The 72089-nt window shown below is 36.1% G+C and overlaps 1 long non-coding RNA gene across 1 annotated transcript; it reads left to right on the forward strand.

Moving 5' to 3' along the window:
• Window positions 1-19187: 19187 nt before the first annotated feature.
• On the forward strand, window positions 19188-36793 carry LOC136285961 (uncharacterized). Its single transcript, XR_010719615.1, has 3 exons — window positions 19188-19413; window positions 36095-36140; window positions 36399-36793. It is a non-coding gene; the product is annotated as an uncharacterized lncRNA (long non-coding RNA).
• Window positions 36794-72089: the final 35296 nt, after the last annotated feature.

The following is a 72089-nucleotide window of genomic DNA, read 5'->3' on the forward strand; positions in this document are numbered from 1 at the left end:
AAAACTTTTTGAGAGTCCACTTTGTCCTGTGACTCTGATGAACCAGACTGGACTCAATACTGACCCCCAGAGTGTAGGGCTAGTGTCTTCATTCTTACTAGACACCCGACAGTAATGACTCCACCTTGGGCCCATTCCTCCAAAGAGACATTTGTGCACTCATCTACAGAGATGTACTGTATATTTGGCTTTTCTTCAGCAAGATTTTGACTACTGACATACTTTCCCCTACTCCCTTTATGTTTCTGTTATAAGCCAAAATACCAATAAACATATTTCCATGCTCATATGTACTCAACCTTATTTTAGGACATTATCTGAAGAAGTTTCTCTCCCTCTCTCTATTATTGCAATAAATATAATTCGCAACACAGGACTAGATATACAATATTTTTTCAAATATATAGATGCTAAAACTCTAGTAAAAATGAATAGAAACATAGCATTTAAATCTCCACTAAAAAACTTTTTATTAGATTCATGTAGCGATTACATCCAATACAGCAAATACAGCACCAAACTTGGATAATGTAAAGACAAACTAATAGAGAAAACTGGTTTTGCATGTTTCATGTTTTGTTTGGGTTTTTTTTTTTCAGATTAAGAGTATAAAAGATGTTATCATAGATTCTGTACTGGAGCATATAATGTATATTGATAAAAAGTTTGAAATGAAAACAAATAAACAAACAAGAAGTCCATTCTTTACAAGTTTGGATCAAGAAATTAGCATTATAGTGTCTCTCCTATATGCCATGAATTCATATAGAATTTCCAGGATTTATTTTAGAAAAGACCTGCATAGACTTTCTGGTTTCTTTATCCCTGAGAAGGCCTTTGACTTGGGAATTATCTCTTGAAAAAGAAGATCCTCACACTTTTAAAACCTTGGCTCCTAAATTATGTTTACACTGTCATGGAAAGTGGAAATTGATTTCCAAGGGTATCTTAAATATTGCCTCAGTTGCCTCTACTTATTGCAGCCAGCTTATTTGAGAAGTTTCTGGGTTTAGTGTCTTAATACTTAATTTCCAGTTCTTATGTTTGTCTTTTAAAGATTTTTAAAAAATCAGAGCTCAGAAATCAAAGTTCAGAGGATACATTTTTGAAAGTATTCTGTCTTTAGTTTTGGGAACATTTTAAAGTGCCTGCAGTTGCAAAGGTCTACATTTGAATCAATCAGTTAAAAACAGTATTAGAGCCATTGAAGAATGACAAGCACTACAAACTGCTCTACCTGACCTATTTCCTATTTCCTTTGACCACTTTAGGGTGAAATGAAATATCTGAATTTATTTTGAAGAAACCTATTACTGCACATCAACTGTAGGGATACTTTGAGCAGCTGGCTGCAGAAATAGATAGATAGATAGATAGATAGATAGATAGATAGATAGATAGATAGATAGATAGTAGATAATGTCACTGATACAAAAACTGAGACCAACACATTTCAGATACATGTATTCTTTTCATGTTTGCTCATAGGAGTTCTTTCTGTTTAATCGCGGTGTTTGTTTTCCCTATGCTGTTTTCTTGGAGACAGGCAGTCTGTTCTAGAGTGAGGATGCTTAAAACTAACAGAAGAATAAAAAAATTTTGATTAATATTTTTGAAAAGGAAAATCCCTTGTTGACACAATGAAAATACATTGGGAAGTACACATATGTTGCAGGGACATGGTGGATTTTCATTCAGTAAAAACAGTTGCTTTGGAGATTTTCTGATCTTTCAGCCTCAGAAATTACTTTAACAATAGGTACAACTGACCTGTCTTCACCATGTCTCTGGCTTGTGTGACCACAGCAGTAGTCCTACTGCTATATCGTTAAAGGTGTATTTGTTCAGTTATTGCCCTTATGGGCACATGTGGAAAGAGGAAACATCAGCTCCTTTAAGGTGTCTGGCCAAGCACTTTTCAGTGCAAAATGAGATAACAATAAAAGGAGGACGACACAAACAAGAACATACAGAGATACAAACATGACTGGCAAATGAAAAGGGAGGAAGTCAGACCAGGTCTGTCACACTAATTGATGAGGGTCTCTGGGAGTGTGGGAATGCTTCCAGCACAGTTATCTGGTCAGAGATCTTGTCAAATGGGAAAATAAGGAAAAGGGGAAAGCAGAAACAAAATAACCAAACCTGACAGGTGAGCATAATGCAGACAAAGATAAAAACCAGTCTTGGTCAGCTACGGTAACGGACAGGCTATTGAGAAGCTGCAGGCAAACTGGGGTTTTGCAATTGGCAACAATGAAAACCTGAGGGTCCTGGGTATTGGAGGGGGTCATTGTGACTATACCAGGTCGTCGGGAGCTGTGCAGGGGAAGCAGATGAGGAAGAAACAAAGAATAGGTAAACAGAAAAGGGTTAAAAGGGGGCAGTCACATGTAAAAGGGTCACCCCAGTTTGACCAGCCAAGTGAGTAAGATGCCCCTTGTTTAGGCAGAGGTGTCAGGGAGGAGGGTCTATGCTGGTATTCAGAAGAACCTGTGAGCATAGGGAGCCTGTAAGAAGAACGTGTGTGCATTGAGTACCCAGCAGGGAGTCAGGGACCCACAAGGCAAGTAAGGGGTTCTAGAATCCTCATAGCAGTGCTGAGCTGGCACAGGGAGCATGCCAGGGCTGGGACAACTCATGAATGTGTGTGTACTTTGAACCTAGGCAGTGTGGCATGTGTGCCGCACTAGTGACTTTCTGCCTCTCCCAGCCAAAAAGGAGTAGGAGATGCGTCTGCCTGTGCCTGTGTGTTATGAGTCTTGAATGCGGGGCCAGCTGGGGCAACACTTTATCTGTGGCCACACTTTATCTGTGGCCCTCTGTGTGACCAGACTTGTCTGTGTCCTATGAGTCTTTGTGCAGATGTGCCCTTGACTGTGCACAGGTGTCTGTGACTGTGTCTCTGGGGTATGTGCTCAGCATTGCTGCTGGTTGTGGAAATCACAAAGGAGAAAGGGGAAAGTGGCAGCCACATCCATCAGCCAGAGACTCTGGGACTTGAGGAAGTGGCTGCTCCTAATAACAGTTGACATTGCCACTCTAAATGTATATATAATTCGCTCATATGGAGAGTGTCCAAAGTTTAAAAAAACCCAAAAAACCCAAAACAAACAAAACAAACAAACAAACAAACAACCCCCCCCAAAACAAAACAAAACAAAATAAAACCCTAAGTAAAAATAGAATGTGGGAGGCTTTGATAGTGTCGGATTTTTTTTTCTCCTACAGACAAAATAGCCTTATAGACTTACACTGAAAATTACAAACCTATAAAAAGTCAATGTGTAGAATTCCTATGCAGGACTACATGTCCCATTATATTGTATGTACTAAAAATTAAGGAATTTATACGTTTGGTCAATTGATAAGCTTCAGCAATTCTTGCATAAATATCCTGATTCCATTTGTTTTATCCTATTAATTATTACAAACTAGTTTAGTTAAGGGAACTTTTCTGAACTCACTCACTTCACTGTTATTGTAAAATAGTTGTGAAAAGGTGGGGTACAAAAGATTTTCTGGATGAATGTGTGAATAATGAAAAATTGAAGTCCTCATTTTATCAGGACTCAATTGACTAAAACAATCTCATCCCTGCTGAAAGTTTTCATGAATCATCAATGAAGGAAGGTCTTACTTTCATTCAAATTTTAAGGGCAAAAATAGTTTGCAGCAACTCCGATGAAAATGAACAGAAAATAAATGAAGTTTGTTAGACATATTTTGAAAGTGAAGCTTTGGATGGAGTGGAGTCAGTATAATTTAGGCAAAAGAAATGATGACAGTAGTGGTGGACCGGCATGGTGAGTAAGAAAAACATACATATGTAATGCTCAAAGGTAATGACCCTAAAATACTTATGTCCTAAAAGTACTAATATATGTCCACTTTATGCCCTGAGAGCATTCAGTCAGTTTTCAGATGTTATATGAACGTACATGCTAAGAAGAAACAAAAGCTGTACTGCAGTCCTTGTGGACTTGTGTGTATCCAGCAGCTGGGTGGCTTTAACTATTCAGTCTGGGCACCCTAGTTAGCTGAACATTCCAGTCAGCTATTGATAGATCCAGCTACACTTGCCCTATGATTAATTAGCGCTTTAGCCTTCCAGCATACTGTGGATTACTATATTAATGTTTCTTTGATCTAATGCAAATGCTGATGAAAAGTAATATCTGACAAAAATATCAGAGGCTGCCTCCACTACTAGTGGACTAGAAAAGGAGGAAGAAAAGAATAACATTTCACATTTAAGACACAATAGGGTGGCATAAACATTGAGAAACACTGTCAGGGCAGAACTCACCACTGCAGTGACAACCAGCAACAACTTCCCTGCCAAATCTAACACAGCATTCTGTGTACAAACAAGCATATGGATGTTTTGTCAGCAGTACAGTGAGTCAATGTAAGCCAGGCAAACTCCTGTTGTGTACTAGCAGAAACAGGTTTCTAGGGCCTGAAGGTACTTTAGTGTGTTGGTACGAGGATAAAAAGATATGTTATGTGCTTAAAAATACTCTTCCTCTTGAGTTTCCCTTCTCAGAATATATTTTTCTCAAAAGCCACCTCCTCTGTGTGTTCTGACATTAGTTTTTACACTTTTTTTAAGAGAAAGATATTGTGCAATTGTCTGCTGGAGAGTAAACACAACATGTCCTCATTGTTGCTTTAAGTGACTTATGTGAGATGCTTTTACTAGAAACGCTGCTTGTTTTGTCTCCTATGTAAACTCTTCTCAAGCCTATAGATTGCTTTGAATGCAGAGTTTTCTGAACCAGGATTTTTTCCCTTAAATAACTAAAGTTTTTTTGCCTGACATATGTGCCTTTTGATCTCCCCTCTTCCATTTTTTACATTTATCATCTCTAGGGTTTCTAAAGCTGCTTTGTTCACTGACATTTTCTTGTTCTTTTTACATAGTAAATACAGCTGGTTCCTGTACCCTGCTACAGTAGTACACAGTACAGCTACCATTGTACTCTGGTGAGGGAATGGGAGAGGAATTGAAATTCCCATCTGTTGGCTTGTAGCTGTGCCCTTCAGCCGCTTCCAGGAAGACTCACATTTTAATTCTGGCTGCCAGCAAAGTAAAATTTGTATAATTGCTTCAGGTTATTCCTCACAGCAGAAACATCCTTTGGAAAGGAGCATGTGTCTGATGCAGTGTGTGGAGAAGAGAGGTTTTCTTTAACTTAATACTTACAGTGAGTGCTACTTCCATGGCTTGCAACTTAATAAAAAACCTAGGCATGTTTCATCTTACTTTATTGTTAATGTCTACATTATTTAATCCTATTAGCTCTTTCATTAATGAATAGATATAAATGAGCAGTTCTGAGATGTATTTTGAAGCAGTAGATGAAACAGGTAGAGTTGAGATCTAGATTTTTAAAATCTAGTTTAGGTGAGATGAATTGCTCCCCAGGAGGGCTCCCTTCAAGGCCTATAAGAAAGGTGGGGGACACCAAGTGATCTGCTCAAAGGTAGATGCTCTAATCTGTAGGCATCTAACATTAAGTGCCCAATCTAACAAGTGTGGCTGGTGTCTCATAAGATTTAGTAGAAATATAATCAATAATACCACAGAATCCTGCAGAGATGCACTGCTAACTTGTGTTTAATATACTGTCCTCTGGAATTCTCCAGTACCCTTCTGAAGACCTGCTTTCTATCCAGTCAGTTCCTAACTTTGCAGTACAATGGAGTAATTTCAGTTCAGCTATGGGATTTGCGTTTGTCTTGCTTGACCTTCAGAAATGTTTTCAGTCCATTCCTCCAGCTTGTTGACGTCACAGTGAGTGGCATCCATCTTTCTGTCATATTACCTCCTTCCCTGGTTTGATGTCATCTGTGAGATATTTGAGGTTCCATTATGTCCCATCATCAAGAGCATTGATGAGGCCTTGCATCAACTCCCAAGAAAAAAATATTTTTAGATGATTGCCAGATCAATCCATTGACCATTATCCTCTGAGTTTTCAATTTTATACAGTTTTTCAGCCACCATATCCCATTAGGTCCAAAACAAGGTCAATGACATCTGAAGGACCTGAGTAGTCTAATGCACCCTCTCCATAAAGAAAGAATAGGCTTGCCTAAGGGTTCTCCTACACCTAGAAAACAAACTCCAGTGAATTATTGACAAACTAAGAAGAAGAGGTTGTGGCATTGAAGATACTGAGAACGAGATAGTTCTAAATAATTTTCTGATCAGCCACCAGGAATAGTAATGAAAGACTTCTTACAATGCTAAGCAATACCAGAGTCACTTAGGAGTATGTTAAATACAAAATGGCTTAAAGCCCAAAAGAAAACATGACTGAAATGAAATGCAAACAATTGAACCTTTATTTTGAAAAGTATTCGTTTGCTGGAACAGAGTGACAAATTCTAATGAATGTCCTTAATGATTTTACAATGGGACAAATCATCTGTGAAAGTAAGGTGGTTATAAAAGACACTTACTGTGCAATATGAATGCTAAATGAAATCAGACATCCCTGTAATCAACATCAATAAAAGCACCATAACTAATTTTCCTGCTTCAAAGAGCAGCATAATAAAATGTACAAAAAGAAAAAACTCGTGGCCTAAAAATATTTCTCACATATACAGAGATATGCATGTACATATTCTTATACACATTTTCAATGTTGATTGAAATGCTTAAAAATGTAAAAGGTAGCTATTTACAAAAATATTCTTATCCTGTTCATGGTTATTTCTTTTGACTTTGCAGGGGGAGAGAAAAAGCATCATTAAATAAATATGGAATAATTTTCAGGAGATTTGGGTTGATATCCAGAATTTAGGTAAATTTTACTTTTCATCAAAAATAATCCTAAAATAATGGCTTTGGATTATATAGTCCAAGATTCCGTGAAAGGTTGTACAGATTTACAAGAGATCCAAATCATCGATGTACTATAGTTAATAATGAAATAAAAAGGAAATAGTGAAGAATAGATACACTGGAACAGGAACTGACTTTTGTTTTGCTCTGAGTTTGAGCAAAAGATTTGAGGAAGTCATGCAGTGGGATTTCTAGAACTTAACCATGATACAAATTGGGGAAATAGTATATGTTACGTCACTGCTCGCATTTGGGGAAGGAAATCTCTTTGAGGAAAAGGGTTTCCTTCTAATCAAGTAGCTCCGATCATGGAGCTGATTCCTAGCTGGAGGGAGAGCTTGAGTGGCACTGGGAACCACAGGGGGTGGTTGGGTAATGCTGATTTCGTGCTGCAGGGAGTGCTGGGCATAGTGTGGCAGAGGTAATGTCTATTGGGTAATGTCTATTGCTGGGGATTTCTGTGGTGCTTCTTGCACCCTGAGTCCTTAGTATTACTTATTGCTACTATTTATTTTCTTATCTCACTGTAATTTCCAGCAAATTTTTCTTATCTTAACCCATGATCTTTACTTTTTGTGCCTTCGATTCTCCTCTCCATCCCACTGCAGGAGGAAGGGGGAGAGGAAGAGGAGTGAGCAAGTGACAATGTGGTTTGGAGAGTGTCAGTAGGAAGTTTAAAATATTGATACCATTCCTTAATCACAATATGTACCCTAGGTAAATTCAGTATACTAATTTCTGATTTTGAATATGTCTCAACATTTAAGCACTGCTTTGGGTAAACCCCAATACTTGGGGGCAATTGTGCTTCTATTTTATCCAAAAGATGAAGATACTGTAGCTTCTGTTGGGGTTTAATATGCAAAAAATAGTTTCTCATTTTTCAAAAGTACTGCTTTTTCTCTTATGGAATCCCAAGTCTGAATGAAAAGGTTCCCTTGCCTTATTCTTTCCACATAAAATGGTGAAAAGCAGTTTTCGTATTTTCTCATGACAGTAATAAATGTATTCTCCTTACAAATTTACTATTGAGACAATTTAAAAATTTTGAATGTTATCCTGACTCCCCAAATTTTTCAATTCAAAATGCACAGATTACTTTCTGATTTAACAAGGTAGCATTTTATGAATTCATGAAACAGTTAAGTGCTCATTTCTCTAGAAAATTACAGTAGTACTTCACATTACTGCAGTGACAATTCTTGAGAGTCACAAAGCTGGCTGGTGTATGCCTTGGTGTGAATGTGTACATTACCCGCACTGGATGCTTCTGCACAAACATGAGAGATGATCAAAATTGTCACTGCAAACATTTTGCTGTGAGGTAGATAAAAGAAGGATGATCTTTGAGAGGGAAAAAAATCATAAATAATGTTTTGGCTTGACTTTTGATGGACTAAAGGTAAAAAATTGCTATAGTTTACTAGAAACAAGTTAGCACAAGTTAAGTTGTTTGCATCAGCTAGAAAAAAGGATAAGTAGCTCCATCTTGAGCCATAGTGGCTATTAGATACGTCCCTGAAGAGAAGCGGGATAGGCACATCTTTTAATCCAATCTGTCTAGGCCTCAATATAGCTGTAGCATTAAGATGGTGTTTTCAACATTAAAATTAAACCTCTGTGAAGAGGTGAATTTTTTAATCTTGTTTCTTCAGTTACTTTTTTTTTCTCTCCATAATCCCTTAATAGCATTTGTTGCTAGTTGAACAAATAGAGAAAATACATTTCAAACAGTAAGTCCTTAGTGTTTTCATATTTTTTGCTCTAGGAAACTTGTACCTTCTGAACTATTTCAGCATCCATCAGATTCACAGAATAGTGCAGAACAGGCTTTCCAAGGGAGGCATCCTGCCGCTGGCAACTCTCCAGGCTTCTTCAATGAAATACTAATTTCAAATAAATTTAATTATCCCTTTTAGAGTTTTGGCTTTTGCTTAATTTGTATAAATAATTTGGGCATCTAATTAGCTCTCACTTTGTATCACATAAAATAATTGGGACTGCTTTGTCAGGCAAAATCTTCCTTTCAAAATGAATTACTCAAATGCAAGTCCTTGCTCTTAGTTCAGGAATTACATCACTTCCAGTTTCATAATCTCTTTTTCTAAAGCTGTCTGATATTGATCAGTACGGACACCTCCTTCTCTGTTGCTGGATACAGACACCATTGTCTTACTAATATCTCAACAATATTGCAATCCAACTTCAGCTTTCCTAGGTTTTCACTTCACCACTGCAGCATCTCAGTAGCTCTTAATCTATAATGTGGTTTTTCTGGAAGCTGTGTGTTCTACAAAGTAGAAAAAGGAAAAAGTGAGAGGAAGCATATATTATAGGCTCCCTTGAAATTTGAATATTATATTAATTGAAGAAGAACAGATCAGGTGAAATGAATGGAGGGTTGTTTCTTCCCATTCAACTCATCTTCTTCAGTCAAAGATGCCTGCAGAAGTACAGCTAAAGAACATGTGGGCTTATTCCAGGAAGATCTATGAATTTAGAGCTCATGCAGAGGTTGAGAAACTGTTGAGATGAGCCATGGCCTTGGGCAGCCCTAGCAGAGGTAGGGCATACAGGACTCAAGCTGTTGCAAAGAGCCTTCCTATGGGCTTGTCAGGACACTGAAGAATTTATCGTGCCTAGGAAGATCACTGAGATGGCAGACACTTGTACTGAAACAAAGACTTGTTTGAAAAGAATGTGTCTGTGGGGAGAAAATGTTACTTCATTTTTTATTCAGTTGAGGCATAATTCAGCTGGCATCAGTGTTTAGCTCTTTTTGAGATTCCATATTTAAGAATTCACAAGAACTCCAGGATACCCAGCCTCCTAGAACTACAGGTGGTTGCCGAGGTAGAATGCCCCAGAACATCTGAAAGTAGTCAAGAAACCCTTTAGGCAATTGAAACAAGACCTGGAGATTTCTCTGTTTAAAAAAGTTAGTGGTCTTACTTTTTTGTCTAGTGAGACTTCACTTTCTGCTTTCTGGACCTTGAAAGCTTTATTTATTTATTTATTTATTTTAATTTATTTTTTTCTCCCCTCTGGGAATCTTATAAGTAGAAACTGTAGGCAGACCTACTTTCAGGCTCTGACCAACCATAAGACTTTTTATGGTGAAAGCCAAAAAAGTGTTTTCTCTATAATGGCTTTGAGTTTCTTTTTCGCAATGGCATTTTTTGAAAAATAGGTATGGTTTCTAGTACCATTTGGTACTAGATATTTATTTCTATCAAGAGAAACCAAAAGCGTGGGATTCTTGCAAATAAATGAAAAGGATCCATACACCACTGCTTGCTGGTATTCTTCAGGATTGGTGTTCAAGTACTTTATATTAAGCAATCATTAAGCTAAAACACAGAAATAAAATAACATCCTCAAAGTAGAATTATTGCAAGGAAGGCTTTGCTGTTATCATCTCCTCAATGGATGAGTTTCTTATATCTGTTTAACATCTGATAGTTTATTGCTTACTGTAAAGAAATTAAAATTAATTGTGACTTATTCTTTTAGAACCCACAACTTCACAGTCAAACTGCCTTCATGCAGAAGTCCCTGCCTTAATGGAATGATTCTTTATAAAGCCATAAACAAATGACAAAGTTAACATGATAGCAGTGAAAGATATTAACATACTGGAAGCAGGTAGAAACTGCATTTCTCATTTAACCATGGGGGAGTCATCATTGTTTTAGAAATAAGAAGATGATGGTTACTATTGTCAGACCTTTGAGTATCATTTGTCGGCAGAAGACAAGCATAAAGAGCAATAAAAATTTAGTGGGGATAGGATGTGACTGTGCAGTAACTATCACCTAGTATCATCCTGTGGAAAAATAAATCTATATGAGAATATAGGAACACAGCACAGGGAATAAAACAGAATCAAATGTATTTCTGATTGTGGTGAGAACCAAATACTGCACTGTGGGTTAGGAAATGTCTAAGGTAATAATTAGGCAATAAAATACCCATGGTAAAAAATCTTTATAATCCTAGTCCATTATCAGCTGTCTTATATATCAGAACCAAATTTAATATCCCCTAGATATTTTTATCCTAGGCAATGGAAACATAGACACTCTCAGAGTAAGAGAATTTAGATAAATACCAGCATTCATTCTGTTCCTACAGTCCTTTAAAGAGATTTGCATTTTGCAGTGTGAGATACTGAAATATCTGCCACATATTACATTCTATACGTCTTCACATCTTCTTATATTCTGTCTATATCAGTCTCACCCCACTGAATACTGTCCTTATTAAAATTCTCACATCTCCTCAATATTGAGAATATTATAGTTCATCACAGAGTTTTGTTGAGATCAGATTCCCCTGTATATTTTCCAGAGTGTGCTCCCAGAACGAATAAACTTTCTAATTCTTATCCTATATAATATTCTCAAGGAGGCTTCGAGGTTACTACAGCTCTCCTGGTCCTGTAATACATAAGACTATCAAGTTTGCAGTCATTCCTAGAGATCATTATTTAGTATACTTTATATGTCACAAAGGAACCATCTCTTCATGTGGCATGTTGTGGGTCTTCCTTACTCCTGAAATACCTACTCTTCTTATCTGACTTTTTCTGGTGGGTCTTTCTTTTCTTTCCTATATGTATTCTTCTTTTCCAGCTTTAATGTAGTTGTCTTGGAGAATTTCTGCTACAAAATTTATAAGGTAACTAACTCCACAAGTGATGAGATGTTGAATTTTTTTAATTGAACTCTATTTTGTGAATGCACAACAATGAATACCCTGTAATTTTAATTTCATATGAAGTAACAAGTGTGATAGTAAAATGTATAGGTACTCAATGGGAGGATTCAAACAAAAAAAGTTGTGCTCAATACAGAAATAAATCTACTCAGGGCTTTGTGAGCCATGCTGGCTTTCAAAAGTGAAAGGGTCTTTTTTTAAAATCTGCAAGGTCTCTTTCAGTTGAGTAATTGTATGGATTTGGCAGAATTTTTCCTGGCTATATAGAAAAAAATTCAGTTCTTTTAAAAGCATTACATTTATAATTATATTTAAGTTTTCATCTTTCCAGAACTGCATTATAAAATAAAGAACATGGACTCTTTCAGTGTCTATAATCTAAAGCTCCCAGTATTTTTATGTCAACCTTCAAAATTTATGCATAGGGCAAATATGGAAAGACTAGATGACATCCAAAATGTTTCAAAGTAAATACATCACTGTAGTAAATGAAATATTTCCACTGCCTTTAATGTTTTAATAAATGTTCAATGCACAATCCTCAGAATCTGGTATCTCAAACTACATAAATTTCAGAATTCATGGGTGTCTCAGAAAAATTAAAAAAACCCCACCACATCCTCTCAAGTGCCACTTCCTTACAAAATAGGATTTACACCTTAGGGATGGTCTTTTGTATGCATCTGGAGTAAAATGTGTTATGTTAGAAGAAGATGCCACAGAAGCAAAATGTATTATTCTCACTAAAAACCCAATACTTTCCTTTTAAGAATTGTATAAAGGGAACATGACCGATAGGGCACTGCTAAGGCATTGCAAAGTGTCATAAATACTTTAGAAACCATTGTCTGCTTTGCAAGGTATTGTAGATTTCCCACTTCCTTTCAAGATTTTTTCTTTTTATTAATTGTAAACTCCCCAGTATTTCACTGCTAAGAGCTAACCCAGTGTAAGTAAAATATCTATATAAAGCTGAATTCTCTGTGAAGAATATAAAGCTACAGCATTTTACCCTGTTTGGTTTGATTATGACTAGATAATTAAATTGAAATATTTGACACAGGACATATTATTTATTTCTTGCAGAAGAATTTAATTTCATGCATGAGAAGCTGCTTCTTCCCCTTTTTGTCCACTTCTACATGTCTCACTAAAACAGTATTTTTTTTTGTGGGGAGATTTTTGGATGACAGCTATTACTAAGGTCCCATACAGGTGGTTATTTTTTATAGATCAGATGAGCATCGCAGATTATCTGTTGGAGTTAATATGCTTGGCTAACAACACTTAATCCCAAAAAAAGTCTGTTTATGGAGGAAACAAAAAACCCATGGAACAAAGTTCTCCAGGGAATGAAATGCTGTTTATAGGAGATTGTCTCAGATTTGTGTCCACTTAAGCTAGAATTTTGCATTTCAGTCCATGACCTTATGCCAAATTGATTGAACTACAATACAGAACAAAAAATAACGTGCAAGAAACTGGACCTACTGCTCATGTGAGACAGTCAGTAGACTGAAAAGGATAGGATGCCCTTCATCTTCTTATTTGCAATACCTTAACTGATTGAAACTAACAGTAGTTTGCAGTCTGTAAGGATTGTAGGATTAGGACTACAATGAGGAGATTGCTAAATTTGTTTTGTAGGATTTAAACAAGTATTAAGCCAAATTTTGCAAGAAACAGGTGGAATGAAAAATGCATTACATTTGTCTTGTGCTTTTACACACGTATATTTTATATCTATCTATCTGTCCATCTATCTCCTCTTTTTTTTTTTTTTTTTTTTTTTTTCTCTCAATAGGTAGTATGCACTGAAATTTGCTCAGAAATGACCTAGACTCACAGTGTAAAACACAGGAGGTGATGAACGGCAATATTGTGTCTGGAGATAGCAAACATAAAATTTATCTCATTTAGCTTTAGCCTTGTAGTAGTTCAACGTCACAATCAAGACAGCCCAGGTATTTAATGAAGAGCAGGGAAACTGTTACAGGGGTTGTCATCTCATCTCAATTGTCCTCAGGATGTATGGATTTTTTTCATCAATTATAGAGGGGTACAGGATAGTTTGCTCAGATTCAGTGCACAGCTTTTGGGAAATAAAGTTAAATGCAATGCTTTGAGGTAGCTAATAATATTTTGTGTGAGAGATAAACCAATATTTTGTAAGAAAGTACAGAAAAACTGTTATTTGCTTTGTAAACTTGATAATTTCCGCATGTGGATCTGCCCTTGTGGTCTACAGACAACTGGGAAGGAGCCCATTTCAACAATTTAATTTAATTAGTACCTTAAGTTCAAAGTACTAATTGGAATCAGCTGAATTTTATCCCACACAATCTAAATTTCTTCTACGAGGAAAGAAAGGAAAGACTGAAGGGGAATAGCGTAGATAGAAGAAAGGTCATTGTGGAAGAAAAAGCAAAGGCGGAAAATCTCACTAAGGTCAAAAAAATATGGCCAAAGTACATTGGTGCATACACAAAACCCAAAAAGCTATTTTTCTCCTTCTCCACACACCCCCCTGCTCCCATATCCCCCTGCAACTGTGAAAGACACTATCAGCCAAACCACAATTTTTTTTCTTGAATAAGACTTGGGAGAGAAACAGAATATTTAGAAACTTTGAGGAGCAGAGAAGTGCTACATTACTTGTACTACCACACTTGCGAAGTAGTATGCAGAGTTTCTTCATAGTTCTCCTGGGGGAGCTGAAGAGTTCAAACCCTCTGCACTGTATATTAAATGGAGGAGTTAGTTTGAAGCATTTGATGTATCTGTAAGAAATAGATTTCCTTGCTGTGCTTTTACGTTTGATGTGTAATGAAAGTGGTGAGGAGAGAATACAATCAATTGAAGAACAGTGATATGAGCAAGGAAATTTTACATTAATTTTTCATTCAAATATGCACAAAGCAGACAAAAAAGCTAGGAAAAAATATCAAGGAGACGTGATAATAGACCGAGAATGGAATAAATAGGATAACTCAGTTTGAAGGAATTAAATCTTAAGGTATAGGACACAGCAGTGGCAGAGGAATGACAGCAAGAGACATCATTCTGACATGTACATATCCACACAGCTTAGAAAATATTGTAAAGCAAATCCTTTCTGTAAAAAGCTTTCAAAATGCCCATCATGACAATGACAATTGAAAGACAGAGAGCTGTTCAACAAAGAGGGAGAGTGATAAAGTACAATGAAGAATGAGGACAGAAGAGGACACAGAGAAAAAAGAAAGCTTTGGGAAGGAAAGAAAAGTAGGGAAGTAAAGAAAGTAGGGAACTAAAGGGACAGGCATTTATTACAGCTTTAAGAAAACAGGAATGTAATTATTAGAATGATCTTTACACTTTACAGTTTATTCTTTATCTCACTTAGAAGTTTATGTGATTATAAATTCACATCACTTGTGTTTCAAAGGGATAAGTATCACCCAAGAACTAGAACTAGCGTAAGTGACCTTCAGTGCCTTTGAGTTAGATTACTCAAATTTACATGCTGTGGATTAGGACATACTGAAAATTGTGTTGGGTGCAGGTGATTAAACTCTGGGACAGGTTGCCCTGACATCTTATTTGAATGTTCATCCTTGGAGATGTTGAAAACCTGACTGGACAAATCTTTGAGAAACTGTTCAAGATGATCCTTCTTGAGCAGGGAAGTTGAACTATGCAATTTCCAGAGGTCCAAGAAAACCATAACTATTCTGTAATCCTCTCACCATTCCACAGCATAAATTTGGGAAAGAAGCAGGGACTGCTAAAATTTTCCTTAGTGTATTAATTCTCTTTCCGTGTGACTTATTATGGAGCTTGGTATTATAATTAAGAACAGGTAAGCAGCAAATCATAGCTGTGCTTTGTTCTGTAGATTTTTTTTTTCCAAATAAATAAAAAATGTAGCCTGTATTGCTGTTGTCACAAATTAAACTACTTTTATGCAAGATGACGGTTGCCTAAAGAAAACATGGTAAGACATTGTTTTCAATCATTTTTCTCAGTTCATAAATATAAGGATATTACTCCTATCACATGGATATATAGTTATTGTTTCCTTCTGAGATGATATGTCAGATCATATTTTTACTGTTTGCAAGGTATTAATTTTTCTTCTCTGTTTTAGTAGTTTTTGATTTGGACTTTAATTTTGAAAGGAAACCCACTAAGATATATGAATATGTGAAGGAAATATTTTTAATTTATCATTTTGGGCTGGCATTTAATTTCATATTGGTTTTATTAATCTGATGCTTAACTTTATTCTTTTCTCTTCTTCTTTCTTCAAAAGAAAAAATTGTATGTAAGGGTATAGCTCATTTATTTTCCTAAATACATATTCTGTGTTGCTCAAGTCACCATCTTTTCTTTAAGATGCAGACAAATAAAATTCATGGGAGGGTGCTCTCATCAACAGAGATTGCTTTATTTCAGATGAACTTGCAACTGCATGTTTGATTAAGCAGCAAGTGGTGGCATGCTTGTTGAAATGGACCACTTTTTATATTAATAAGGTAAACAGAGGTATCTATTCATTATGTGCAAGGTAATGCCAGTTCACAGACATGTTCAAATCCTGTCAGCCTCTGGTTTGGAATCAAACCTGCATATGCAATATGGCTCGAAATATAAAAAGAGAAAAATGATGCGCTTTTTTTTTTTTTTTCACAGTCATGAATGGAAAATCCTCACCACCTCCAAAGAATTGGAAAATGCAGTAAAATAGGTGTGTGAACTAGGCCAGTCCTGTATGAAAGAGCTGAGATGGAGCTGTGCTGAATGTAACAGGTTCTGCTAAGATGGAGTGTTTCCTTGAGCAGAGTGTTTAAAAATGAAGGGAGTTTCCTGAAACAGGGCTGTCATAGTTCTAGTTAGCTTAGAGAAATCCGAAAAGTTTGAATCTGTCTTCACCCTTCTGTGTACACTTGCTTATAAAAATGCGTTTTTACCTAGGGTAGGCAGGCAGATATTTAACATTGTTACCCAGTCATTATGCAGATAGCAGTTCCCTGTTATGCTGAAGGGTGTGAGTAGCTAGTGTGTGAGGCTTGCACAACAGAGTTAGGAAACTGTAGTTTTTGTAACTATGATGTCCTGAATCTTTTCTCTTATTATCTTTTGTCTTAAATTATGTTTTTTCTGATCACACAGGCCAGTTTCACTTGGCAAAAGATTGCTAGTAAAATGTGAATTTCAGTCTCCTGCTTACATACTAAGTATTTGTTTGCAGACACTGACAAAAATGCTCAGGAAAAAAAAAAAAGGTTAGTTTTCACAAAGTAATTTAGTTCTCATCAGATCTTGGCTATTTGTCTTTAGAAAAGTTGTGGGCTGGTCACAACACAGTACAGACATAGACAAACAGGAACTGGCATGATTTATGATATCCTTACCTCTAAAGCTGCTCTAAATGCACATTTTTTAAGGTTTCTGTAGAAAACCATAGAATTGTATTAAGAGACACAGTTTAATTTGTGGATCAAAATAGATAGGAATGTCATGTGCTTTCTTGCCTAGGACTCCACTGTATTTTCCAGTACACCTTCCCAGAACAATCTTTGAAATAAAAATATAATTTTTTTTTCTAGCCTTCCCATCTTTTTAAGGCATATGTTTTAGTACTGTGTTATATTATAGGAAACAGAGTAAAAGAGAAGTAAGAAAAGTCCAAGAAATGCATGAAATTATGAAGGAGCTTAAGAAAATTTTTAGGGAAAGGTTTAACTTTTTCACATGATAAGAGAGCAAAAATCACACATCCCACAAACGCTCTGGGAAATTTTGAGCCTGTGTAATGCAGATAGATTAAATATTTTGTGAAGTTAAGGCAAAATTTTGAAAAATATCTTAATAATTGTATGCTGAATTAAGACAAAAATGTTACTTACTTCAAGTAATTAATTAAAGAATTCACCAAGAAAAAAAGATAAAAAAAGAAAATATCACTGTTCCCTATCAGAATAAACAAATTTATAATTAAAACAAATGATTCATTCAGCTGAAGAAGTTTACTGAAGAAAATTTTATTCTCCTTCCTTCCTCTACATTGTGAATATTGAGGGTTTTTTCCGTTTTAAAGAGAATGAAAATTAAAGTTAAAATCATTGCTTCTAGATGATATGTTCTTAGTGAAGTTTTATTTATGGAACCTATTAAAATTGACGAAATCCAATCCCTTCAGAATTATGACCTTCAATCAAACTTATTTATTCAGCATCTGCATATTATCTAGAAAAAATTTGATGCAATCTGTGCACAGATGAGATACATTGTTTTCAAACACTCGCTAGCATAAGTTACAGCTTACATTCTGGTAGCTTTGGTAGATATTCAAGCTATTTTTAAAACGAGTAACTAAATTCTTCTGTTCCTCTTCCCTCCTCAAGTATCCCTCCCTTGTGTTTACAAAAATGAAGGGTAGAAGTTTGGGCAGAGTGGAATAAGGGTCAGAGAACAGCAAGCAAAGTGATTGCAAAGGGAATGAAAATCATAAGGTTGTAATAATGAGGTTTCTCTTATCCATAGCAGGTGAAGGATGGGACACATCAAAAAACTGGAGTCCTTTTACCCCAGTCCAAAGCTGAAAAGTCTAAGAAAAAGTGACTCTGGGTTGGCAGATGCCCCCTTTCAGGAAAGAAAAATGAAATCTTGAAAACAGAAGAGGAAGCGTTACAAGCACTCTGGAAAGGAGATATGATCAAATAAAATACAATTTAAAAAAATAAGAAAATTTGGAAATGGGGTGACTACAAGCAAATGGATTGACATGAAATGAGCTACAGTGAAAAGAAACAAAACTTGCCAAAATTAACTGTACTGAAATCCCAGAAGCAGGGAAGAAACACAAACAAAATACAAGAGAGGCTATGGATGAAATGACATGCATAAATTAAAAAAAAAAAAAAAACAAACAAAAAAAACAAACCCAAAACTTCACTGAAGGGAAAACAATCAAAAAGCATGGGATGCCATGAAGTGCAGTGTAAAAGACCAAAACTTGCTTAAATTAACCTTACTGAAATCCCCAAATCAGGGGAAATATAAAAAAGAAGACAGAAAAGACAGGAGAAGAAATGAATGAAATGCCATGGCTAATGAAAAAAAAACCCAAAAAACAACACAAACCTTACTGAAAGGAATAAAATCAAATGGTATGCAATCCCATGAAGTACACAGGTATTGACCAAAGCTTGCTAAATTAATCCTCATTGAGATCTCCAGATTTCATTTTTTTCCCTGAAAGGGTTTCTCTTTGTTTCCCTTTCTTCCCAGATTTTAGGGATTTCAATGGGAGTAAGTTTGGCAAGTTTTGGTCTTTTTCACGGAACTTCATTAAATCTCAGTGCATTTGGTTGTAGTCACTGAATTTCCAATTTTCTGAAAAGAAAATCTTCCTTTCAGGAAAGGGAACGAAACCTTGTGATTTCAATGAGGATCAATTGGGAAAGCTTCAGTATATATTCTTGAACTACATGTCTTCCCATTTGCTTTTCTTACTTTTGTAGGAGGACAATCTTGCTGCCAATATATTGCAGCTGTGTCAATTACCTAAGAGTGGGAACAGCCTTGCCCTCCCAGCTATGGGTGTGATAAAAAGGGTGAGTTAGCTGGTAGAGCAGTTAGCTGGAGTCTGCTGGCTGTGTTGCGAGAGGAAAGGGATAGGAGGTTGTGTGAGGGATGGAAAGGGTAAGACATTGAGCAAGAGATGGATGGAGTTAGGTGGCTGTGCTAGGGCCAGGATGCAGTGAGATGGAACTGCAAAAGGAAGAGAGAAGATGGAGAGAAAGAACCAGAGCTGTGTGTAGCTGCCCATGAGAGGGTACAGGGAAAAGGTGAGAGAGATTTTTAGACAACAACAAAGTGCTGATGCTTGAAGCCTTCTTCAGCATCAGTCATACCTCTTCTGCCAATTTTTCACTTTGTATCAGGTATTGCTTCTGGGTTTTAAAATTTATTTCTTCTGTTTTTCTCTTGTCCTGTTGTTTTTCTTTCCTCACAGATTTTGGGGATTTCAATGGGAATAATTTTGGCTAGATCTGGTCCCTTACACTGCACCTCATTTCATCTCAGTATATTTGGTTGTAGTAGCTCCATTTTAAATGATCTGTTTTTATTATTTTAATTTTTGGTTGTCTATATTGACTTTCTGGAGTGTTTGTTCAACTCTGTCCTCCAATTTCAAGATTTCATTTCCTTTTCAAATCAAATAAAATTCCATTTTATAAAAGAAGAAAACTTTGAAATGAAGTGTCTACAAGCAAACAAATTGGCATCAAATGAGGTACAGGTAAAAGGACCAAAACTTGCCAAAATTTACTTTACTGAAACTTCAAAACCAGGAAAGAAACCCAAATGAAATACAGGAGAGGCTATGGATGAAGTGATGTGTCTAATTAAAAAAAAAAATCTTCACAATACGAAAAACAATCAAATGGCACGGGATGACATGAAGTGCAGTGAAAAAGACAAAAACTTGCCTAAATTAACTATAATTAAATCCCAGAATCAGAAGAAAATGTCAAAAAAAAAAAAAAGATGGAAAATGCAGGAGAATAAATGAGTGAAGTTCTATGGATAATGAAAAAAAACCCAGTTTTTCCATTGGTTGTAGTCACTCCGTTTCCAATTTTTTTTTGCTTTTCTATTGCATTTTATTTGATTATATCTTCTTTCCAGACTGTTTTTCTGTTGTACTTCTTTTTCTGTTTTCAAGACTTTTTTTTCCTTTCCTGATGCCATAAATATATATTTATCTTAATGCATTTTTCAAGAAGCCAAAATTAATCATTATATGGAAACTAAATAATGTATTTCAGGGTCTTACAAATGTCAGGGAATGTCTAGCCCACTTCCAAAACTAGGAAGGGAGCCAGGGAGTAAGTATAAGCATGAAGGGAGCCAGGGAGTAAGTATAAGCACTTGACTCCTAGTCATCCACAATGCTTAACTATCACCTCACTTCCTCAGAAAGCTGCAGTGAATTCCCTCAAAACAAATCCTGAGGATGCTTCCAAGCATTATTCACTTTAGAGACTCCTAAAGAGAGTATGAATAATCCTGCTTTGGATTATTTTCCATTTTTCCGTATATCCTTGGATACCTAACACATACCTTCAGCTTTATTAAAAAAAAAACTACTGGTCCTTGTGTGATGCAACACAGCCCTCTCATTATATTTAGCAACCTAAACTGGAAAAAATACACCAAAAAGACCCATACTTTAGTTCTTCAGGATCGTGACTTTACTTCTTCAGGATCATGACTTGAGTCAGAATAGCCAGAGACATATAATAATTAGTGTGTCAGCTGCCAATTTTGTCTGCAGAGTGTATGCTGCGGAAGAGAGTAAACATGAATCCATTGCGATCACACGGCCTCAAGAGTAGGGGTCAGACTGATCTTCTATTATCATATAAAGGAGGTGATAGGTGATGGATTTTCTCCCTCCCCACTGATGAACATGAGAACTTACCAGAGATATTTGTGTATTCCTCAAATTATGGTACCACACAGTTTTGCTGTGTTAAATTTGTTAGGTTGCTGTGCCATCTCAATTGTTCTGTTACAAGGGAAGTTTCATTCTAAGTTTCTGTTATTAGGTAAGTTTCCTTGTTTTCATTCTCCAATGGATTGCTTGCTACCTTAGATTCTACCTCTCCTGTATTTTGAAGAAAAACATCTGGCATACTCACCTCTACCTACAAGTTCCCATCCTCTGCCAGCCTAAGGGATCTGATGTGACATTACTTTAAATGATTCCATCAATCAGTTATTCTTCTTTGAAACCACATCTGGGCTCATCTTTGAGATTTGGCCAAGTAGTGCAGTTCTTAAAAAGCTGTGTGGTTACATAGTTCAGCCAGAGAATTTTCAATATGAGCACAACAAAACAAATATAACTGTGTTTTTGATGGCTAATCTTAGGTTGTTCGTGGAAAGTTCTTTGGCTAGTATTCGCCCCATTCCCCTTTACAGCCTAGAGCCAGAAGGAATAAACAGCTTTCACCCCATTAACCCTTTGAAGATATTAAACAGATATTCTGTCTCTACAGGACCTCTCCCTTAGTGACACATGCCACTCCATCTGCAAATATTTGGCAAATACAAACTTTCACATGAAACTTCCTGCTCAGAAACAAACTGGAATTTTTTTGAGATCGAGTTTTTACTTTATGTTTACATCAAAGTTTTCTATAATGTGAAGAAGACCTTATTGTGGGCTCACTGCAAGTGTATAGAAAGTATTTTGCAAAGTCTTTGTGAGGCTTATGATACAAGGGAACAGTTTTAGTGTAGGTAGCATCAAGCCACCCAACAGTTGCTCAAGTTGAGAGGATGCACCAGAGCATGACAAGTGGGTTCTATTCATTGCAATTGAAATTAGAGTGGACAAGGGATTCTTTCAATTTGCCAGCATAATTAAAACACAGATTTGTCTGAGAGTAAAAATGCTGTTTCCTTCTTCCTGGTGTACAGAGCAAAGTCACCAGATGTGGTGCCACTGATGTACACAGATCTTACTTACAAAGAATGATTTCTTCCTGAGGGACAGATCTCAAAGCACAGGAGTGTTTGACTTGAATAGTTTCTATTCTGACCTGTGCAGTCAGTTGAGATTAAAATTGCATAGTTCCACCCTGCTGTTTTTGTATTTAGTTTTCAAATAGTATTATTGTAATTTTTTTCAGAGATGGCAATCATTTTAACAAGTCATTTCAGACTTTTGGCAATGGCTTCTCTATGTCAAACATTCCCTTATTTTAGGGCTTATAATTTAAACACTGCTAAAGATATGGTTATTTCAAAAAATGGAGATTTTTTTTTCATTAGTTTCCAATTTCCTTTACTTTTTTTACTTTTGGAGACTGTGAAATAGTGCTCATTAACATGTCAATTATAAGTCCACTCTAAGAGCTCATTTAACCTATGAAGGTCAAAAGATTTAGTTTAAAATTCAATAGTGAATAGAAGATAATGATAAACTATTAAATAAGAATTCTGAAAGGAATCAGATTAAATAAGCACACTTTTTTACACTTATAATATTATAACCTTTGTGAGTTTTGCTTTTCTGAATGGCTGTAGGCCTTCTGCTACAAATATCTGCATTGGCACGTTTGCAAAACTGTCCAGTTTTCTCTTATGTCAAGTACTCAAAATTCAAAATTAACATAGTGTCAAGAATGGACAAAAGGGACAGATGATTGATTTAGCTGTAATTCATAGAAGTTTGATCCCCTCTGAATAGTTGCATGGCCACAATCATTTATTAGAATGTCTAGAGCAAGTTTGTGTATCTTATTAATTGGAATGTTTTTTTGGGTCTGCAATTTTGAAATTGGTGGGGTTGTCAGTAGAGCTCAAGAAAAATAAACTTTATTTTCAGTAATTAACAGCATCTGTCAAAAATAAGGCAATTGATAGTGTTTTTGATATTTCTGCAATTGAAGCAGATTTTTGCTTGATTGCATCCTACTTTCTATTGAAAGCATTTCTATTGGCCAATTTTAATATTTACCAGCAAAGTGAATTATGTTTGGGTAATTGGCAGTTAGGTAGTTGGTATAAAATAATACTCTTAGTGCATTCTTCTTTTTTTAATCTGTTTTAAAATTATGAAAAGGACAGTCCTGTCAATAGAGATTCAGGCCCCATGAATCCTGTTCCTAGAAGACAAACTCTTTCATGAGAAAAGAAAGTCTGTCACTGGAGATAATTTTAAGTGCGTTAAATGAATTCATTTTCTGATGGAAATAAATAAAAAAAAGAAGAAAAACATGGCATACAGGGATATCATAGAAAGATTAGGATTTATTTTTTTGCTATTTATGCTTGTTGGTGGTGTGAGATTTGCAGGGAAGATAGAGTTACTGCTTACTAAAATAAGATAGAATAGATAAGAAAAGGAAAGCAGAGGGGGTTTTTTTTGTTTTGGTTTTTTTTTTTTTTTTTCCCTATAGCATCGCTTGTATAGCTAAGGTTGTGTTTAATCCAGATAGAAGAATATCTTGGGATAAAACCAAGAATGTTTTTATTCATGTGCCAATAGATATCAATTATTCAGCATTTAAAAATTCTCAAACAATGCTAACTCTGGAGCCCAAATAAAGAAAGCTTCAGAACTGTAAGACTGAATTCAAATTAACAGCTTGATGTTGTAAGACTTCAGAACAGCAAGCACCAGGATCTTGCTGATATTGTAGGTTAAAATACTACCCTTTAATTCAGACTCAGCTCAGATCATGAATGGATCACAAGAGACTATGAGACTCATCATTTTGATCTAGTCAAGCGTAATATTTTTCCTCTGTTTTTTCATACCAGCCATTGTGAAAGGATTAACAATCTACTTCAGAAGAAATTCAGGACTAGAGAGACACCTGCCAAGGCAGGTAAGAAGTGAGTTGCCAGCAGTTCTCTGGAGACAGCTACACAACTGGTCTTGTTATCTCTGGTTCAGAGCAGGATTATTAGCATCTCAATTTCTTGAACACTATGTTCATTCATACATTATTGAGAAAAGAAGAAAAAATGCAAATATGTAGAGGGGTTTGAATCTCTTCCATTCTATTTAGCAATACCAAAGAGCTGCCTGAAAACATCGAGAACAATTTAAAATAAGAAAATAAGGGGACATAAATTTTCAAAAAGTTGTCAAGATGGAAAAGAGAAAATAAATTTCTAAGACCCAGAAATAGAGAAACAGAGCATATACCAAGCCTGCAGCAGTGACAAGTTGTATTTGGTAAAATCTAAGGTTTGTTGAAATACTTCTGAGGTAATGCAATTCCAGATGATAAGAATTAGTAGCTAATTTCTGATGTTCTTTAGTTTTTGTCCTTTTTATCTCCCATTTTATTATTTCTCTCTAATGTTGAAAATAGTTGTAGAAAGATCTGAAATTTAATGAAAGTTTAGAAAGGAAATGTAAAATCAATGAGCTGTTTGAAAAGCATGACTATAAAAAAATTATTTTATCTCAAGACTCCAATCTAAGTTTCAACATCTCAGGGACAGTATGTCATTCACTTTATCTAGTAAAAACATAAACAGTACTAATGATTCTACATAAATTGGATTAAGCCTTGTTTTCACTGAGTGCTCCCTATTATGCAAAAAAAAAAAAAAAAAGGATTTTATTTGTCTTGTGGAAAAATAATTATGAAAAAGAACATTGCTGTGATATTCCTCTAATATTTTTTTCTTCAGACTGAACTAATAGTGCTACTGGTAGAAAAACACTATATATATGTATAAATAAGCATGTTTTACAGAAGCATTTAATCATCTTAAGTGCTAATCACACACAAAACTGAAAAGTAGCCTAAGGACCACCAAGATCAAAAGACTGATACAAGGACCGAAGGACAAAGACAGAGCAGTGTACAGATCCAGCGGGAACCTAAGTGTTAAAAGTTTTGTGAATAAGGTTAATATGTTAAAATCACATAACTCCACAGTTATCAGAAAAGAACAGGCCACATATGGTATAAACTACATAAACTCTTCAAACCGCGCTCAGCTGTTCTCTTTTGTTGAGGTAGTTTTTTGGACTATGATTTCTCAGGAAACATTCCCAGCCATGTTCTACTATTGGACTTGCTCATCCGAAAATTGTGAGAGGATTCTACAGTTAAAGTTTAGCATACTTCACTCTTAATAATCTTAAAATATAGAGGACAGTACAAGGTTTGATTTGTCAAATTTGTGATATAATACAAACAGAACAATGAAATGAAAGAAAACTTAGTCACCTGGAAGATACTGCTGTAGCTACCTGGTTTGAGGTAGAATAGGAATTTTGGAAAGATGGCTTGGCTATAAGATAACAGAATTTGGCTGTTCATGTTGATAGCACTTAATCATTAGCAGTCAGAGAGAAATCATTTTTTTAAAGTTGAATTGAAATTATCCTGGAATTCCTACACTGAATTTCTTGTTACTAACAAAAGGAAACTTATTTTCATAATATGTATTGGTGGATCTTGTGAGAGTTTTAAAGAACTTTAAAAACAGAAGCAAGCAAACAACTTCCAGGAAAAACAAAAAAAACCCAGAACAACAGCAAGCAACCCCCAAAAACATGGAGTAATATTTGAATGTGGGATTTTTTTGTGATTTTTCCCTTCTCCTTACTTTGAGTATATTTTTCAACCTAAATGACCATAAATGATAAATGACCAGGAAAAAAAGCCTATATGGTTTGGGGTAAATATATTTTTCCAGAAACACAGGAATCGGAATGCCTCAATTTATTCTTCTTCCTAGTGTTATCAAAAGCAGATTAAAAAAGCAGGAAAATATTTATGAACAAAATAAAAGTATTTCTATTGAAAAGAGTGCCTTAAAATATTAAATGCTTTTAGTAGCATAATATCTTTCTTAAATTTTAAAAATTTCACAAGACATTTGAGGTTAACTTCTCTTTTTGCCTGAAAGTTAAGCATTGCTTTTCTCAGATAAATCAATTGTACTCACTCAGACTGTAGTTTTTAATTTATTTGATTTCTGTTACTTTTCTTTCTGGTTTGTGTGTGTTTTTCTTTTTTTTGTTTTGTTTTGTTTTGTTTAGTTTAGTTTAGTTTTGTTTTTTGTTTTTCCCCCCCAGGCAGAGCTCTTTGCACAGAGCTTCTAAGATTAAAAAAAAAAAAAAAAAAAAAAAAAAAAAAAAAAAAAAAAAAAAAAAAAAGTTTAAATCTAAAATGAAATGCTATTTCTGGAAAATTACATTTCAGCTTTGAGGACATTTAAATTAGTGGCTACACACTCCTGTTTCAGGAAAAGTTCATGGATGGAGCTTTCACTATTTATGCAAACTCTTGATGGTCAGGAGTTCAATTATATGAAAGAAGTACAGTTTTGTTCAGGAGGCTCACAGTAAAGTATAAAATAAGGCAATTTAGCTTGAGTGTTTGCATAACAAATTTTTCTACAGATTTTAATTTTTTTGGAGACCTAGAGAGGTAACTACTGTCTGGAAAAAGCTGTTCTGTGCACAACTACACAGAAAATGAGGACTGAGAAAAGAACCTTTTAAGGGAGGCTGAAGGAGATACCAGAAGAGAGTGAGAACTAAGTGAGTGTAGGCTTACAAATCCCCAAAGATTACATTTAGAGGAATGTGAAAGGAAGCAAAAAACCGCCCAAACTCAAGCAACTTTTAGGACAAAAATTCATGTAACTGCACTAAAGTTTTCTTATAAAAAGGGTTCATCAGAGTCTGATAAGCTCTAGGGATGTAGGATGGAGTCACAGAAGGTGCCTCTGAGCACATCACTGTGGTTCTGCTGAGATCCTGGGGGAGCTATTGCTACTTAATGCTAAAATGTGTGGAGAAGCAGACTTAGTACCAGATCCTTCTGCTGCTGTTCTAGTGGTGTCTCTTTAGTCTCAATGCTAGTGATTCCAAATATATAGGAGGAGAAGACACTAATGAGAAACCGTAAAAATTAATTAAAAAGTCTATAAAGTTCTATCTGTACACATAAGAATATGAATTTTTAAATGAAGTACCATGAAGTAAGAGAACTAGGGAGAAGTTTTATGTTCTACCATAAAAATAGATCACAGCCTTTCACTAAAATGAAATTTCCATTTTTATTTCTGATGGGTCATGCAATTTTACAGCATGAACTTGCTAATAATTAGGGGATTCCTGCCACATTGTGTGACAGAGTAAAATTCAGTTGCCAAATTTGAATGAAGAGGATAAAATAAATTAAGTATTTTTAATGAGAGATAAATTTAGTACTACCCTGAGAGTTTAATTTCAATAATTGTTTCATTGTGTATAGGCAGAATACAGATCAGAATAACAAAATAAATTAAATTTATCGTGCTAAGGTCATCTTTACATCTCAGATATAGATATACTCGTATAAATTTGTAAAAAATCTTGGAATTTCTTGGAAGACATTAAATCAATACCTCATATTGATTTATTTGAAATAGTTGCCTCATCACTCTAAGCTTTTGATTGTGTAAACAACATATATACAAATTGTGATATGAAAATGCCAACAAATGGGTTCCCATCTGAGTGCAAAGTTGACTTTAGATGAACTGTTATTGTCATAGCTGAACAAAGCATGTTTCTCCAAAATATCCTTCCAAGTCATTGCTTTCAGAAACTCTTGATGACCTTCACTTTTCAAGACATATAAAGTTTGTAGGAACAGGCAATAGAAAAACCAGGCTGACACACAAGCCTTCTGAAACAAAGGTGGTAAAAAGCAGGGGGAGAAAACTTCAAGTTAAATCCAGGTTGAGGACAAATATTCTGTGTCTGACTTCATTTTGTTAATTAGTGAGAGTGTAGAGAGAAAAGAGCAGTTGGCACTGTGGGGAAGTGGTGAGAGGTTAACAAGAGGGCCAGGGAAAGGTGATTAGCTCTTGTGTAACAGGGAGAACAGGAGGTAAGAGCTTATGGGCTGTGAAACAGCAATGCATTAGCAGGATCTGAGATCTGGGGTGAATTTCAGGGGTCCATGAAACTAAAGTTCCCAGAGAACAGTTTTTGTGTAAGAAAGCATATAACAGTTCTTACTCCCAGTTCTCAATTATTTCCTCTGTTTTCTGGTTGCTTGTGTTCATGAGCAAATACCTGCACATTGACCCTGGAACAGAAACAGGATTTTTAAGCTCAGATTTTTTTACAGTATGTATCACTGCATACCACATAATGAGATTCCATACAACAGATGGTTCCATATTTCACAAGGAATGTACTGCCTCCACCAAATTACTAGGAGTTACTTCCTAAATAATTTTAACTCCCATTAATAAAACTGATTTGCTAGGTTTAGTATTTATGCTCTTTTTGGAAGACTCATCAGATTTAAATGTCTGACTCATATATAAGTCTAAGTGTAAAGACATTATGATCTGCCCTGAGTGATAAAGTGAACCAGTTTACAAAGTAAATGACATCTACAGCCACTCTAGCAGTCAGCTAATAGTATGAACACATTTGGGGGCATGGCACCATTTCCCAAAATGTGACACAGAAGCACAAAGTTCTCTTGGAGACCACAATCAGCTGTTTATTAGTGTCAGAACAGTGTATAACAATGTGACTTTGTTTATTCTAGAAGTGCCTTTGTACTGCACAAGCATTGCATAGTGTTATTTGACAATGAAGATCATAATATCTTGCCAGACTAGAGCTACAGAACTTTCAAATCAAAGTACTTCACTCTTGAAAATGACAAAAAAGCAATGTGAATGATTCTGCTCTAATGAAGTGCAGGTCTTTTCTTTTGGGAATAAAAACATGATAATTCATATAACTGAAGCATTCCATGTAAATTGTCAGCCATTCAAATTAAAGAAGTAAGTAATTAATAACTACATGCAAGATTGCATGGTGATTAGCAGTACAATATTTAATATCAACTGATGTTATCAATCATTTCCCACTGTAATTACCCCAGGTGTTGAATAGAAAATTGCTTTTAAAGAACATTTCAATAAAAGGAGTAGTAATTATTACAGGTAACTTGTAAAGGAGACTGTTGCCTCATAGTCAGAAGTTGTCAAAAATTTTCCAGCTTTATGAATATTTTATAAAATAAAAATGTTTCTGAAAAATTCATGTGCAAAGTGAGTGAGAAGCACATATAAAAAGTCTCTAAATTCACCAAATAGTGAGTGATCATTAGAGAAATTGTTAATGATGAATAAAAATTATGTACATGGTTAGCCACAGGCACAGGGCCTACATGACACAATATTCACTGCCAGAGATAGAAATGCACGGCTTGAAAGACTACAAGAACATTGGCTTATATTTTTTTTTGATAATGCAGTTTTTAAGCACATTTTTTTGAAAGTGTTATGTTTTCATCTGAAACAGTTCATGTATTAATAAATTTATTTATTACTACAATCTATGGTGATGCTATTCTCTGCCTATACCATGCAAATAGTTAGTGCATGCTAACACATTTTTGAAGATGACCAACAAGCTACCTTTCATCATGCATCAGTAAAATGAAGCATTACATTTCTTGAAGTTTGTGAAATTATACTTATGTGAGACTCTTTGTGGGATTTCTCTTAATTTTGGCTTTTGCACGTGTTCTATTTCATTGAGTTAGTCATTAATTAGAGCTGGGACTTGAATCTGAGTTTCTTTTATCTCAGGTATACGTAAATGACCACCAGATTAATAAGTGTTCTGAACTGACAAAGTGGTTGAGGGATATATTTCTCTTTGGTTTTGAACAGAAACCAAAGAGAAACCATTTCATCCTTGTACTAAGAGATTTTTCACAATACAATTTTACCCAAATAGATAGTTTTGCTTTAAATTCCAGATTTGACAACCATCTCTACATAAACCATTTTTTATACATTTTATATTAACATTAGGTGGGGATGAAGTGGGCAGGACACGTCTAAATCAGTTTAAACCCTCTCAATTCATTTTCATTTCAATATATTTTTTATAGCGTATGGGAGTTAACTCCATGTACTTGGACTGTGCTATTTGTCTCTCGCACTAATTTAGTTTTTAATTGATGGCACAGAATCATAGAACAGTTGAGATTGTAAGGGACCTCTGGAGATCATCTTGTCCAACACCTTTGCTCAAGCAGGGACACCTAGAGCTGGTAATCCAGGATGATGTCCAGATGGTTGTAAATTTTTTTCCTATATTTCTTATATTTTTAATTCTCTACTTCTTTGAGACAAATCCTTGTGTCATTAAGCTTTTTTTTTTTTTCCTTATTCATTAGTTCTAATGCCTGACATACTACTGTGAATTAAAAGTATTAAAGTGGAAGAAAATTCATGCTTCACTATTTGTTTCATTTCTTTTAAAGATCTGGAAATGTAATTGTGGAATAGGAGGACAACTAGTACTGTCTTCAAATACCATGCCTAAATGAAGAGCTGTTATATATTTTACATGATCTCTGAAAAGACCAACTAGGAGTTTCAGAATAGAATACTCACAAATTCTCACTTTTAAAGAGAGACCTTAAGAAGGCTACCCTTCTACTATGCAGTTTATAATTTGGTCCTTAAAATACGTAAGATTAGTATCTTTTGTTTTACCTGAGAAATAAGTTCTTGGTTAAGACAGTGAAAGGATTGATTTATGCCTGGCTCATTGTAATTGTTACGACCAACTTTTATTAAAGAAATTAAAAACAACAAATGGAAGAGAAAATGTTGAGAATACCTGGAAACCTGAAGTCATGCAAAGGAGGTATCTACGTTTAGTGTCTGCAGACACTTTTTTTGCTGAGTGTTTTCTACACTTTCCCTAAGCAGTCTCTGTTACCAGAGAATTTTCTTTTTCAATACGAGCACACAGACTTTTCATAAAGTGTTTAGAAATGTGTTTTTAGAGGACTGTCAGCAGAGCCAGGAAAACAGCTAAGCTAGCTAGGACCAGAGCAGGACATAAAAAAACCCCAGAAAGACTGAAGGGATTTAAGCTAGCGTTCCTTATTCAGACCCAAGACTATACAACTTTCTCTCAAACCTTGGCTGGGAATCCTTTCCTACTGTTAGGCACATAAAGTAAATTGCTCACTATAGCACATCAGGTCTTAGTCACTGAAGAGCAGTCTTCATCCTAAAGCAAGGATTGACAGAAAACAGAAGCCTAACAGGCTCTACCTATAATGTTTCATTTAAAACAAACCAAACCAAACAGCTAAAGCAAAGGAAAAATCAAAATAACAAAAAATGAGGATCCTAATTAGGTTAGCTTATTCTTACACTTCCTTGTACTACTGTCTTCTAAAGTGCATGTGGCTCGGAGGGGGCAAAAAGGAGTAATCCTAAAGAACTAAGTAAACAAACATTAGAACAGGGTTGATGATCAGGGATTTGGTGCTCCAACTTAGCTGAAGGTCTTTTTTCAGTGGACAAACAGAATAAAAATGGATAACCTAGACATGATGAACCTGGTCAATGGAGGCCACTCTTCATCTTATTTGGAAATGTAGCAATTGTACACCATGATACAGAGTAGGAATCTTGAATTGCTTGCTCTAATATCTGTGTAATAGCTGTAGTATGTAATTCAGTTGAATAAGTTATTAAATTGATCTGTAGCAAAGAAGGATTAATAGCTCCACTGCTGGGATGCAGTCATCAGTTTTGAAAAATGTCAGCTATGAATTAAGATTGCCTACAAGTGGTAGGGGGATGCTGTAGTACTTTTAAAGCTCCGGACCTACTTCCTGTGAGTTGATCACAGAGAGAAAAAAGCAACCTAGTGATGAGTAATATTCTTGATGCTCCTGATGACCTTCTTGAAAGCTATAAAGTAAAATAATTTCACTTGATCAAAATGTGCTCTTCATCAAACTATATTTAAAAACCCTACTAATTCTGAAACAGATAAATGATTTGTCTATGCATGTGGTGTGACTCTCTTGGCAAGTCTTGTGTTACTGTTGCATTGAGTTGTGTTTCTAAGCATAACAAATGGAAATTGCATTATCTATTTCACTAAAAATAAGGATGTGAAGGAAATGTTCTTGTTCAATACCTGCTAAAATGGCTTACAGCCTTCCTCCTTCCTTGCCACAAACAGATATTTGATTGTTTCTTAGCTGAAAAAATATGTAACATATTTCCACCTACCCTTCTACCTTGGGCCTTCTTCCTTCCTCCCCAAAGTAGCTCAGTGCCCCTTTTTATGATGAAATTAGTAGGTAGATTTTGCTAAAAAATCCCCAAATTATCTGAGTTTAAAAATAAAATCTTTCTGATTTTTTTTTATGCCTAATAATTTAAGTGAGCTTATTTACAACACAGCTCTGCTAACAGTTGTGTCAGTGTGCAACTAAGGCAGCAGAAAACTGGGATATTCAGCTGGAAGTGACCAGTCAGAAAGAGACAAAATTAGGCCTCTGAAATCCCAGAGAGGAAATATTTCACTGAAATTCACCCTTACTGCATGAAAGCCCTGGGTTGAAACAACACAATGGTGCTGAATGAATGGTTCTGAAAGATCATATGGAAACACTTTGCTCTGGTACATGAGGGATTGCTTTATGTTCAGTATAATGCATACAGATTCAGATGTAGTCAGATTACTGTTTGTAAACTGGAAAACAAAACAAACAAAAAACATAGCCTGTAGTAGCAATTCCTGAAAAGAAAGAAAAAAAAAATCCTCAGGGTAAACTGTCAGTTTACATTGCAATCTTAATAAAAAGAACGGTTGAAACGAATCAGGCCTCAAAGTAATAACCATGTCAGAAACTGGATTGTAAACCCATACCACAGAATTATTTTGATTTATGTTTGTAGTACAGAGAGAAATACCAGAGAGAGCCTACAATGAAATTTTACTAGAATGAAGTCTCTGAATTTAGTCTCTGTACAGTTTGCTACTCAAAAGTCTTGCTCAAGAGGGCCATAAACCTACTTTAACGAAAGTTACTAATTTGCCTACTGTGTGTTGAGTCACCTAATTGTTTTTTAGGTTGATGTAATTGCTATGATAAAAGTAGTAAAATGAGCTAAACTAGACTTTCAGAGCTACAGAATGATACCCTCGTTAAATTTAGAGATGATCACTAAATACAATCTGATTGGCTATTAAGATATTTCCCAGTGTTAATTCTGCATAATAAAATGTTTTACATCATGTAAGAGACAACACAGATAAAACAATGCCAAAAATGAATAGAGTTGTTTGAAGTTTGATTACCCAATGCATCCCTTCTTCATAATTTTCTGATTTCTCTGTTCATAATTTTGGTTCTTTATAGGTCACTTTGGAATAAAGCAGCTTCTAAGAAAAAGTCTGATGCTTATAGAAAAGTGATGGGGGGAGAAATACACAACTTCTTTCAAGTGTATGAATAACTCTTGGAGTGATTTTTGTTATTAAACAGACCTCTCCTTGCATCAGTTTCCATATTTGAAAAAATATAATTTCTCTGCTTGCACTGCATGCTCTGGGTTTGAAACATTACACTTTTTGCTGACCCATGTGAATCAGTAAAAAGCTGACTAAATATAACAGCTAAAATATCATTTAAATATTGAACAAATGGTTTGGATGCTGAATAAAACAGCAAAATGGGAGAATATACTAAGAAAATCTTTACTGGATGTGGGCAGAAAAAGGCTACAAAAAAAAAAAGTCCAGGTTCTGCTGAAGTATTTTTGAAGTGGGATCTACCAGTTCTGTGTGTAAAAATAAAGAGAGAGAAGAAAAATATCAGCAGACAAAATATTCTTAAAAAAAAAATTACTTTAAAAGAAATGTTCTATATCTACATTTTATCAATTTCCAAAATTATATTAAAAAGAGCAAATTAAATTTGAAATGTTAACATCTACATGCTACAGGACTGTGCTAGTGCATTATACTGTATCAGTACTTTTTATATATTATCATTACTAATGATTGTTTTATGTTTGCTCTTGAGTGAAGAAGGGGCTTCCTGAGTTTTGCCTATAAATTATATAAGTAAGTATATTGAAAAATAAATATATATGCATATAAAACAGGGACTATAATTGAATTTTCTTCACTTCCCTTGTTGTGTAGAAGAGTGTCTTCAAATTAGTACGTGAATTTGCAGGAAGTCATGAATTCATATAAATAAAGAGTTCAGGGCATTCCTTGTTGCCTCTGCACTTTACCTCCAATACTACAGGATTCTATGATCCAAAAGTATGACTAAAAGGATGCTACATAAATTCTTCTTTTAATTACCAGGAAAACTGAAACTCGTTCATCTGGGAATCAGTAAGGTGTTTAAGAATGGGGCTGCTGAATCAACCCTGTATTTACACTGTTCTCTTTTCCTCTGAGATTTGTTCTCTTAACACATCTCACTGAAGTTTTCATTCAACACTACTCACAACTGTGTTCAAGTTCTGTATATAATTACTGTTAGGATTTTATATGTCTGTTGTCAAGTGCTTCCTCATGACACCCATGCTGTTACTCTAAATGTAATGGAATGGGCTCAGTAGGCTCAGGCAGGATTATGACAGTCATTTGACCCCACATATTAATTTTGGCATAAATGACTCCTTGACCTTCATATTTGGTCAGTGAAATACATTTCTTACTGACAATTTGTGTTGGAATCAGACTTGTCTATTCGTAATAACAGCTTGCTTTGGCTAGAAAATAACATGTATGCTGAATGTGCATACTAAGTAATATGTATCTTCTTACTTATAGTGATGAATTTTCTTTCAAGTATTAATTAGACACTCCAGACCTACAAGTCTCTAGTTTATTGCCTATATTTTAAGGGAATTATTTTGCACAAATTTTGTTGAAACCAAGTTAGAAACATTTAATTAAATGTTCTTTTTTACTATTGAAATTTTCCACATTGAGAGGTAAGGGAAAAAAAAAGGCAAATGTACAGAGCGCAAAAGTCAATCATCCTTGCCAGGCCAATCCGGGGAACATCATGGGCTCTAAATTTTAGCTCTTGGTGTCTGCCTCTTGAGTTCTATAAAGAAAACAAACACCAAATACAGAAACGAAATAGGATACAAAGAAAACAAAAACATCAAAAGGAAAACTGAATTTATGATCATGGTTGTAGGTGCAAACACTCCCTTGTATGATAACTGTATGCCCATCTATGTACAGCAGTAAATAACAGCCGTTAGCAAAAAAACCCCAAAACAAACCATATCAATTAGGTACTTTGCACTTCTGTAGCAAAAAAATGCTTAATATGGACAAATTATAAAGTGAATGCATGTTTGACATCTTGCTGTCCATTTCCCTTGAAATATGCACTTCAATGTTTACATTAGATTCCATAAACTAAGGCCACCCACAACAACGATGAAAGAACATAAAAAGCCTGAAGTTGACAGTATAAGTATCAAATCTGATAGAGCACAGCAGTTATAAAAAAAACCCAAGCATAAAACACGTTGAAAACATCATAATTATAGCTGGTTAGAGATCAAAAAGATATGTGCAATAAAAGCAAACATAAACAATCAGAGAAGACACGTTAAAAAAGAGTTCTGTTGTAAACTTGAATGATAGCTATGAGGTAATATTTAGCTGACATTATTAAATTAAAAATAAAATGGTTTTATGACATTGATTTTTTAAATTATTTGCTTGTTTCATTTTTAAAATTAGGCAATTATGGTTTGAGTATGAACACATATTTTGGATTTATATTTGCTTTAGGCTATAAGTATATACATGCATATACATACATGCTCGTATATACTTATGTATATGTACATGTACACACATTATGCACATATTTGTAGGAGTGCATGTTCTTATTTCTTAAGATTGTGTAGGTGGAGATTTTGTATGACATCTTATGGGTAACTGGTAACACCTGAGAGAAAATATTTCATAATCTGCAACATATCAGTGTATATTACCCAAAGACGGTCCTTAGAGTGATATTATAGAAGTATGATACTTGATGTTTCAACAAAACACAGTGCCTGCAAGGTGAGATGTGCCTATCACACACTAAGTTCTATCAATCTAACTTTTTTTTTTTTTTTTTTTTTTTTTTTCTTCAGGAGATTTCTTGCATGACAGAATTTTCCAGAGTGTCCACGGCAACAGGTATCTTCCCCAACACAGTCTACTTCAGAAAGTGTTGAACAGCAAGTGGATGTCTGCTAACTTCAGAAATAAGTCCTCAGAAAAAATGAACTACACAGAAGAAATGTCTATTCACATCCGCTAGCTATAAAAGATCCTAAAGTCTTTCATACCTATATCCTATTATAAAAGTCTGGATTCACCCCTTTGCATCCCAGCTGTACATAAAAGAAGCTGACCTATCAAGCATAATGACATCCTTTTGCTTTTGTCACACAGAGCCACCAACATAAACGTGACAGAGACGTAATCCTGGAGATCCACCACCATGTGATTGTATTTGGAGTATGGATGAGTGCTTGCCTTTTTGGGCAGCAGGAAGAGAATGCAGAACCATAAAGTCTCAGCCGAGAGGCTTTCTGTGCTAGCTGTCATTACAAAATCCAAGTGTTGCCAGGAGAAAAGGATATTTCCTGGAAGCTCTGGCTACTGGACCAGTTATAGGACTAGGGTATTAAGTTACTGAAAATTTAAGTAGCAATTGAAAATGCCTTAGTGAGGACCTTATGCAAGTGAGAAAGAGAATATAGACATACATTGTAAAAACTTTGAGTTTATGACCTCATAAAAATATTTCTTGTTCAGTTTTCTAAACTCAGATATGGAGAAGGTTAAAAATCAAAATCAGCTCCAACTTATCTTGCATCCTTGAAACTAAAGTTTCCTAATGATTTGCTTGTTCAATTATTTGTATGATTGTTTCAATTATTCAGATTTTTTAATGTAACAAAATCGAATAATTTAAAAAAAAAATTTCAACAAATTTCAGTAATCATTGAAAACAAACTAATTTAAGAATTATGCATTTCTTTGGAAACCCTTTGTAGAAACTACTAATTTTACTATTATCTCCATCTTACAAAGTCTATTCTGCTGTCCTGAAATTGAGATTCCTCTGGTTTTCCCTGGTTCCAAGTCTTGTGGTTGTAGCCAGCTGACACAGCGGATGTCAGAGTTCCTAGTGAATGACAGGTCACTTCGACGTTTTTGTCCATGATAACCGAAGTAAGTTGTAAGAGGTGAAAACCAAGTTTAAAGATTGTCCTTTGGCAGAAAAATCTGCACAACATAGTGATGTCAAGATAGAACTGCAGAGGACTGAGGTACAATGTTTCCTAAAAATTCCTAACTGAAATACTTTAGGATTTCCCAGTGCCAGGTTATTTACTTTTCCTTTTTATGTCGAATATTTCAGTTCTATGCTGTGACATGTAAACAAGTTAGCATCAGTAGCAAAGCATCATAAATTAGGAAGGTCTTCTTTTATTCATTCTTTTCCTTTCAATTCTCCTAACTTGGGAGCTATTTCTTGTATTTACAATGGAAAATTCTACTTCATCTGTAAACATGATTGCAAACACAGGAATACTTTGAAGTACCACTACTACTATAATTACAAAAGTTTATTTTTTGCCATATTGCACCTATTAATTGGAAAATGGTTGGTTTTTTTCCCTTCCAAAGGGTAGAGTTAGTTAAAAGTAAGAGATCGCTCTTCTTTCTTTTCTTCTTTGTCTTACGCCCTCGTATTCTGAAAATGGGTTGTGAGGATGTTTATTGTTTATGATGTAAAATGCAAAAGTTTAGTCAGAGTCCTTGAAATATATACATGTCAAATTTGAAGGCATCATGAGAGTCACAAGCTGCAATGTAAATCCTGCAGGAAAGGGGAAACTTAATTAACAGCATCTGAGCAGCATTCAGACTATGCAGCCACCTATCATCCACACAGACATAGACATTTGCTAACCCCAGAACTGTATCATCTGCCAGGTGTATATACTCTCATCAAATTCAAAGAGACAAACAGAGATTAAAGTAACTTTGTGTATCTGATATATTGATATTGATGAGCGTGATGATAAAAGTACTAAGCATGCTCCTCTAATAACAAACCAGTGAAATGCCTGGTAATAGGAATTTGAGATGGGGATGAACATAATATAAAACTGGGGAGAGTGGTGGATCTGATAGGGGCTTCTGTTGCTGTCCAGAGGGTCCTTGACAGGTCTTCAGGCTTCATGGATTTCAACAAGAAGAGCTGGGTCCTGTATCTTGGGAAGAAATAATTCCTGGCAAAAATGCATGCTGGGATCCACCAAGCTGGAAAACAGCATATCAAAAAAAGATTTGGGGGTCCTAGTGGATGTCAAGTTGAACACAAGCCAGCCATGTGCCTGCAATGCAAAAGAGGCTGGTGGGATTCTGGGCTTCATTAGAAGAAGAGTTGCCAACCTCCTCCTCAGTGCTGTTGAGGCCACACTTGGAGTACTCTGTTCAGCACTAGGCTCACCAGTACAGAAGAGACATGGAAAGGTTGAGAGAGCTGGAATTGTTCAGTCTGGAGAAGGTAAGGTTCAGAGAGAGTCTCAGGGGAAAGTCTAAATAAGACAGACACAGGCTTTCCACAGAGTGCTTATTAACAAGGCAAGAAACACTGGTCACAAACAGAAACATAGGAGGTTCAGTCCAAACACAATGAAAGAGGTTTTCTCTTCTGAGAGGGTGACCAAGAACCTTGACCAAGGTACAAGGTTCCCAGGGAAGTTATGAATTCTCCATCCTTGGAAATATTAAAAATGATATCTGGATATGAGCCTTAGCAACTGAGTCTGCTTGAGCAGAGAGGTTGGACCAGCTGCCCTACAGAGCTACCTTCCAACCTCAACCATTTTGCGAATCTGTGATCTATGAATTTGGTTTCCAAAAGTGTTCTTATTTAGGATTCAACTACTTTATTAGTGGGGTAGTGCTTAATAAGAGCACTGCTGAGTGATAGGAGGAAGTTTTTAGAGAAAGTGTTCAAATTTTGAAGAATATCTTATGTGCTGTAAGAAGGATGTTAATTCCTGCTTTGGGACTCAATGTCCAAGCAGTGATATCCCACAATGTATGATGGCTCAATGTTGGGAATAGCACAGGCTAAACTTCTGCAAAATGCTTTCAGTGATAGGAAGAAGGTGGTCAATGACTAATTAATATATAATATTAAAGCAAGGAGATAGAAATTCTTAGCAGTGCTTATACCACTAGAAACTCAGAGCAGAACAAGTAAAAATTGTTCTTGAATTTGTCCAAATATTGTTGAAAACTCTGCTAATGAGATCTGCTAATATTAAGAAAATAGAAAGGATTGAAAGAGTATATAATGTTATTGGGAATTATATATTTCTGTGAAGAATCTTGTTGCTTAATTTGAAAGTCCTAGGGAATGTAAATTGCTAGAGAAAGAACGACAACAACAAAACCTCAACCAAACAAAACCAAACAAACCCAGAAAGCTCTTAAATTAGTATCTGCCTGATCTTTGAGGTATATGTGTGTTGGGGGTTAGGTTTGTTCCTTCTTTCTCAAAAGAATTTTTTCCCCATAAGTTACCAAGAAGACCAAGTGTTGGATACTTGAGAGTACTTAACTGAAACAAAGAGGTAGACAAAGTTGGAAGGGGGAGATAACGCAGGTAAAAGACAGAGCTTGAGGCAGCTGGGGGCTCTTCTTTTTCCAGCGTTCGGGGAGAGAGAGAATGACTGTTGCTGGCTGGAAGAGTTTCGCTGTGGCCAAAGGGATCCAGTCCTGGGAAATCTACTATCACCAGTTCAGTCTGAATCTTGAGTTTTCTCTGCCACCCGCGGGAGTTGGGCCGGCCTTGCCTCGCCTTTGGCTTCTTCGGCACTGCTCCTCTTGCTACAGTGTGACCCTGCACCCCCTGCGCTGCCAGGACATCCTGCCCCTGCCTGCCGGGACACCCTGCCATCCCAGCTACCAGCCCAGGACTTTTCCACTGTTTCAGCTTGGTGCTCTGAGGATCCTGCAGGGACACCGAAACCAAACTGCCCTGGGTTTTGTGAAACAAAGCCCTCAAGGTTCTTGGTACTGTTGTCGTTTGTTATTAATGCTATAGTTGTTTGGTGGGGTTTTTTTTGTGTGTGTTTTTTTTTTTTTTTCTTTGTAATACATACTAGTAAAGAACTGCTATTCCTATTTCCCAAATCTTTGCCAAAGAGCCTCTGATTGTAAGTTATAATTGAAAAAAGAAAAAAAAAAAAAAGGGGGGGGGGAGTTTACACTCTCCATTCCAAAGGAAACTGCAGTTGTTTTTTTTTAATTACCTGGCAGATACCTGTCTTCCCAAACCAAGACAATGTGGTAGACAAAAAGTAATAGATAAAATATATTTACAGGCTTTAAATCAAAGACAACTACAATCATTCAGTGTCACCTGGGGTTTAGTGCAGTATGGAGGAACTGTTAAGTGTATCTTCCTCTAGAACAAGTATAGGAAAAGTATCAGAATAAAAACTTGGTATTTTAGGAATATGAAGTTTTTATATAAAAGCTCCTTCCCAAGTACTATAATTGATAGATGTATTTTTTACTAGCAAATTGTGCCCATAACTTTGAGGAACAACTTATAATGGGAAACAAAAGAAATCAGCTTGATAGTCACCACAGTAAGTGACTGATCTGATTTTGTCTTTTGGCTGTTAAGTGCTCATGACAGCTTTGAAATTTCTGATGAACATTTTCCATTGGAAAGACATAAAAGAAAGTCAAAATTAAAACTAAAGACAGGTAAGAACTAGACTCCTATGAATTTAATTTAGAAGAAATGTTTTTTTCTTGTAATGTGTAGTGTATTGTAAACAAATACTTGATAAATTATAGTCAAAAAAAGGATAAAAATCACTATACTAGTTATTTAATATTAGAGTAAAAATAGTATAATAATCATTAAACAATAATAGACATTTTTATGCCATCATAAATATTTGATCATAAAATTCTGTCACAAACTGTGAAGAGAAAAAGGACATACAAAAGTCCTCAATATTAGAAAATGAGAGGAGAAATAAGAAATGTTTCAGAGTAATTGCCAAAAGAAGATTACATTGTCCTTCCTCATGAAATGTATTGAAGTTTATGGATGCTGTGACTGCATTCTCCTGAAAGATCAGCCGTTAAATGGTGTAAACAACAAGGTAACAGATAAAGCTGTTAATAATTTTCTAGAAATTATGACTTTTAAATGTATTAATAATCCATTGATGAACTAGTTAGTCAAGAAATGGTTTGGCTGAATTTGGTATGGTTTTGAGTAGGAATAACAATTTTTTTTCCTACTAGCACTCATGGAAAATACACTGAAGTTTAAAATGGGTCAGAGTTTGCTCAGAATTTCTCTTTCCATCACATTTCTTTCCAGCCTCCGTTTAGGCCGAAAAGTTTAGAATATGCTGTAAATAACAACTCTGAAGTTCTGAAACTGGTGTCACATTTGCCTGTTATATGTTATGCTTTTCTGATAATAGAAGAAGAAATAGGATCTCATGTATTTCTCCACTGCTGGATGGCATTAATTTATACTTTTTTTTCTAATGAGTGTGTGTAGAGTGGTTCATTAGACTAAGAATTATTTATGGACTGTAAAATATATGGCTGCCACAGAAGTCAATTTTTTCCTTTAAATTCCTGCTTCTGTGGACCTAGGTATTCACACACACAATAAAAGGTGTCTTGCCCTTATTTCACTAAAATTAGAATCCAAATCAAATTAACTTCCTTTTTTTTTTTTTTACTTTAAATTTCAGTTTTGCAGGAAGAACTCAGGTGTATCTCAAATAATAAGTTGGAAAAGTTTATCAGTAAAAATTCTGTATTTTACAAAGGAATTTTTTCTTTCACATTGTTGTGGAACTGATTTTATACTAGTTTTAATGAAAAACACATTAGAAAGACTGCTTTACAAGCAGAACTAAAATTTCCAGTCTAAATACAGAATCAGCTTCAAGAAAACAAACAGAGTGGGTAGGGCATTGAACACGTAATTGGCAACATGATACTTTAATTCGAATTTCTGCTCTGCCCAGTGCAAATCTGGGACTTGAATCTTTGCCTTCTGCATTGCAGGTGAGTGCCCTGTCTCAGTTTTAAAGGCCTTTATGGAGTTTTCCTCTGTCTCATATTTAAAATAAAGAGAGATAAAAGAGTGCAAATAGTTTGTAATTCTTTAGTGGGGTCCAAGAGTAGAGGTGCAGAACCTTTGGATGTGAATTGATGTGAAATAACATGGCTCCCTGATACATACATCAACCCTGTCCTTTGAGCAGCCACGCAACACATCCTAATTCATTCTTGGGATCTCCTTTAGAGAAAACTAAGTATTGTCTTCCAAGTGAACCAGACTGCAGCTCTGAGAATCTGCTCTCTACAGGAAATGTGAATGATGTTAAACCAATCCTTCCAGTTCCTCTTGGAAACTACATCATCAACTCCACCTGTTAAGTGTCTTTTTAGAAAACTGACATTTCTGAGCTAAATACCCAAAGACATGTAACATGCTGTTGGAAACGTGCTGCAAAACAATCTGATCCTTCTCCATATTATGCTCATGATCTTTAATGAATGCTAACAATAAAATTATATATACTCAAGGGACAAGAGAACACCACTCATAGAGAGATCAAGAGTGTAGTGGACTGGTCTTCAGCCATGGGAATGTGAACTACTCTGTGTCACCTGAACAGGAGGACAGCAATCACTTCTCAGCTGAGTTGAAATACAGTCTTTACTTTGCTTGATTCAGAGCAAGAGCTCAGAATTAGTTCTGTTTCATCTCTGTTGAAAGTACAGACCACACTATTATTAACAAAGGGGCACTGTCATCTTCTCACAAAAGAAGCCTCTGTCTCCTGTGCACATGAGTTCCGAGAGTTCTGAGGGAGTCCAGACTTAAGACAAACCTCTCTTCACTATTTCAAAGTGGCACTTGGATGCCTCAGAAAGCATTCTCCAGCATAACTCAAAAGTACGTATTACTCATCGTGTGTCATAACTGAAAAATTATCACAGTATCACAGGGAAGTAGTATCACAGGAAAGATTTAAAAAAAGGATAAAAAAACACTATTTTTCCTGAAAGGGTTAAGTAAAAGTCCCCACTGTAGAGGCTTCTTTTACAGAACTTCTCTTTCATCCCCAGTTGTTGGTGGTTAGTCTGAAAAGACAAGTTATTTAAGTGTGCTTCTTGCTAACACTATTTCATTGCCATCATAGGTGGACAGAGACAACATCCTGAAACGGAAGTCCCAGTTGACGCTACAAGATTTTTTTCAGCCACATTAATCACTCCACTGAAGTTTGGCTTGTGATACCTTGCATACAGCAAAATAAATAAACTCCCACATCAATAACTCATTCAACCACATGGAATTCTACTTACCACATGACTGAACATACTATTGATTTTAAACTAACAGCTATCCAGTTTTTCATCCATCCAACAGTACTGGCTGGTTCTGTTTCTTTTCATTTCAGCTCCCAAACTTTTTCTTTTCCTTCATCCTTTCTGATCAGCTTTCAATGGTAAAATCAGAAGTGGGTACTTTTCAGTGATTTGTTTTTTTAACCAAAGTATGGTGTGCATTCAGAAATCCCATGTATGATGCAATAGGGTTTTCTTTAGGGGCATTAACTTATTTGCAGTAAAACACAAACACTTTTCTGCAATTCAAATTAACATCTAAAACCAATATTTTTTGAAAACCAGGAATCATTGGAACACATAATCCAAAATAATATTTTTTAACAGCAAAATTTTTTGTTTTAAGGGACCAAGTCCATCAAAGCACAGGAGTCTCCATGATATGGCTCACTTAAAGTAGACTGACCAGCACACTGTGAAATATACTGTAAGAAAAAGCCTTCTATAGAAAGCTTTGTATAAAAATGGTGTAGAAAACTGAAATATTTCCCTATTTCCAAATATTTTTTTTGTACATTTGCAGTCAATATGGAATTCATATAAGGCCAAATGAGGGACTAGACGGTTGTGCAGGAAAGTGGTCAAGAACAGAAGCTTTGTGTTGCAAGAGGTTTCACAGAAAAGAGAGATTAGAAAATGAATGAAGACGTTGAGGATAAAATCTTAGTTTGCAAAGACAAGCCCTGTAAGTATTTTTTTTTTTTTTTAGCTTGTATCAAAGAAGATTTATACAGCAAATATAATTGTATTTGGAGAGCTTAGCATCTGTTATTTTCATTTTGATTAAAATACTTTAAATATCAGGACTCATGTGACTGAGACAGCACTATCTTGAAATAAACTGTTGCTTTCTTGCTATTAGCTGAATGCCTCGTAGTATTTAAAAGATAAGAAAGAAACACATATTATTCATGAAAATAGTGGCAAATAGAAAAAGGCAAATGGATTTTGTCAGGGATATAAAATATGCAGTCCTTTAAGGCTTGATTTTTAGAAAGAAATCTGCAAAGGTTTAATATTAAAATCATCATATATTTAAGATATAAGAATATGTTTTATAATCTTTAAGTTGTCATCTTTAACATTATAGCAAGTGTATTTCCTTTAAGTTGCTTCTATATTTAACTTTTTTTCATTTAACATTTCCTCAGTTTAAATGAGAAATCTGGTTTCTACAGTAAATCTATTCCAATCCCAGGATATTTTCAGACTTTTTTCTTTTTTTCAGTAAGGGATACTTATACCCTTACTGGGTAGATTTAGGAAAGCAGTAAAATATCTGAGATTAAACTAAAGCTGCCAAGTTGATCTGCCACAGAGGTCAAAGAGAATGATGCCTGTAAATCCTAGAATGGTCATCTCATATTCTAACAGTTGTCCTTCCATAAAGAAGTATTATCCCTTAATGTTTTTCAAGCAGCATCTGTGTGAATGTATTTAATTTTGAAATCCCTTGGACTATCTAGCTCTAGTACATATTGGCAAGTGGGTGGCTGGTCGCAACAGCCATTTGCATTGCTGTGGGAAACAAGGTCTTGTCCCTTCCTGTGCCTGGGGGCCAGAGCTGAACACTGACTTCAGAAGCAGCCAGCAGCCACAGGCATTGCTACGGCAATGTTTTGGATAGACACATTGCTTAAACAATCTTTTCATGGCTCCTGACTGTTTGGTGAAAGGGAGTTGTGGCTGTCCTAAAATATAGCAGGTGTTGCTCTCAGGTATCCATTGCAAAACCCCTGTTTTCATGGTCTTAATCATTCTTTCAGAAGACTAAAGTAGTATTCAACAGAGGAAGATGGGACATGGTTTAAATTTGGGGGGAAAAAAAAAAAGTAAACAGACTGATAGAAATTGATTTAAGGCTATATTTCCACAGCCTTTCTCTACCACACAGGGGAGAGCAGCCTATGACATGGTGTATGAAAGAGAAAGCAAGGGAGACTGACATACTAATCCCCCTTGTAAGCAAAGAGTAGAAAAGGGTCTAGAGAAGTGCAGGGAATGATCAAATCTTTGACCAGGAACAAAAGGGAATAAACTGCTTTGTGAAAGAAATAAAACAGATCAAAAAGAGGAGCGAATGGTCATGGCTGAGTCACTGTCTGTTTACTAGTTTACTCCTGGGTTTTTACAGCTCTGAGTCAGAAACCCTAGAGAAATATGGGAAACAAGGTTTTACACAGCCTTTCCATTGTCTGTTGACATGCCTCCATAACTACTGAAGGTAGTAATGGCAATCAAATCCTGAACATTTTAACTTTGGTAAATAAAACTCACAAACAAAAAAAAACTAGTTTTGAAAATTTCTTTTCACTATAAACAAATTTCAAAGAAGTGTATAGGCAGACTGTACAAACTGAATTTGAGATATTTTATTTTAAAACTCACTGTGTAGAGCTTGGTATTAGATGCAGTTAAGCTACATCTGTATAAATGAGCTGAAAACTGGGAACAAGACAGCTTACAAGTATAACAAACATCTAGTTAGATTTTAGAAAGCACTGATCAAAAAACCCAGTTTAATTATGCACCTCATTATTTCTCTTCTTTCCTTAACCATTGTATCTTTCAGCATGTTTTAAATAAAATTGTTGAAATAAACTGTTCTAACAAAGGGTGCTTTGAGTGCACGAATAAGGTACCAGATGCCCTAGGATACTTGAGACATGCAAGATCTTGGCAGAGGCAACACAGGACTACAGGAAATCTATGTCTTTCTAGAGATGCAGCTGGAAGCCTGAAAGGATGGCAGAAGGTTCTTAGCCTGTTTCTGGCCTCATATTTTTAGGCAACTGATTCTAAAGTCAGGTGAGGCTGACTGCCATTATAAAGTGTATAAAGTATAAACTTCAAGCACTCAAAGTTTATCTGAAGGGATGTTCTTGAAATGGAAGCTCACATATTTGAGAAGATTTAGATCATAAGTGGCTTTAAATTGAAGAGGTTTATATGGTTTAGGTAAACTAGAACTTGACAGTAGTGTTTTCAACCCACCCCTTCTCTTTTTCAACTATCTACAGCATATCCGAAGTTGTTTGTTGAAGTGTTTTTGCAAGTAGGAGATGGGGAAAACTGTGACCAAAAAAAATCAGGTAAAGAAAGTGCCTCCTATTGTGTCCTAATTTTCATGGCTCATTATTCCTTGTTGCCATCCAACACCTTCAGTACTGTCATGGTTCAACCATGGTAGGCAGCTAAGAACACATTACTATTTGCTCAAAATGTTCCCCCCCTGCTAACCACAAAACCAACCAAAAAACCCAAAACAAACAAGAAGAATAACCACTTCTCCCCCAGTCCTCTCCAAGCAAAAAGACAAAGCCCCCAAAAACCCACAAACAAGAAAAAAAAACCCAAAAAACCCCCAGAGCCCCACAACCCCCCTCAAAAAACCCCCAAAACCCCCCACAAATAAACAAACAAAAAACCCAAAAAAACACCCCCAAAGCCAAGAAAAACAAAACCAGTGGAGAAAATACCTTTGCTCTGCATCAGCCAACTGATTCCCAGCCGGTATCCAAGCATCAGTAGCCTTCACAAACCTCTCCTCACATCACAGTTTTTATTCCTGAGCAGGATGCCACATGGTAGGGACAATGCTATATGGTATTCTTTTGGCCATTTGGGGTGACCTGTCCTGCTGTGTTCCTTCCCAGCTCCTTGTGCACCTCCAACCGCCTCACTGGAGGGGGGTGGTGAGAGGTAGAAAAGGCCTTGGCCTTGTGTCAGCACTGCTCAGCAGTAAGGAAAACATTAGTGTTATCAACATTTTTCAGCATGGATCCAAAAATCAGATCCATAGTAGCTACTACTACTAAAAAAAAAAAAAATAAAAAAAAAAAAAAAAAAAAATCGATTCCAGAATTATATCTTTCTCAGCCTAAACCAGTGCAAATGTTTACAGCATGTGTACTGCAAATCTGCATTCAATTACTATTGTTATATAATTTATGCGGCGTCTGAATTTAGGAATTAAATGGTTTCCATGCAAAAATAAGAGTCATTCTCTGTCTCATGATTTTTATTATTTTGAGATTTACCTTACTTTTCCCCTATTCTTTCTAGAATTTTCCTATTTCTTTAAAGTTTTTTTCTCCTTTTTTTAAACTTATATCAATATTACTCACATTCCTTGTTAGCATACTTTGCTCTCTATTTCCCTGGATGGATTATATCAGAGTAAATTTTAATTGTCAGTTCTTCCATTATTTCAGTCTCCCTAGTATATTTCCTCTGTGCTATAAAACATCAGCCAAAGTTTCACTGAGTATTACACATTCCCTCATAGTCAGATTTTCTGACATCAAATCTAGCTCACTGTGGGAAATAGGAAAGGTAAGAAGACTTTCAGAATTTGTTAAAGCAGGCCTCAGAAACAGAAAGAGCAGAGAACTTAGAGCTACCTGCAGCTGCAAAGCCTAAAAGTAGAGAAGATACAATAGTACAGCAAGCAAGGACATGAAACAATAGCTTGAGTTTTTAGGCTTGGCCAAGATAGACCTTAAAACTGCAGAAAAATTTGCGTAGCAAGACAGTAGAAGGTTTTAAGCCTAATAATGGAGTGTTGTGTATTGTTAATAGAAAGCATACGAGCAAGAATGGTTTGAAGCACATGTACGTGCTTTTAGTGATTGGCTAGAACAATCGTCTGTGTTTTAGCAACATGCTACTGGCTGGAAAACTTTTAAAATGCCCTGTAACAAAGAGATATTTGGCTGCTGCTGGCAAGATGTGAGCTGTTGCCGTCTTTCAATTGTCTCACTTGCAGTGAGGCTGATGTTGCAATAAAGCTCAAGGAATGTATCCTGGCTGTCCTGTCCCCTATGTGCAAGCTTCAACATAGTGCACTTTTTTCTCTCTTCTTAGAAGTCTCATAAGTACACCAAATCTGAAGATATTTTATTTACTGCATAGTGCATGTTCTCAATATCAACTGTGTTTACACCTCTCTCAAGTCATTGCATTATACACAGAACTGCCTCTAACCATTTAGGCTATTTAGCAGAAAAACAAGAACAAAAGAATTAAATAGTAACAAACACTCTTTCCCCATCACCTCCCTCCCAACAATTTATAGGTCCTTGGAAAAGAAAATATCCTCCTTAATTTTTGCTTAGTTTCTTCAAAATCAGTATCAAGGTAATTACTTTTCCTTTGATAAAGATTAAAGCCAAGCTCTTAGAGACCATGCTGAGTGTACTGCCGTATCTATTCTAACTGCCCAAGATCTGTAGCTACATCAGTGAATTACCTGACTGCCTTTATTATCCAAATTTCTATCAAAACTTTCTCTACTGTCATTCCGAGCGTTTATGCCATTTTTCTCAGCAGATTCTATTTCATTTCTCAGTAATGTTGCTATTCTTGCCTCCTGTTTTTTTCTTATCTGTGCCTTATATCCTGACACTTTAAATCATCATGCTCTGTATTGATTCACTTAAGTGCACTGTTCCACTCATTTTGTATTGCACATGTAAGTGAAAATCAACAAAAGTGTTTATGGGAAGTGAGGTGGACTGACAAATATGTCATTCTTCAGTTCTCAAGTTTTACCCTGATTAATGGGTGAGTGCTCAGCAATATGAATAACGATCGCTGGTTTCACAACTGTCCGTAGGTGCCTGGCTGAAGAGGATTTTGGTGCCTGAGTCCCTGGTGAAATCAATGAAAATTAGAATTGTTGTCCCTAACTAGCTTGGTATTCCTGTCTGCTGTAATAACCACCAATAGGACAGATACAAGTATCTCTATGATTTTTAAATATGTGTGAACAAAACTCAGCATCTTATAAATTTGCAATGAGTTATGAAATGAGAAGGATTGTTAAGAGCCTGATCCTTCAAAATCCTATGATTGTTTTGGTCTATAACAATAAATAAATAGATAATTTTGTTGATTTTGATCACAGTTTTTCTTCTTGGGTTTTAGACTCTCATGTAGACAGTGTTTTTCTAGGAAGACTTCTCATACTGATTGTACCACAGTGATGCAGTCTCATCATCACAAGACCCCAGAATCCTGCAATCTACAGTTCCTATGAGGAAATTAAGAACTTCATTGGATGAAGTATTACTGTGTTGTTGATGTGAAAGAAAATGTTCTATATACATTCCCTAAAGAAAAAGTAGGGGGAAGAAAAAAAAAGGTTATCATCTGACATTTACCCATGAAAAATGTCAATATCAAGGAAAACACACATTCCACATTCAGTAGATTTTGATGGAAATTTATCAAGTTATATTAAAAATCTCAAGATATTAAAACATCCTTCAGAGGACAGAGTAAAAATTCTAACCAGATAGGTTTATTTTAAAAAATGCAAAACCAGTATGTATGTAAAACAAGAGGAATGCTTTACTATATTAAGCAAAAAAACTGTTTGTTTTCCTAAAAAAGCTTGGTTTTCTCATCTAATTTCACATTTCTTTTAATCTGTCAAATTAGTTTGCAAGGATTGCCATTCTTAATTTTTCACTGAGTATTGGTAATATACTGCCATACTTTTTTCCTCAGGATAGGAAGTAATTGCTGTTTCAGGGTTATTTTCTAAAATTCTTATTTTTAGGTATCTCTTATAGTTGCATTTGGTTTTGTTCACTACAGAGGCACATATCATTTAATACATTGAACACCTGCAACATGTTTGACCTGGGGTAGTAAAACAGCAACCATAAGATGCATGCTCCTGATGCAGCAACATAAATATATTACTGACTATTAAATGTAAACATTTATCTCCAGAGTTACTGTTGCATGGTATCTTACTTTCCACAGCTATTTATAGTTCTATATTAAAGGTCTCTCACAAAAAGAGAGAGACCTTTTTATAGCTATCAACTTTTTAAGTGAAGATCACTATATTACCCTACTCTGAGACAAATAATTTCTCAGAAAAAAAAAAAAAAAAGTCATTTCTAATACAACTTCATCAACAAAAAATGGTATTTTTGGTTGACTATTCCATTTTTTTATGTTACACCCAGTCCTTAATACCTGTGAAAAGTGAGTTAAAAAGAGATGCAAAAATATAATGGGGTGCCCATAGAGATGGTGGGTGCCCCATCCCTGTAAACATTCAAGGCCAGGTTACATGGGGCTCTGAGCAATGAGATGTAGTTGAAGACGTCCCTGTTCATTGCATTGGGGTTGGGCCAGATGGCATTTAAAGGTCCCTTTCAACCCACACCATCCATTCTGTGAACTTAAAAATATTCTACGCCTAGACAGAGAAGATGTAAACAGCTACAACTACTGTTATGAAATAGGAGGCCCAAAGGATTACTTCACTTCCCTGTGGTGTTCTGTTGCTGAAAAACTCATGTTTATGCAGTAAGAACAGCTTCAACTCCAAGAAAGATCAGAGTAGCTGTTTAGTTAGTAGCTGAATCATCTTTCAGAAGCAGCTTCCTGTTTTTGTCAGTGTTAGGGTTAAAGTGTGGGCTGAGCTTCTGTTTTCTCCCCCAGGATCTACTTGCAGATGTTTCAACCTTTGTAGAAGTTATAAAAGTAAGTAATACCTCAGTTGCACTGCTCACTGCTTCCAGAAGCTTGCAACAATAGAGCATCTTTGTGCATTGGCTTCTTGCCTCCAAAAAAGGGTGGCCCACTTTCGAATTGGTCCTTGGTCTCATACTCTCTTCTGAAATATGATAGATATTTCTTTAGAAGAAAGTATTTTATGTTAGTCCAATAACTCTACAGTAGTCCCTAAAAGCTTAATTTCATTTTATTTAGTTCATATTTGTTTGAGATTTTTGGCTGAAATATATAGGCTACACCAGCTTAATAATTTACATTCAGCAGCTGCTCCTCCATTAATGTAGTGAACTCCTAACACAGTCTACTGCAAGAAAACAAAATTTACTGTAAATTTCAAAGGAAAAATGTGCATGTAATCTTCATTATTTGGCAAATTAGCTGTGTCAGGAATAAATGTCTGGGCTGTACCTTACTCTGTTATGTCTGCTTTATTTAATAATGTGTGTTTGAGCCTTCTGGAAATGCCAAATACCCATTTAAAGTTCATGTTTGTGATCATGAAAAAGTATCAAATACATATCCATTTTTCTAAGGAGATGATGCCAGCAAAACATACAGTTAAATCTTCTGTATTTCTTTCTTTCTGTTGTTAATTCCACATTTCTCCACTTATTTCCTGGAACAAAGCTGTTTTCTTCATTGACCTTAGAGTTATACCAGATTCAGAACATGAAGAGTTAACTCATTTCCTTAATATATTCCCTTCTCTTTTTTTATCACCTCTCCTTACGGTCACTGGTCTTTATGTCAGCTCGTTTCTCTTATGCTATGCCTTTAATACACTTACCCTGCCACTTACATGACTGCTCATCTTCCTCTGTCACTTCTTCTAAGTCTAAAAACAGTCATGTGTGCCATCAGTGAAGCTCACATATTCATTTCTCATTTGGAGGCAGGCTGTTATTTTTTTCTAAAATCTGATCCCTTAGCACTAGAGCCAACCAGTTCTTGCAGTAATAATTTCCCACATTCTCCCCTCTAAAGAGGATTAATCCTATCTTTAATACTTCTTTTCCCTTCCTCTGATAAATCATAGGGGAAAAGGCTGTTTTGTGGTCAGCACTCCTCAGGCTGGCAACCCTGCAATGTGGTTCAATTTCTTTTTCCTTCTTTTAAATGCACAGGTGCTGTATTATGGTTAGACTCTACAAGCAATAAATCCCTTTACAGCCAAATTGGTAGGGGAAGATATTTTTTGTTTTGACATTTAACTGGTACTGGAAAAGTACACATTTTGTTGCAGATTTTTCTGACTGACTGCTAGCAGCAGCTCATCATTTTTCTGTACCTCAGTTCCAAGTCAATAACAGAATAAAAATATTTTCTTCTTCTCATCTTTTCTCAGAATGTTCACAGAAAAAATCCACTTTATCTCAAATAACTACTAGTTAAAACTAGAAATCAAGTATTAAATATTAAATACAATTATCTGCTCATTTCTCAGGGAAAATAGCAGCCGTGGTCTTTTCTGCCTAGTTTTCTTGAAGCAGTTTTAGAGTAATGAGTAGAAGAATACTATTCTTCCTTTTTTTTTTGACACAGAAGAGTTATATGAAGATACTTCTTTCACAAAATAATCCTTACCCTTTTCCACAAAAAAATGAAAAAAAGTTTAAATAACCTTTTAAATGAAATATTGCAATAATTCAGCACTTTAAGGATGAAAGTGCAGTTTTCTAAAAGGTCAGTTCAGTTCCTGAAAATGTTTTCAGTTTAGACAACACATTATGAACTCTGTAGTATCTAGTAGAAATTTTCAGCACCACTAACAATGGGAAGTAAATTCCAGACACTCACAGTAAGATGGCAATGTGGTGACATTTGATGCTTGAATATGTGTGCTTTGAGTTATTGCAAGAACCAGCCCGCTGAGGGGAGAGAACCTTTCCCTAGCTGACTGCATGAATTGTAGATATAGGTGAAAAATAAAACCAGAACATGTTAAAAAGTGATTGCAAGCCATCAGCCTGCCTGACAGTTTCCCCCACCCTCATTTAGCAAACAAGAATTTAGATTTATCAAATTAATAAATCCCAATGAAACCAATAATCTCACATTTTCTGTACAATTTTATTTGACAGATCTTTATCTTTTCCTTCCAGTGAGCCACTACCATTATGTTTTATTTTCCAGATGTATGTCCTTGCTCTTTTAAAACTGCAGCAGTTCCACTACGTAGTAAAGCTATAAATTTATAGAACTTTCTTCTAAAGTGCCTGCTTGTTTCATAATTCCACTTCCATATCTTTAGTTGTTCCAAAATATATTGAACTGTCAGCATGAGGGTCAGGAGATTAGAACACTTTGTAGCTTCTCTGCCACTGCCTTTGTTAAACCTGGAAAATAAGCTACACTACCAAGGGAGTGATGAAATAAAGGATGCATAGAGTCACAAATGCATAAAAATTTTAACCACTGTATACCACAGACATTTCTTAAGAGACAGAGTGCTATATCCACATGTATTGACTTTGGACACCTACCAGCAAACTGTTCTAATTAAAATTTGTGAAGAATATAAAACTGCACACAAAGGTTTTGCAATTAAACCCCCCCCCAAAAAAAAAAAAACCAAACAAGAACAAAAACAAAACAAAACAAAACAAAAACAAAAACAAAAAAAAAAAAAACAAAACCACAAAAAACAAACAGACACACACACAAAAAAAGTTACTCCCTGCTCTCAGAGTTACTGTCTCAAATAATCACCTGCCTTTTGACCTTGATATATTTCACCCATTGTCTGACCCTGGTTTACTGTAAGTTAGTTTAAATTTCATTTAATCATTTACTTTTACCTGGAAATCAGCAAACCTCATGGGGCTTTCTTGGAATTTTTTGAGTCCTCTCTGGTTTTCATAATATTGAAGGCAAATATTACATGTTTTCTTATAATTTCCTAGGAAACAGACAGAATGAATATAAAATATGTGGCAGAACTCCTCAAAGGATGAAAGATCATAGGATAATATTTACTAATATCTAACTTCAGTTTATACTTAAAAATATGTTTATACTGACAGATAAAACTCACCCTTTCAAATTAGAACAATTTTATGAATGAAATTAGAAATCCATAACAAGGTATGAAGAGGAATGGCTTTGTATTTGTGGGAGACCCAATACTAAAATATTGTCAGAGAGACAGAACATTCATGATGGACCTTTTTCAAGCCCAAGAGATGAAGGTGTTCTAAGAGGCAAGGAGAAAGGGAAATTGTGAACATTTTAGCTTATTTTCAGGTCTATGTGACTTTGTGGTGACAATCCAAGATTTGTTATTTATGAAGCTTCACAAAACCTCTAAAGCCGCTGCCTTATTTCTGGAACATTTTTTGGTTCACAGTTTGTCTAAAAATTATGAAGCTCACAGTCCAAGTTCACTGGTAAAAACTTAGGGGTAACCAGGAAAATTACAAATCAAAATTTACTCTTGAATATACTTATCAGGCATCTGTCTACAGTTGTACCGTGTGAAGCACCGGTCACAGTCCACCTCAAACAAATCAGAATCTTCTGAAAATACCTCTCCACTTTGAGGAAAGCATCCAAGTCACAACACAGACAAATGACTGTCAGTGCTTCCCTCCATTATTTATCTAGGCTTGGGGAAAACTCTTTATGAGTGGTTATTCTACAATGAACTTCAGCTATTTTCCTGTTTCTCTTACTTTGTTTTTTTAATTTTTGTTGTCTCCTCTTGTTGAAACATTTACAAATGTAAAACAATAAAAATTATAAGAATTAGAATTCATTAAAAGAATGAGACTTAGAAATCACACACTGAAAAAAGATGTGTGATTTCCCAGTTAGCTTAGTGTTTTCATGTCAAGTTCTGCGAGGGAGGAAGGATGACAAAGCCAAGTTCTTACCTAAATTCATATCTTATTCGTACTCCTAGAAAACTCTCTGAAAATGCTTAAATATAACACATCTATTTTTTGGCACAGTTTTCACAAGATAAAGCTTAATTTTTTAAGGAATATTTTTACATCTCCATCATCTTGATCATCTTGAAGAGATGACATTGCCTTTTTATTTGTATTTGAGTATTTTCCTGAACACACCCATTAAGAACAATTCTGCAGAGGCACCCTTTTTAGCCCAAGGCTTTGAAGAAGTCACCTTTCTCAGAATTGTAACTTCAGCGTCTAGCTCAGATCTGTCCATGACACAATTGTAACACTTCAGACAATCATTTCCAGACTTATTCCTTGCCTGTATCTAATTCCTAGCAGGAGGTCCTCGTAAAAATCCCTGTGGTTGATATTTCCACTTTATTCAGTATACATATTCTCCAACCCTTTTTGTCTCTAGTACCTAAACACAGGTGAATCATGATTCATTTTTGATTTAAATTTGTCAATTTTGATTTGAATTCGTCACTTTATATTTTCCAATTGACTCATACAGATATGTGCTAAGGATAGATATATGTACTTTGAGATCCAGTTTTTGAGTAAACTGAAGGTGAAGAGAGAAAGCCTTTCAACTTGCTGGATAGATTGGAAGCGACCAGAGAGAGAGAAACAGGATTTGTACTGCAGCAATTTAATAATGTATTCTACTCTGAAAATTATGTATTTTACACATAAATCCCTGCAAGCACAATGAGTGTGCCTTGCAAGTAACAGATTTTCTGCAGGATAGGAAGCTCTGAATATTTTAAGAACAGAAAGCTGTTCTTATTTACATTTTGATTCTAATTTTTTTTTAATTGTCAATTTTCAAAAGGTTAGCATGTATTTTGGTCCTTTCATCCTTTTCATTTTATTTCTTTCTTCCTTACTGATTTTCAATGGGACATCTCCAAACAAAGAAAAGTATACATGCACACACAAAAACCCAAAGAAACAAAAAAACACACAGAAAAATACCCCAACAAACATACCAAAATACCAACCAACCAACCCAACAAAAAAAACCCAGACAGCCAATCAAAGAGACTTAGGAAATTGTCTATGATATTATTTGCCTTTACTATCCCATCAGGAAATAGTAATTTCAACAGTGTAAGGCAGATATTACCAAATAAGTGCACATGTAAAGATTTTTAGTATCCCATTAGGCACCTATCTAATACAAAACTAGAGAATATCTCTCTTCTTGTTCCGTTCAAATACTGAGACAAACAAATTATACCAGTCAGTTTAAACCTCAGGACCTGATCCAGGCAGGCAGAACAGTGCATAAGTTTTCTCAAAGTGTAGAGAATAGCAAAACTAAAAGCACCCCAAAGGGAGGGAAATTGTCACCAGGAGTTCATGTAGAGAGAAAAAAAAGAGAGTACTCAAAAGTGACTTCTGAGGCCTTAGCAGAAGAAAGGATCTAAAGCTATTGCACTTAACTTTTGACCTGGCATTACAGTCCTTTGAGACCTCTACCTTCTGGATGAAGGGGAAAAAAAAAGAAAAGGTAGGTCTTAGTCTCACATGGACAAATAAGACTACTACATTCTTCAATTCTGTGACCTTGGCTATGTGATTTTCCTTGTTGGGTAAAATAAGCAGCAGCAATATATTCATACAAAGAAGATGTCAAAGTTCAGGCAGTAGTGAAATAATCTGGATTTTTTATATATTTAGTCTTCTAAATAATGCAGATTTCTAGCTACCAGGAATTTTTTAAAGCAGTATTATTCTCAAATCACAATTATAAGAGGCCAAAAGTCTTCCAACATCCACTAAAGTACTTTATTTTAGACATATAAATAGTTTTAGAAATCTGTCTCACTGAAAATTATTTCTGAGACTGCAGCTCAGCTTTCATTTGGGTATTTGTTTATATGTAATCTGGGCTTTTCTTTTTAAGTAATTGTGTGATCCACAGGCAACACACTATTTATCAAGATATCTAATCTTACTTACATAATGTAGTCCATTAATCCATTAATGTGAGCTTATCTTATTCTACTCAAACTAAAGAAATGCTAAAGATACCTGGTTGGAATTTTGATTCTGCTGTAGTTAGTTTACTTCAGTAGATTGCAAACAGTTTCCATGTGCTTGTGCAAAAACTTGTGCCCTGTATTTCTTTAATTTCCTTAATTTAACATTTTTTCTTCGTCTGGAATTCAAAGTTTTTCTTTCTCAACAAAAACAGGAGATCAATATTTTTTATTTTCTATGTATATAGTTTATGTTTAATTCACTAAGCTATTATATCAAGTCATAACTTATATCAGACTTTTAGGTACCAATAAGAGGCTTTTATTATCTCTACAAGTATGAAAGAAAAGGGGGAAGAAGACATGCCCTGTTGCCTAATAGTACCTCATGCTAGAACAAAATTCAATATGAGATTTATGCTTGAGAGTTGTCAGTTATGCTGCCGATTCAAAGGCATGTCCTGCTCAAACTAGAATTATAATGTTAAAAAAATAAAAAAAGGTGGAAGATTTTGGTTCGGTCTCTTAAAATAACTCTCTTCGAAGCCCAAAACTTGTGATAAGCATCAGTTCCATCTGAGATGATGGTCACAGAATCACATAATGTTTAAGATTAGAAGGGAGCACTGCAGGTCAGTGTAGTCCAACCTCCCTGCTCAAGCACAGCTCCCTAAAGTACATCACTCTGGACTGTGCTTTGGATGTCTCCAGGGAAGGACATATTGCCTGAATCTCTGGGGAATCTGCACAAGTGCTCCATCATCCTCATGGGAAAGGATTTTTAAGGTTAAAATGGAACTTCCTGGTCCTCTTTGTTCATGGGTGTGCTGGTTTTGGTTGGGGCAGAGTTAATTTTCTTCACAGTGGCTGGTATGGGGCTGTTTTTTGGATTTGTGCTGAACACAGGGTTTGTAATACAGAGATGTTTTTGTTATTCCTGGGCAGGGCTTACACAGAGCCAAGGCCTTTTCTCTCTTCATAGTGCCACACTGGGGAGGAGGCTGGGGGTGTAAGGGGGGTTGGGAGAAGACACAGCTGGGACAGGTGGCACAAACTGACCAGAGAGACCATGCAGACCATGTGACCTCATGCTCAGTATATACAATGCGGGGGGAAAAAGGAAAGGCATCGTTTGGAGTGATGGCGTTTGTTCTTCCAAGTAACCATTACACATGATGGGGCCCTGTTCTCCTCGACACGGCTGCACACCTGCCTGTCCATTCCTTGATTTGTTTTGCTAGGGTGTGCAGCTTTTGCTTTCCCTATTAAATTGTCTTTATCTTAACCCATGAGTTTTCTGGCTTTTACCCTTCCAGCGCTCTCTGATCCTACTAGTGGGGAGTGAGTGAGTGTCTGTGTGGGGCTTGGTTGTAGGCTGGGGTTAAACCACAACAGTTGGGTTCATTGAATCAAAGAGAAAAGTTACTTTATTATTGAAAGCTTGAACTCCATGTCTGTGGGTCTCTTCCAGCTCAACATATTCTGGAATTCTGTATCCAACTTCCAGCCCTGCAAAGCGCCATCCCCAGGAGTCACATCATGCGCCTGAGAGCATTGTACAAACACTTCTTGAACTCTGTCAGCCTGGTGCTGTGACCACTTCCCTGGGGAGCCTGTTCCAGTGCCCAGCCACCCTCTGGGTGAATAACCTTTTTCTAATATCCAGATTAAACATCCTCTGACACAGCTTCCGGCCGTTCCCTGGGCTCCTGTCACTACCACCACAGAGAAGAGATCGGTGTCTGCTCCTCCTCTTCCCCTCACAAAGAAATTGTAGATTTCTATGAGGTCTCTCCTCAGTCTCCTCCAGGCTGAACAGAACAAGTGACCTCAGCTGCTCTTAATAGGGCTTCCCCTCAAGGCCCTCCACCATTGTCCTTGCCCTCCTTTGGACACTCCCTAGCAGTTTAATGTCTTTCTTACGTTGTGGCACTCAAACCAGCCCACAGGACTGGAGGTGAGGCTGCCCCAGCTCAGAGCAGAGTGGGACAATCCCCTCCCTTGCCTGGCTGGTGATGCTGTGCCTGTTCCACCCCAGAACAAAGTTGTCCCTCCTGGCTGCCATGGCACTGCTGACTCTGTTCAGCTTGCCACTGACCAGCACCCCCAGATCCCTTTCTGTGGCACTGCTTTCCAGCATCTCTTTCCCAATCTGTAAAAACATCCAGGGCTGCTCCATAATTATGTGTCATTGAAGAAATTTGAAACCACTTCTTCAATACAGTGTATGAATACAAATGAAATTATTTCCAATTTTAATATTCACTTTGGAGTTGCTCCGAAAAAGGTCAGATGGTGGATGAAGAGTGAAATTTTGGTCTGACCATAAGATTACATCTGTGCTGAGTCAGCACAGTATAGGTGATAGCCAATGGTTAGACGCTGTAACATATAATGTATCTGCAAACAAACTGATTATTGAGAACAGTGTTCGAGCTAACTCCCTGGCTGTGGTTGGGCATTGTTTAGGATGAACTGACTTCACAGAGGACAGAGCTGCTCTAAGGACTAAAAGAAGGGTAACTGCAGTGCTAATGCTTGGGCCCCTACTCTGGCTTGGGTGATTTTACTGCAAGCCAGCACAGTGTAAAAGTAATGAGAGTATTCAATGTAAGAAAAGGAAAATATACAAGTTATTGAAAGTCCAGCTAAAGAACTTTGTGTTTAGCAATGCCTGCGCTAAACTGAACCTCTTCAGCTGACCTTTATTTATATCTTGGAGGCTTTTTGCCTGTGTTTTAAACAAAGAGATAATTTATCCAGGAGGCAAGATGGCATTTCAGTTTCTTTAGAAAATAATAGATCACTAGAAAAAGAGAGAAAACATCATCTGGTTTTGCTCCATTTTTTTAAGCAGGGTGCTTTAGAAACCTTATCTTAGTAAAACAAATAACCTTCTCCTTCAGCTGTGAACAATAGCAACAAAAAGACTTCTACCACAGTCTTAAAATCTGCAGATTAAAAATCCCGTTTATAGTCATAGAAAAAAATTGTAAAGCTTGAGGAGATGCAATGACTGAAGCTCCAGCCCTTAGTGAATTATGATAAAAATGGGACTGTCCCAGTGTCCACCTTTAATTGTTGTTCATTAGCCTGAAAATGCCACATAAATGTGAAAGATCCAGTTACTGGATTAACTATGTGTGTTTGATAAAAGATGCATCAATCATTACTAGTTTCAAGTTGTTTCCATAAGAGGTCTTAAAAGGGAAACACAGGTCTGTGTTTGTGCTGGAGATGGAAGCCAGTAAAGACTCTACTGCTGTTGAGCTGGCTGCAGAACTGTCAGCCCTGGCTTTTGCTCCATCTTTCTGGAAGTCTGTGTGTTTGCTTTGTGACAGAAAAGGATGGGGTAATTGTTGTTAAGAGGCAAAAAGGTAAAAGAGCATACAAGTTTTGCTTATGCTGTTCAATTTCTATTCTATCTTTTCCCCTTTGTTTTTAAATTAATTTTTTCTTTGTGCGCCTTTACCAGTTTCACATGCTCGCTTTCCTCCAGTCTTGTTTACCTGTGGAAAATGAATAATAAATTTTACCATAAGAAATGCTTCACTAATTCCCTTGAAGGTCAAAAAGCTAGAGACAATGTTGCCACTGAGCTCTAGCACTGAAGAATATCTAAGCCATCAACTTGGAAGATATTCAGAGGCAGTCATTCAATCATTTGCCATATTGCATAAAATGCAAGGAGAGTGAAAATTTCAAGTAACTGCTATAATTTTTTTTTCCACTTTGATTGCAAGTTCAGGACCAACAAAATTTCCAGCCAAAGTTTCAAAGACTATTTTTATAGCTCCTCCAAAGGCAAGAGGTACTGAATATGTTCTGTGCCAGCTTATGTCATGAAAGTATTCAGGAAGGACTATTCGTGAAGTCCTTCTCTTGAATATTGTGGACTCAAAACACCTTAGAGGGGGAGCAGATTTAACTTGAGTCTATGTCATCCTGGTCAAACTCCTAAACTGCAAGATAACATCTTTTTCAAAGATTTAAAAAAAATGTTCTCTTTTTTTCACTTTTTTTTTTTTGGAGGGCAGTTGGGGGGTTGGGGTTTTTGTTTGTTTGTTTGTTTGTTTGTTTGTTTTTAAATTTAATGGACTCCTTGAGGCAGTAATCAAATTCCCCCTGTTTGTCCCAAAAACTCTTTCATGAAATCAAAGTGAAACATCCTGAAAGTCTGTCCTAGGTTGCAGTGTAGGATGTGCCCAATGTATTCTATCACCATCTTCATGAGCTGTTGAAACCAGGTGGTTTCCCAGACCCCCTCCTTCTGGGCTGTATTCTGTTAATGGCCCCATCAGTTTCTTGCCGCATGACTCATAGGTAACTCCTTCCAGGAGCTATCTCTGTTTAATGGGCTATCAAGGACCCACTGCATGACTCATCATTCCATTGTGAGATGATCCACCCAGGGGGATCAGCCAGGCATTCCCACCTGGATATAAACTGGGATTTGGGACAGTATAGGCAGCCCTTACCCACTGGATTCCCAGAGGACAAGAGTTATTAGACTTTTCTACAGGATCACTGCTTCAGGAAGACCACCTCATCTGGACTGCTTCCATCACCCTGCTCAGGCTGTATTCTGACTCTGTCAGTGGCCTTTTGTATTATTGGATTCATTTTACTTTTTTTTCTTCCTATTAAAATGTATTTCTTACTTGGAGCCTCTTACTTGTTTTGCTTTCAAACCACTGCAAAGTCCTACTTGGCTTGAGCCACATTCTTTGGAGTGGCTTGAGCAGTCTTAATTTCCCCACTTAGTTTTTAAAACCAGCACAATCTCTAATAGATACCTATTGTATTTTATTTTTAAATGCATTTGACATGAAATTCTTTTTTGTTTGCTTGCTTGTTTGTGGTTTTGAGTGGGGTTCAAGAGGGCTTTTGTTTGGTTGGGTTTTTGTTTTTTGGGCAGAAGAAACCTGCTTGGGTCAATTTACAACATTTGTGCCTGAATGACATTGATGTACAGAGAGATGTTCACATACCTAGCAGCATTATAATTGTTGTACCTTTCATTGGGACTCCATCAATCACTGACAGTTCTGCTTTTAAAGGTACATGGTCTGGAGAAATATAACAGGGGTTTTTCATCCATTTTGACAGCTATGTAACAGACAGCAAGATGTTATCTTTCAAAATCTGATTCTCTTATTTATAGCAATATGTTTCTGATTAACTCTACTTGCTTCTATGGAACTAAATAAATAATAAATTGTACCATCATAAGAAATACTGAAATTAAGATCACAGTGCATTTGACAACATTTACTACATAGTTGAAGGAAAAGAGCAATTATATGCTAGAACTTTTTAATTTTCATTTTTCAAATCACAAATTTGTGCAGCATTTAGGTTCAGCTTCCCAACAGGAAGGAAGGAAGGAAGGAAGGAAGGAAGGAAGGAAGGAAGGAAGGAAGGAAGGAAGGAAGGAAGGAAGGAAGGAAGGAAGGAAGGAAGGAAGGAAGGAAGGAAGGAAGGAAGGAAGGAAGGAAGGAAGGAAGGAAGGAAGGAAGGAAGGAAGGAAGGAAGGAAGGAAGGAAGGAAGGAAGGAAGGAAGGAAGGAAGGAAGGAAGGCCCAAACTCTCCTAATCAGGAATAAAATCCTCTTTATTCTCACCCCATTAACACTACACTGACTTTACCAAATAATTCTGGCTTATACCAGAACAAAAGAACCAAATTAAATGCACCTCTAACTTTAAGTAATATTTGCATGTGTGTGTGCACATGTTGCACGTGTATGTATGACTACAGAATCTCCAGACCATTTTTGTTCACTATTAAAAGAAATCTTGATATGTGGGCAGATATATATTTCCAGAGTTTTTTTATCATAATAATGAGACATTTGTGGTGTGATTCTTTATCTACTTGTAGAGCCACAAATATAATTTTGGAAAACCTCATAACTATACATTTTCTTTTCCAGGCACTCCCTTCCCCTCTGTCCACATTTGTACACTACTCTTTCCTTTGCCCTAGATACACACTAAATGGTTCTCCAGTCTCCTCTGCACAGAAAAAAACTCAAGGCTGTCCTGAAGCTCACTTGCTGAGGCTGTGCAGGGCATTGAGTGCCCTGACATCAACATGCTGAATATTAGGTGCTGCAGGAATTAAATTTTTAAGGTTTAAAGCTTTCTCATAAAATTTCTCATCCATTACCATTTCTTCAAGTTGTATAAAACTCTCATTATGTCTTTTTATTCCTGAAATAGGTTATTGATACTTTTACAGGAATCTTTTACCATTTTTAAAAACATTGCTCTGATTCTAAATTTGATGCAGTTTTGTAGTGTTGAAAATTTCCCATTGTCTGATTTCATACCGTTGGGTGGCAATATGACTCACAAATACAATTCTTTTAAGTTTTAAATAAATATGGCGACATTTTTCAAGTTAGACTTGCTGCCCAAAAAAATTTTACAACTTCCCCTATCCTGTGAGAATGCTGACTTCACCCAGATCTGGCAATACTCAGGCCTTCTGAAAATATCACTAATTTCTTTTGGGACCTAAACAGGGACGTGAGTGTTGGAGGGTAGCCCTGAAACTAAAAGGCTGCTGCTCTGAAGTCAGGCTGCCTCTAACTTGGTATTTTACCAGTATCCTTGACCCCATCTCAGTACACCAAAGGCATAAAGAGATGACTTTTCAGGTAAGGGATTTTGTGTTCATATGCAAGTGCATTGCTGAAAACTGGGACAAGAACATACTGTGGTCCTCCAGCAGTTTTGGAGGAAGCTGTAGATCAGGAGAGTGTGAAGATCCTGGAGAGCAATTCAAGTCACTCTTGGCTTAGGTAGACTTAAAGGCTGGGCCTTTGATTTGCTCTCCAGGCTTCTTTGGCTGTATTGATTAAGTGCATAGGAAATGTACATATTTGTCTTTCCTTTAGACACCTACATTCAGGGAAATTAAATCTGCATCTAAATTCCATTCCACCAAACTATTCTTACTAAGCTTATATCAATATAAGTATTGACTATTATGATAAGGAAACTTGCGCTAAATCACTACTACAATCAGGGCTGACTTGGCTTTTACAATGTGAAGACACAAATGACTTCTATCCCTATATGAGCCTCAAAACACATGGATAATCCTCTCCAGGAAAGGGAAGCCAGCTTGTCCTTAGCTGTCTTTTTGCTTATTTCTCAGATGGCACTTAAATCAGACACAAAGGGATGGACTTTTAAAAGTTGGTTTCTTTTGAAATAAACTTCAAACTTAAGACACACCAGTAGCTCCAGATGTTTAATTCCCATGCATGCTGATTGGCAGAGTGAAGGCAAAAACATGTTTTAAAGAACTTTTTTTTTTTTTTTTTTACTTAATACAAAAGGACACCTGTGCCCTCCTATCTCTTAAAAATATCCACCTTTTAACTCCCTTTCCGCTCATCTTCACTTCCACGTTGAAATGTGCCCTTGTTTTTCCATGTGTTTATCCTGACCACCATCCATCTCTGCATGAGAGCAAAGAACAGAAGCTCAGAAATCTCTGGAGTAGTAGAGCTGCCAGAGGAACTAAAAGCAGATTTTAAAGACTGGCTTGCCTGGGGAGTCTATATGTCACATAAGACTTCCAGCAGGTCTGCTGAAATGCACCTTTGTGAGGGGAAAAGAGTTGCTTGGGGAGAAATCAGGATCCTGGTGAAAGCTCTCTCTGTTCAGACCAGCTGCTTGGTTAGTCCTCAGAAAACATTGATGGGATTGTTTCAAGTTTTGTGCACATTTGCCTAAGGCATTGGATAGGCACTTCTTTAAACAGAAAAATGAATAGCAAAATCACAAATGATTAAGAAACAAATAAAATGGTGATTTTTTTTGGTAGGACTTCATCCCACCTGCACTTAGACATGCGGATGTGTTTTTTAGTTCGCCAGCAGCTGTCCTGGCAAGGGAAGTCATCAAAGCCCTGTAATAGTAGATAATAGAAACAGGATACACAAAGCTCCCTTCCCATTGTGGACTGGAAATGTCAGCAGCTCCCACACAAAGCATTTTTACAGTTCAGGCCTGGGACAGCCACTTTGATTAACTGTTTGTTATTCTTTTAAAAAATTCCAGGGTAAGTCAATATTGTCTTTCTAGAGATCGGTTTCTCAGTACAGAAAAGTGAGAAACAACATCCTTTTTTTTTTTTTTTTTTTTTTTTTTTTTTTTTTTTTTTTTTTTCTGGTTTTGGGTTTTATGTTTGTTTGGGGGGCTTTGTGTGTTGGTTTTTTGTTTGGTTGGTTTGGGGTGGGTTTCTTTGGTTTTTTGTTTGTTTGGTTTTTGTTGTTGTTTTTTGTTTGTTTGTTTGTTTTTCGTTTGTTTTTTTTTTTTTTCTTGAGCTGCAGTATCTCCAGGCAGGAAATGTACTAGACAGTGGATTTTAATTTTGACAGATTCTACAAGCTATCGTCAAAGAGCTAATTTTGTTGTTGCTGTTAAGAAAAGGGAAAAGACAAATTTTTATAAAAGACTATATGATAAACTTAATTTCAAGGACTGATTTATCTAACTGGATTTTTTTCTGTGTTTATGTCAGATGAAAAATAATTTAAAAGAAAGCATTTGTATTTCATTTCTAGTTTCATTTATTCAAGTTCTGTAACAGACACAGGCTGACATTTGGAGGAATCTATGTCTTTACTCCCACAGATTTTTAGCTGAAGCTTATCAGTAAAGGGGTTCTTAATTAAAAAAAAAAAAAAAAAAAAAAAAAGTAACCCACCAACCAAAACCCCAAAAACTTCAGAAGAACAGACCTTTCAAAAAACACCAGGAAACCAGCATGAAGCTAACTCAAAAGCATATATTTCCATGTGGTTTTGACAGCACTTGTCATGAGAAGCTCTATGGGACTGTAGTCTCTGATTCACTAGATGCTTCTATGTGTCTTCTTTGAAAAGGGGTGGTGGGATGGGAAATTCTCTGCAGCTAGTCTGTCCCTTTGATAAAACTGCTGATCTGTGGCATCTTTGCTAAAAGCTTATTGCTGTTTCTCATGCTGCATGTCTTACTCCAGAGAAAGAAGCAGCTGTGAACTCCACCACTACATGCCTGCTGTGTGACTGCAGCTATCTATGATCACAGTGTTTGCTTCTGTCCAACTTCAACTTTTCAAGGAGTTTGCCTGTTTAAAGCAATTGTACAAAAGAAGGCACTCATAAACACTGCCTGGGATCATTTTTTGAAGTTTTTTTCTTTCCTTTTCTTTCTATTTTTTCTTATTTTTTACCCTGTGACATGAAAAAAAAAAATCATTCTTCCTTTGGTATGATGTACATACAGCATGTTCCCAAAGATGACACAGAAAACAAAAGGAAGCCAGAATTCCCTTTTGAGACAAGACTGATTTTTATACCATTCTTGGAATTCAAATCAATTATTAGGTCAGTACATCAAATCATCTCTAAATGGTTTTGTGATAATTCATATTTCAAAGCAGTTGCAGTCCTATCAGTAAATCTGGACTCCCATTCTACTGAGTTTGCTTTTGGCTAAGCAACACAGATGTGTATTTGTTTTGCAAAAAAGCATAGCTTCTGGCTCTAACAAACAAATCAAACATTTTCTGTTCCTCTGGACTTGTTTTGGTGCTTTTTGTTTTGAAACAATCAAGAACTTAAGTACAGGAAGCTGTTGTTGCTGGAGGATGTTGTTTTTCGATTTCTTTCCTGCCCATGCCAAATACACCCCTTGTGGTAATAATCAAGGGAGACAAGACTAAAGAGAATAAGAAAGAGAAAATGAAGGGAATCCTAGAACTAGAAAACTCTGATTGCAGATACTCTACAATAGTCACTCATAGCTCAGATCATTAGCACAAAGAAGAAAGGAAGGTGAAAAGTTGTTCAATTGTTTTAAATTGGAATGGGGAAACCTGATCTATTAATCTCACAATACACTGAAATTTTCCCTGACTTCAAAAAAGTATGCTTCTATGATGAATTGATAGAAACAGAAAAAAGAATTAAAGACAGAATTCTCTGAAATCACATCAGGGATCTATATCTGGAGTAAGAAGTAGTTGCTGTTAACTGGGGAAAAACAGGCATTCAGGTGGTGACAGATGGTTTGTGGAAACAATTTGGTCTTTAAGGAAGAGAGCTCCTCAGAGCTCTAGTGAAAGTAGAGACTTAGCCACTGATGGAAGGAGGAGGTGCTAATAAGGACAAAGAGTGACTCAGGTCAGTTAGACTTCGGTGGTTAACTGTATATTCATTTTGACAGTTTTCTGTCATGAAGGACAACAAATCACATAGTCTGAGCTCAAGATGCCAGCAATACCACAGGAAGGTGAAACAACTTAGTGAGTCACAGATTTACTGGGACGGTTAATGCGTCTGAGATTTGCTGCCCTGTGGCCTTTTAGCTCTGAATCATGGCTATGTGTGATGCAGACTACATGAAATGGTGACAGCCATATGCCTGAGCAGACTGTGGACATATTTGACTGAGACAGTAATATGAAAAACAAAAACTAGTGTAGTCAACCTGTCTAAAAAAACCGTTGGCCTAAATATTCTTGGAGTATAATACAGTTTAGGGGAGCAGCATCAAACCTATTTGGAGGATGTGTAACACAAGGGATCAGTTAGAGAAAAACAATTCTATGCAGATTATGCTGAGTAACCTGAGTTACAGTTCACCATATATAGTTCACAATATTTACAGTGAAATGCCTACAACAGAATAGAAAATCATCTCTTTTAAGGAAGATATTAATATGAGACAACACCATTTGAGTAGTTACCGTATCTGCCATATCTGTATTATATCAATATAATATTACGTTCAGCCATAGCAGAGCACAATAAACATCTGTTTCCCATTCCTGCCATATCTAAGTCCTGTGAAAAAATATCCTGTGTCAATTTTTCCATTGCTCAGAATTAAGGCTTGTACCTTTTTTGGAATAACAGTGGCTAAAGTCATAAACCTTTTTAACTTTTGCTTATTGTTGTCTTCTGAGTGTCAAACTGCATAAAATGTGTATTTGCTCAGGTTTGCACGTCACTCCATGGAGCCAGTGCAATTCAGAGACTGCATCATGTCCTAACTATTTCTTCATTTTGCACAGGTGAGACAAACCATGCTGTGGAGGTTGAAGTGCCACAACCTTCTTATTGCATTTATTCATCTGGAAACTTAACGGAACTAAATAACTAGGATGCAACCACACAGGGCCTTAACATTTAACACTGAATACATTGAACCGAGTCCACACTAGCTGGCAACCAGGAAAGAGAAAAACAGCAGTTAAGCAGAAATCAAAATTATTCCCATATAATTATAAAAAAGCAGGAAGTCTGTATTTTTCAAACTAGAGGAACAATTTTTCCTGCATTCCTTATGTGTGATAATGCTATACATTGTTTCACCTACCATTCAGTTGATGAGTCGGGTTGCTTAGATTATAGACCTGAAGTGCATACTAAAAGGAGTTACATTAAAATAAATGAGCCTATTCGTTTTCAGAGAGAAAGGCTTAAACATTCACAGCAGGTGGCACCACCTATTTCATTTAAAAGTATTGCCAGGGAAAAGAAGAATCTAATGTCAGGAATGTGTTATTAAGAATATTGCATCCAATATCAACTTTGGAACTTCAAAGAAACCAGAAAGACCCCAGTATCTGCATTTCATTTACATTCATGCCTAACTGGTAACCTATTCCCATTTGCTGCCTGTGTCATCCTTCCATAGGTCCTGCCCCTGATGTCAAATATCTTTTCTAGGGTAAATGTCAGAGGAAGAAGTGGGATTTTTCTTACATGGAGAGTTTCATTGCCTACTTCTCCCTAAATCTGAAATGTCAGCTTTTGTGCTTGCTGGTAAAAAATGAAAAAAAACCCTATTTTTCATGTGCCAATTAAACACGTATTACAAAGAATCATGGGGTTGAAATTGTACCATAAATGTATAATTGGGATCTCTGTGTTTATCAGAACATTCATAGATGTATTTTGCCCTCACAGAGGAAACACACTAACCTCTAAGAATTTTTTTTATGTTTGAAGGCTCCTTGCATGGAATACAGGCAGGATGCACTCTTACCCAGTAGCCCTGTAACAGAGCACTACCACTGTAAGAAATAGACCATAAGATTTGCAGTGGGTTTCAGGACTGAGGCTCGTCAGGCCTGCTTTGCATCAACTGGTCTTGATCCACCTGCAACCTTTGTTCCCTCCGTTTAGCTGTAACATATTCTAATTCAGCTCTGTAGTGTAGAAAAATGCAGGCCTGGTAGAGTCCCTGAAATGTGGGAATGCAGAATGCAGAGTAGAGGACCACAGAGTGGGAGGACAAGGCATTGAGTGCAGGCTGGCACTGGAGATCCCACAGGAATAAACAATTCACTCAGTCAGTTACAGAAAAGCAGACATGCAGCCAGGTAAAACTGAATTTAGAGGTAGCAAAGATAGTAAATCCAGCTGTGGAGCAATAAAGGAAAAGTGCTAAAGGATACTCCCAAACATAAGAAAATTACCCCAAGTGGACCCTAGAATGGGAAGAAAGACACAATCAGCATGAAGATAATTTTTCTTCTGGAAAAGGAGTCCAGCTGTTGATGACTCAGGTTTATAAACTCCCCTTTACATACAAGAATGAAACCACTGTCTTTAGGATTTCCAAGAGCAGGGAGGAAGGGTCAGCACCACCAGGAAAAGGGCTAGAAAATAGGAAGTGTACATATAGAAATTTCAACTATATTTCTATTACTTCCTTTTCCATAAAAATTAGACCCTGACTAATAATGATTCTATTGTTAAGACTTCAGTTACTTTTACAAGAAATTGTCTTTATATGTGCGCATGTTTGCTCAAAATAAGGTTTTATGGATGTAGATGCATGGCATCACTTTTGCATTTTCACCAAGAGCATGCAAAAGTGATCATGTGTAAATTTAGTAGTTACAAAGAATGTCTGTTGGCGTCCTGCCTGTGGAGAGAAAAATCAGCCATCTTCCAAAAAGATAGTTGCTAAAACAACAACAGTGCTCTCTTTCCAGTATGATTCAATTCCAGTTGACAAGGATCATCTTAAAATTTAAAGGTTATTTCAGATTCCACAACTTATTCATCACTTGGTCTGCCAGCATCACAACCAAGAAGAGTGTCAATTAATGTGATATATTTCAAGTAATTTAGGCATTAACTGCAAAAATTACTAGTCTGGATATTCTGGAAGTACTGTGACTTGAGCATATAATAAAACTGAATACTGAATTAAACTAAATGGATCTTAATGATGCATATGAAAAAGTGCATAACTTTGGATATAAACATCTGGCTGATGACCGGTGAGGGACTGGCCAGTGTTCATCTGTAACACTGCTCACTATCAAATGAGGTCCAAACAACCCATTTCATCATGAACCAAAGCCACTGACAGACAGACACTCTTCTGCAGCTCTGCTCAGGGCAGTTTGTCCTTGTGGATGGAATTTGACCTCTGCACCCAGCATCACTATGGTTCTGCTGGTGACCCCAATGGATAATGTGGTGTTTTCCACAAACTGCTATTCAGGCAAAAATTTACACATTGTTTACCCATTGTTTCTCTGAGGGAATCTTAAATAACCTTTTCATTTGATGCAGTTTTCCTAATTTTATTTTAAATAATATAACAGATTTTTTGCTTGGAGGAGATGATTTCCATAATTTTAGCCAGAAGTGAAAATATGCATGGAACAAGGACAGAAACTAATCCTGAAAAATACCTACTGAGCCTTAGCCCATGAAGTTTGTTTAAATTACCGTTGCTCATATTTGATGGAGGTTTCTTTCTTCTTCTTTTTTTCTTCTTCTCTTCTTCTCTTCTTTTTTTTATTTTTTAATTTGGTCTCATTAGCTCAGTTTGATATTACCTTTAGTTACTCTCAAATAATTTTTTCCATGTGAAAATGCTTATTCCCACGGAAGGCATTTGCAGTCCCACTGTTTTTAATGTAAGCAGGTTTTGACCCATTGAATACACAAGGCTTTAAACAGTCCATTTTGAAAGACATTTTTTTCTTATGCCATGAACCCCTGAGGTACTATGCCAAGGTTAGGAAGCTGTGCATGGTTATTTTTGTGCTTTATAAAATCTTTAACATTTTCGGTGCATAAATCATTTTTAGCTTTACCTAATTTTGGAGCATAAAGGGCACGTCAAATTTTACTAAACTGAAGCCCCAGGAAACAGTCTATAACAATGATGGATTTTTATAATGATATAACCCTTAATGAATTATTGTAGTTCCTTAACAAGGTTTTAATAAGAAATTTCTTTTGCCAGCATGGTTATTAGTTCTCTCATCTGAATAGCCCTGGGCCTGTCTGTCATAGAATTGTACAACATAATATTTTTTCTGTGTCAATCATACAACACTGCAAATCTCCAAGCCTCAATAAAAGAACTTACTTTTCCTTTGATTTTTTTTTATTTTATTTTTTTTTTTTTTGTAATAAAGGTCAGGGGTTTTGAATATGTACCTTGAAATGAAGATGTGTTGACTACAATACAACTGTTACTTGTATTTAATGGAAGAATACTCACTGCTACTCAGACATTTTCCTGTATGCTAAAATGTCTAGGAAAGATTGCAGTACAAGATCTTTTTAAGCTGAGTAGGTGTTTGTCTGTGTCCTTATTTGCACTTTTATGGATAAGTTGTGCTCTTTTCTTCTTCTTTAAGGTATTTCTATATGTCTGATTTGTATTTTGAATACTTTGATAAACATTATTCTTTTTATTTTAGTGATGATACTTGTCACCATGTGTTCATGTGTGGGTACACATAATTGTTTACTGATGTCCACTTGAGACAATATAACTAAATTTTTAAACCTTAATTTTAAAATACTAAAAGAACATTAAATCTGCAAAGCTGAGCAGTGAAATGTTGAGAAATGTCTGTCCTATCTTTGTTCAGTCCTCTCGTGTATATGTTATGCTACAGTTATTAATTACTTGTTTAATTATTCAAGAGACACAAAACTAAAACTGACTGCAAAGAGCTTCAGAAAAAAACTTATGAAACTCACTGACTGTGTGATATAATGTAGCATGGAATTTCATGTCAACAAGTATAAAGCAATCAGCATGGTTAAAACACCAGTAAATGCTCAAACACTGCGATGGACTCTAAATTCATTACTCCAGTCCAAGAAGAGGATTTTTTAGTCATTGGATATTTCTCACAAAACATCAGATCAATAGCCTGCAGGGGTTGCAAAG

This window comes from Chamaea fasciata, unplaced genomic scaffold, assembly GCF_029207755.1.
Source record: "Chamaea fasciata isolate MVZ Bird 193981 ecotype frontalis unplaced genomic scaffold, bChaFas1.0.hap1 SCAF_2, whole genome shotgun sequence".
In the NCBI taxonomy this organism is placed as follows: Eukaryota; Metazoa; Chordata; class Aves; order Passeriformes; family Sylviidae; genus Chamaea; species Chamaea fasciata.